The 60,948-nt window shown below is 44.2% G+C and overlaps 2 protein-coding genes across 2 annotated transcripts in view; both read left to right on the top strand.

Moving 5' to 3' along the window:
- The first annotated feature begins 4,201 nt into the window (after positions 1 to 4,201).
- LOC149975489 (uncharacterized) lies at positions 4,202 to 13,238 on the top strand. The gene is made up of 3 exons (XM_090206646.1): positions 4,202 to 4,233; positions 11,811 to 12,122; positions 12,792 to 13,238. Exons 1-3 carry the CDS (start codon positions 4,202 to 4,204, stop codon positions 12,802 to 12,804), a joined length of 357 nt encoding a protein of 118 aa, XP_090062772.1. The 3' UTR covers positions 12,805 to 13,238.
- Positions 13,239 to 55,499: 42,261 nt separating this feature from the next.
- Positions 55,500 to 60,948, top strand: part of LOC110495961 (neuropilin-2) — a 64,457-nt gene continuing 59,008 nt past the window's right edge. Inside the window, 1 exon segment of the mRNA XM_036952470.2 lies at positions 55,500 to 56,308. Within this exon segment, the coding sequence (XP_036808365.2) occupies positions 56,236 to 56,308 (73 nt within the window). The 5' untranslated portion in view covers positions 55,500 to 56,235.

The raw sequence follows: 60,948 nt of genomic DNA, 5'->3' as shown, positions 1-60,948 counted from the left end.
ACTACCTCATCCCCATATTGTTATTTATCTTCTTGCTCTTTTGAACCCCAGTATCTCTGCTTGCACATCGTCATCTGCACATCTCTCACTCCAGTGTTAATGCTAAATTGTAATTATTTCACCATCATCTTCTACATTTGCACACACTGTACATAGATTTTTCTATTGTGTTATTGACTGTACATTTGTTTGTTTAACTCTGTTGTTTTTGTCACACTGCTTTGCTTTATCTTGGCCAGGTCACAGTTGTAAATGAGAACTTGTTCTCAACTGGCCTACCTGGTTAAATAAAGGTGAAATTAAAATATAACCATAAGAGGGTATAATGACAAATTGACCTTAGATCAGCATCTAGAGACTAGAGTCATCTTCAACCCTCAATGTGTCATCAGCTTCTTTATTCTGTTTTGTTTCTAAGTTTCGTTGGTGGCTTAGCTAGCTTACCTCCCCGTTGTCTTTGGAATGGCTTTTGATATTGCCTTTTCTCCTGTCCGCTCTGTTTCTTTGATGAATGTGTTTGCAAACACCTTACATGTAATGTGCAATACACACACACATTTTTAAGGTGTCGCATCAGTTCTCTCCAGAGTTTTCCTCCACGCTTTTCAAAGTCATAATGAGTCATTCCGAACACGGAACCCCTCTCCTCTCCGTCCTCGTTCCCCCGCGCCGCCTCCTCATCCCCTGACCCCTCACCCCTGACACAAAGCGCTTCACTTCTTCTCTTTGTTTTATGTCAGTTCATTGTGAAATCCGTGAGCACAGTCCAGACTAGGTTATCTCTCCGACGAAGGCTACCGGGACTGATTTGGGCCCCTTTATCACCGAGGCTCGAAAGCTTGTCTTTGACCAACAGGAGAGTGTGTGTGATCTGTTTGCAGTTTAAACTGCAATCGAACACAATCCCGATTCCCCACACTCTCGCCTTCGCTGTGTGTGTGTGTGTGTTGAGGTCATAATTTCCCATCTTTGATGTTGGCAGGCTCCCTGGGTGTGCATGCTGCCATGACTTGACAGAATACTGTAATGCTCATAGTCTAGACACACAGAGTGCTTCCAGTACTATGTGGGACATTTTCCTCTCACAAACACACGCGCTGTGAGCAAAACGCACCGTAACATTTTAAATAGATGGGAGATCCGATACTGCAGCTCACCTGGAGCCAGGCAGGGGGAAATACCCCAATTCCTCATCACCTCCACCAAAATCATTGGCCAGACCGTTTGTGGATTTTCCTCACACCCCTACCAACTCAGTTGTAACCCTGAGCATGTGGAGAACACCACTCAAACCCACAGTTGTGCCAATACTTCCTCCTGGAGATCTCCCTCCTGCAGGCTTTTGCTCCAACCCTAATCTAGCACACCTGATTCTCCTAATCAGTTGTTCACCGGGACCTTGATGACTGGTATCCAAACCAGTGTGATACAACAGGATTGAACTAAAACCATGCACCTACATAGCTCTCCAGGGGGGAGGGCTTCTTTGGCCAACCGTGTCGTTGAAAAGTTACAAGTCAATCAGAGGCCAATTGGACAGCGCACACCCCAAGGGCTACAAATATGTTTATATGTAAATGCCTGAACCTCACCCTACCCCTTTACCCACCATCCCACCCCAATTTCCCAAAACAAGTTAATACAAAACAGGCAGATTGTACCATGTACTTGCACTGATCAAGCTAGCTCTCCACTCCACTCGGTTTGGAAGTAACCTTACATGGCTGTAAGGGGAGGCATGACTAGGCCCCAAATGAGCCAGTCTTACCATCTGCTGCTAACGAGCTCTGGGAGTGTTTAGGGGACATTGGGGGGGGGGGGGGGGGGGGCACAGGGCTGCATGACTGTAGCAGTGAAGCGTCAAACAGACCAATACCACACGTAATGTAGGGCCAGACATAAGGGAGAGATCCGCAGAGTGAGATTTAGAGACTGACTGAGTACAGTTTGTTTGTTTTACGAAACACCAAGAGCACCATGAGCACAGTTTGAGTTAGTAGCGAGACACAGTGTGAGTTTTGTGAGACACAGTTTGAACAAAGTAACACAGTTTGAGACTTCAGTCCCCCTGAAAGCCCCCACCCTCCTGCCACGGCTAAAACTGTTCCCTCAGTGCCAGTTTGTTTCCCGAGCGGAAATCAATGGAATCTCATTACGGAAAATTACGAGGAAGTGCAGATATTGGATGGATCTCGCCCGCCACTGCATCATGCCAGCCGACTGCAGGCGGACACGTCCGCTGCCAGGGGGGGGGGGGGGGAGTGCCAGGCTGCGATTCCTCACTGAGAGATGCGGCTAATTAGCATCAGAGATGGATGGATGGCAGAGAGAACACAAGCAATTACTCTGTTCAAAAAGAGGGGCTCAGAATATTATTATTTTTTCCTCTCGTACCTCCGTTTTACCATGAAAGCATTCCTCGTATTTTATGTCAAGACATTCAGGCCCTCGCTTGAGGCTTATTGTACACACGTGACTGTAAATTGCTTAGGGGAGTGAAGTGCTCCAGGAAACTCATTTCCTGTATATGCACAGTATTTTTGATGAATGCGACAGCTGGCTTTAACTACTTGATTGGTGTGTTTTTGCGGCACACTTAGTGGCACTCCAGACGCTTAGTTTTCTGGGGAAAACGAGCGAGAGAGGGTGATATTCGAGCTTGAAAATCAACTCGTCCTTTACTCAAAAGCCCGTGTTCTTACTGTGTGGTTCTCCATTTGGCTGTGACGTTTGTCTTTTACTGTGAGGGAAAGTAGTCCGGCAGTCTGTAGTTTTCATTTCATACGACGTAAGGGTCGTCCATGGTGGGAAGAGTGGGTTGCCACATGGCGCACTTAACTTTCTCAGTGCAGGAGGGAAACCCCAACCTCTCACAATGCCCCATGGGCTGCATGTGGCCTGGCCTCAGCTGCTTAGTGTGTCCAGAGAAAGGCTGGTCCTCTGTAAGCTACCCTGCCTGTAGAACACATTAACACTGCCTCTGCGATCCACAGCAACACACACACACAGACACACACACACATACACTTACACGACATCACCAGGCTCATAACCAAAATGTGCGTGAGTTTAATAGGAAACAGAATTTAATATGATCTTCTCTGTTTTGTGTCCAAAAGATGTATACTCTACCCCGTTGCCATGGTAAGAAGTTATGCTTGGGATGGAGGTTGAGGGGTCAGACTCCAGGAAGTGTTAACCACCACCACCCTAGAGGAGTGGAGGCCTTTCGGCAGACACTCTTTTCTGGTCACTATTCATAGACTGACAGTAACCTGCTCGATAGCTACAACATGAACAAAATGATAAAGTACATCATTTTATATTCTTGTTTGATAGTCCACTAGTAGTCCACTGGCCGATGATCAAATTCACCCATCCAACTCCAAATGTTTGGAGTGAATTTTGGCTCTCTATGCTGACATTCTCTCGTTGTCTTTCTTTCTCTCCGTCTTTCCTTCTCTCTGTCTGTCGCTCTCTTTGTCTCCCTGTCTCTCCCTCCCCTTTCTCTCCCTCCCCTGTCTCTCCCTCTTTCCTCCTCTCTGTCTCTCCCTCCCCTGTCTCTCCCTCCCCTGTCTCTCCCTCTTTCCTTCTCTCTGTCTGTCGCTCTCTTTGTCTCCCTGTCTCTCCCCCGCTTTCTCTCCCCCACTTTCTCTCCCACTCTTTTGCTCTTCTCTTTATTTGCTTCTCTCTCCCCTCCTATCCCCCCTTTCACTCTCTCTCTCTTCCTCTCATCCTTTCTCTCCCTCTCTCTTCCATCTCTCCCTCTTCCCCAGAGACACATATGACCAAACTTAACATGCAACCGAGCGGCTCTAACCTGAACCCTGACCCCCGGCTTCCCGCTCTCCCTGGCTTCGTCCCAAATAGCACCTTATTCCCTATAGTGCATTACTTTTGACCTGGGCCCATAGTACCAGCTCGTAGGGCACTGTTCAAAAGTAGTGCACTATGTAAGGAATAAGGTGCCATTTGGAACATGGCCGACGAGACAAATGGCACACAGCGACGACAGCCATTACCCCGCACCTCTTTGCATAATGCCTTTAACCTTCACACAAAGATTGAGCGGCTCAATACTCAATACCCAAATGGCCTACCCCTCGGCATAATGTGGTTTATGCTCATGGTTTCTGTCTAGCTCGAGTCATGGAGGGTTGGCGGGTAGCCTAGTGGTTAGAGCGTTGGGCCAGTAACCGGAATGTTGCTGGATGGGATCCCCGAGCTGACGAGGTAAAAATCTGTCGTTCTGCCCCTGAACAAGGCAGTTAACCCTCTGTTACCGCCACCTCTCTGATTCAGAGGGGTTGGGTTAAATGTGGAAGACACATTTCAGTTGAATGCATTCAGTTGTACAACTGACCAGGCATCCCCATTTCCTTTTCTACATTCATTTTCAGATGAGAGTTATGGGTATGGTGGTATGGTTAGGAAAGCCTTGTCGTAGCTAGTTACAGTTGCAGCCAAATACAGTATATTGGCACCCTTGCACTTTTGTTAAATAATTCCCCATTTATTCTAAAATAAGTTGAAAAAAGGTTTGGTCTCCACACCTTATTGGATTTTCAACATTGCAGAACCAGTTACATTTTTGTTTACGATTTGAATTACAATTATTGGCACCCCAGAGCTACCAACAACCAAAAAAGCATTCAAAGAAAAGAACACTCTCCCGACAATCAAACATTAGAGGTTCAATAATGTTGTGGAGTTGCATGACTGCCTCTGGTCCTGGAAGCCTTCAACGTGTGCAAGGCATCAGGGAATCAGCCAGTTATCAAGGTGTTTTGGAGTGCAATGTTCAACCCACTGTCCAAAAACTGTGTGTGTGTGTGTGTGTGTGTGTGTGTGTGTGTGTGTTATATATGAATACTTATAGTGTCACAAAACTAGGATCACAATGGAAAATATTTGACATTTTCTAACAAAAAAATTCCTGGTCGCACAGCAAAATATTTAGGCGCATATACGAGTAAAATGGTCGCACTGTAAAGCCCTTCCCTACCACTAAGCCATTCTGAGACGGTGGGGGTAGACGGGCATGTATTTATAATAACATTATTTGTCCTCTCTCACGTGACTGTAGGCTACAGCTACGTCTAACCATTATTAACCCTTACCCTTATAGCTAACGCTAACCCTAATATGAACCTTAACATTAAGCCGGCTTAGCTAGTGATGGTGGGGGGTGGAGAGAGAGAGACAGACAGACAGGCAGACAGATGTGTAGTAATGATATTAACCATTACCTGATACCCGCCCGGGACCCTGCTATGAGGACGAGGAGCGACAGTACGCAGCCCACTCCAGGTAGGTTCATTTCAGGAAGTACATTTGAATTACAATTCAATAATCGTAAAGAAGGCATTTGTTATTTTCAGTGACTTCTCAATAAATTGCTGTTTATTTGAAACGTTTTTTACATTTCTGAATTTGTATTTCAAATCACTTCCTGAATTGACTGCCTTCAATTTGAATTGAGCCCAACCTTGGCGTGTGTGTGCATGCACGTCTGTCTGTGTGTCTGTCTGTCTTCTTATCTGTTTTAGGCCACCATCAATACAATACACACACACACACACACACACACGACAGCAGAGAGAGTAATCCTCTTTAGAGCTTATAATTAAATCTGGAGTGTTTGCCTTGGGAAAGCCTCCTCATCCCGGGAGTAGCCCTGATCAGCTCCTGGGAGACGAAGAATAGACGGGGGATGGATCCTTTCTCTGCGCCACAAAGGTCCACCTAGATTATGCATGAGCATGATGCGGTTCTGTGCAGCTCTGTTAGCGGAGCACGGCCCAATGCCAAAGTCGCAGGTTCGATTCCGACTGGGACCACCCATACGGAAATGTATGCATGCTCTACTGTCAGTCGCTTTGAATCAAGGGTCTGCTAAATGACATACATTATATTATATAACACTTACTACGTTTCTCTCTCCATCTGACTCAACATCCTCATGTCAGATGGCACTTACACACGTGCACACATGTAGACTTAGTACCTGCCGTACACATACTCACTCACACACTCCCCCCCCCCCCACACACACACACACACTCTGCTGTGTTAAAGTCCCCCAGCGCTAACCAGGAGTGTGGTGGGCCTGGGAGACAACCAGAGCACACAGTGGAGTGGTGCGGAGAGAGCTATCATTTCACGGGTTATTGCTCCGGCTGACATGAGGGGCACCAAGGAGAAGGGAGTGGAGCCACGCTGACTGAGATGTACTAAAACTGAACAGAGCATCCACTGAAAGGAGCAGTGTTCCTGACTAGGTCTGGACTGTAAGCTAAAGCCTAAGGCTTTCTGCATGTAGGCCCTTCCTGAGCTAATGCTAAGCTTATGCTAACACATGTCTCAGACGAGGTAACTTATGGTTACTCACACTCGACCGGGGTCGGATCGCAGGCGGTTAAATGAACTGTCGCGAGAAATGTCCGAGCTGTCGCTTAGCCCTCTCTTCGGATTTTAGTTAGAGGTGTCAACCCCACAAGCCTTTGTTCAAGTCTCTGTGTGAGACGACGGTACACAGAGTGACAGAGCATTCAACCGCTGGTGGGGAGCAGCACGTCTTCAGCACCAGAACAAAGAGGGAGGAAAGTGCCGCGCGCTGCCTCCGAATGAGTCATTCCAAATCTTATATGTTTGCTCTCTTGTTTTAGATGTTCACTCGAGGATGAAACGAGCCCTGTACCCCAGAAACACTACATCTCCCCGAAGCGTCAATACCAAGACGGGGGACCTAAATTTATTCCAGGAATTTGACAAAACAAAGAGCGAGAGATTGGGAGGGGGGGGGGGTATAATTTCTGGGTTTTGGAGGGGAAATAATACAGAAGGAGGGAGAGCGATATGGAGAGAGGAATCGAGAGGGAAGTGAAATAAATGTGTTTTTCAAACCAAGCTGAACTTTGTGCGAGATCCCCCCCCCCCCCGGGCCCAGCTCATTGAGAGTCATTTCCTCACAAATGAGTGTGTCTCTGCTGTGCGGCTGTGTTCCATTAGCATACATTTGGCCTGTCTTTTGTGAGGAAGGAGCCTGCACTTGCTGGGGATGCGGCTGGGGCTGCACGTCTGGAAAGTCCAGTGCCTTAGGGGGGAATGGTGGTACCCCTCTATTCTCCCCATCCCAACCCCGGCTCCTGTGGTGGGGATCAGCTTTTCCCTAGACTGGGGTGTTAGTGCTCGGGGGGAGGCAGAGGAAGGGAGGGAGGGGTAAAACACACACTCATTCTACCCCATATGGAGCACATTAAGGTCATTACTGTTCTGAAGCACTGGGTCATGGGCTCCACGGCTCAGCCCCAGGTTATCCAGTCTGAACGGCCCATGACCCCATAGGTGATTGGATTAGGCCGCTAAGCCGAGGTTGTGTGCGTGAACAGTGGTCGCTGGGCTGATAATTGCGTGATTAATGTGCAGCCGGTGGCCAGTGCTTCAGATGGAGGACTGATATTACCCTCATCAATTGGGTTCTGCAGAAGTGTGTGCGTGTGTGTGTGTGGGGTCTGAATGGCACATTTAACTCCAGAGCTACTGTTGTAATGTAAATGTCTTGACAAAGTGCAAGGCTACGCTACTCTTGAAGACATGAGGACCAGTCTGACTACACATACACTCTGTTTAACCTTCCCTGGTCTCAGCTCAGTAGTTATGTTCCACTGCACCTATCTCCGACACGCTGATCTGTGGTCTCTTCTCTCCTCCTAATGATCCGTGATTGGAGCTGTGTGTGTTGGTGTGCGTTTTCTCCCTTGTGAGCATGGCTTCGCTCTACGACAGATGGCCACGTCAGCACTGTATGTTGCTTAAACAGGTGCATGCTGGGTAAATGTTTGATCAGCGTTGGTCTCTCACTAATCTCATCCCTTACTTTTCGTTTCAATTCAGATCATTTCAATTCATTGACCTTTTTATTGGTATGCTAAGTCCTTTTAGGTTTCTCAGACCCAAACGCAGACTTTCCGTACCGGCTTCCTCATTCACGACGCTCCTTGCTGTATGTGTCAAGCGTCTCAGAGTAGGAGTGCCTTATGATCACAATGGAAGAAATGACATGGGTGAACTGATTCTAGATCAGCACTCCTACTGTCTCCCTCTTTCGGTCTCTCCCTCTCCGACAGACACCGAGGCAGGCACAAGCATTTATGGAAAATTAAATCATGGATTTATAAATAAAACAAAGGATAAAAACACACTTTGAGAGAGACTGAGTGAGTGAGGTCTTTGACCGCTGACCAGTGAAGTCACAAAACAGACGGAAAGATCTATTCAAGGCTGACACTGTATTTTAGATCTGAACCAGTTGAAGTACCAGTAGTTACATCTGGAATGTTTATTTTGACTTTACAGATGGCCACTTAGTAATTCGCCACCAGGATATCTGATAGAATTGTTGGTCTCATTTTAGTGCGTGTTACTCCTGTGTAAAGGTCTCAGTGGGATACAGTGCTGCAAAGTGTAATTCATACTGTACTCACTATAGAGTAGACAGAGTGAGGGAGAACACAGAGACATTTTGTGTGTGGGTGTGTGCATGCATGACTGTGTGAAAGCCCTCTCCCCAATGTTTATTTAGGTTGGTTTCATTAACACAAATAACCTCTCTCCATTGTAACCTAATGGTTTTCCTTTAAAGGGATACTTTGGGATTTTGACAATGACTACTTCTCCAGAGTCAGATGAACTCGTGGATACCATTTGTATGTCTCTGCGCCCAGTATGAATGAAGTCAGAGGTAGTTTTGCGACTAGCGCAATGAATGAAAATCTATGGGTGTCTAGTTCTGGGGAAGTAGATTAAAGACTGCATTGCTAAAATCCTGAAAGTATCCCTTTAATGTGAAATCAGCCTGGTCTGGCCTGTTTTTAGCACTGTGTGTGTGTGTGTGTGTGTGTGTGTGTGTGTCCCTCTGTCTGTCCGTTGTTTTGGACAGTCCATAGCACAAACTGAAAACTCGCACGTATACACACACACGTATGCAGATTGTCAGTAAGTGCTATGGACCCTCCAGAGAATGGGTTAGATTCCCTCCAAGCAACCCCTCGTTGGCCTCCATGGCTGCTATCTACCAGCTGTGTTCCCTCACACCAATGGAGTTTATTGAGGGTCAGGTAAGAACCACAGAGCCTAATGTTCCTTCCGTTTCCTTGGGCAGGTGCAAATAGTCCCCCCTCACTCACCAGGGCCAAATTAAACCTTGTCGTAAGGTGGAAACTATGCCCAAATGTCATTGCGCACACACAAACGCACAGCGCATAGACGCATACACATAACACACACACAACACGCCACAGACCACATAAACACACACCACATGCACCATCTCCCCGTTTTCAGGCCACATCTCAAGGGCTCTTTGCATGGTGTAGCTTGTCCCAAAATGTAAGTAGCACCCTATACCCTACATGGTGCACTACTTTTGACCAGAGCCTTATGGTCCCTGATCAAAAGTAGTGCGCAATATAGCGAATAGGGTGCTATCTGGGATGCAGCCATAGTGTTGACAGTTGAGAGGTGTGAGTCTGATTTATTACATGACATGTTATTAGTAGCGTTCACTTGGCCAATGTGGATAGGATCACACTTCCCTCTGTCAGGTTGTATTACATGACCAAAAGTATGTGGACACCTGCTCATCGAACGTCTCATTCCAAAATCAGAATTTGTCCGCCCTTTGCTGCTATAATAGCCTCCACTCTTCTGGGAAGGCTTTCCACTAGATGTTGGAACATTGCTGCTTCCTTTCAGCCACAAGAGCATGATGTTGGGCGATTAGGCCTGGCTCCCAGTCGGCGTTCCTATTCATTCCAAAGGTCTTTGACGGGGTTGAGGTCAGTGCTCTGTGCAGGCCAGTCAAGTTCTTCCACACTGATCTCGACAAACCATTTTTGTATGGACCTTGCTTTGTGCACTGTTGCCACAAAGCACAGAATCGTCTAGAATGTCATTGTATGCTGTAGCGTTAAGATCTCCCTTCACTGGAACTAAGGGGCCTAGACCGAACCATGGAAAAACAGCCTCAGACCATTATTCCTCCTCCACCAAACTTTACAGTTGCATTCAGGCAGGTAGTGTTCTCCTGGCATCGGACTGCCAGATGGTGAAGCATGATTCATCTCCAGAGAATGCGTTTCTACTGCTCCAGAGTCAAATGGCAGTGAGCTTTACACCACTCCAGCCGACGCTTGGCGTTGCGCATGGTGATCTTAGGCTTGTGTGTGGCTGCTCGGTCATGGAAACCATGAGCTCTTCAGTAAGGCCATTCTATTGTCAGTGTTTGTCTATGGAGATTGCATGGCTGTGTGCTGAATTGTATACACCTGTCAGCAACAGGTGTGGCTGAAATAGCTGAATTCACTCATTTGAAGTGGTGTCCACATACTTTTGTGTATATAGTGTGTATTACACCCCTTACACATACTCGCATACACTCACAAACATGCACACACACACGTACATATACATACACACACACATCCATTATACTGACATGCATTTAGATACACCCATAATCACCTATACACTCACATGTATGCATGGAGTTTGAAAGCCCTCTTTGCGCCCTTCTCTCTGTCTCTATCTCGCCTAGAGTTAGTGAGAGTAGAGCTCTCACTGTCCACTCACAGGCGTGCTCAGTGTGACAGCTCTGCACCTGTTGACTGTGCGCCATAACATGTTGTGTATGTGCTTCCCTTGGGAGATCTCTGTGGTGTGTGGGGCAGTGGGCTAGGCATGCCAGATATCAACAGCATGTGGTTTATGTAGACTTGACCACCCAAACACGGACAGGTGGTCCCTTATCATTCAGCACCGGGGGCCCTATGATCTCACTAAGGGCCCAGAGAAGGGATAAGCAGGGAGAGAAAGGGAGCGAGAGATGGAGAGTGAGAAAGAAGTGGAGAGAGAAATGAAAGCCAGATGTTTCATCACTAGTGATTAGCAGCTGGCCAGCGGGGGTTTTGAGGGAGGGGAGAGCACCTGAGCCTTCACCCCAGCTCAAGGCCTCCAAACAGGCTTTCACCTCCACATCCTTCTCCATTTTCCCACTAGCCTAAACATCTTTCCACCAGCTTACACAGGCCAAATATGCCCCCGAAATGACCCTTTCACAACATCACATCTATTAATCTATCCCTTTATCCGTCTCTCCATCCAGAGATTGAGGGATGGCTGGATTGATGAATAGATCGACATTTATTGTCCTCAGAGGATGTAGAGCTGGCGGGTGGGATGTGGTCATGTGTGTAATGCTTATTTGTGTGTGTGTGTGTGTGTGTGTGTGTGTGTGTGTGTGTGTGTAAAGCAAAGCAAAGCAAAGCATGTTGGTATCACAAACACATGTATGAAAATGTGCAGGGAATTTACCAGTGCAGTTTCCCCTCTATCACCTCTATCTGACCTGGGAGAAGGCCTAGTTTTGGGATTTGGTTCTGGTTGTTGGCTGTGTGTGTAACTTAGCCCAGGCAGGGCAGAGCGTGAGCAGGGAAAAATGTGGATGTGGCTGTGAAAGGTGATCCATCCTGCCTCTGTGAGTCGCCCTGCGTGTCTCCTTACCCCAGGAGCTTAGTCCCCTAATCACCCCACAGTCACTGGGAGGGAATCAGAGACACCCAGCTGCCTACAGCCTCCTTACTGCGCTACCCCCCCCCGGGTCACACACACTCACACACTCAATCAGATATGTGCATTTACACACAAGCTTATGCACACACACAAGTTGACTGGGGGGGAATGGAAAATAAATGTCTACACTCTCTAATATGATTCTGTCCTCTGTGTGTGTGTGTGCGTGTGTGTCGCAGGAGAGTGGATCCGAATGACTACCCCACCCAGTCTAGGACAGCACCTGGTTACCCCGGCCGAGGCAACTACTACCCCCCTAAAGAGGCCCAGCCCCGCTCCTCCAGCCAGGTGGACCCCAGGTACTACCCATCCTCGCCCCACCGGGCTGACCAGCACCAGGATGTGCCCCCCTCACCAGGCACCCGTGCCCCCCACTACGAGACAGTGGGCAGGGACAGTTACCATGACGCCAGCCCTGAGCGCTACGGCGGCGGCTACAGGGACGGCAGGCAGCCAGACCCAGGCCAGAAGAACAGCATGATTGGAGCGGTGTAGGTGCCATAGCTAGATGGACTCAGACTGGGATTGCAGAATTCTGGTAACATTCCCCAGATTTTCCGGGAAAATCCCAGTTGGAAGATTCCCGAGTTTCTACCATATTTCTTCTTGATTCCTGAAATCTTCCAACCAGGATTTTTGGAAAACCTTGGAATTTGGAAAGATTACTGATTACTCCAACCCTAAATCAGACCCACTCATTGCTTCTCTACAGCCCCCATGTCTGAAAACATCCTCGCCCCCCTACCTCATTTGGTGTCTGCAAATCTGAAGGAATCAGATTGGTGTAAATAATACGGCTCCAACTAGACGTCCAATGGGCGTGAGCCATACTGCTTACACCTATCCAGGTCTTTGAGATCTACAAACATCAAAGCAGTAGGGGAAGGGTTGCGTCCCAAATGGCACTTTATTCCCTTTCTAGTGCACTTCTTTTGACCAGGTCAAAAGTAGTGCACTATGTAGGGAATAGGCTGCCATTTGGAAGGGGTGGTTTATGGACCAGGCCATCATCAGAACACTCCTCTCAGCTGCTGACATGTTTTAGAAGCAGTAAAGGTCTATATGTGTAATGTATGTACAGTATGTATAGAGACATGTTTAGAAATGTGTGTTTCTTCATGCATGTGTGGGGATGTAAATTATGTATTTTTGATTCACAGGCGTCCAGAATGACTGGCGGTAGACATAATGTACAGATTGGAAAGAGACTTTTAATTGAATACCAGCCAAACTCTTGCAGGGTTAAAACCAGGCCCCTCCCTTTCTGGAACAACAGTGAGAGGCCAGGGATGGTGAAGTTAGGGTTTCGACTCAAAAGGCACCCTATTCCCGAGATAACGGAAGACAACGGGACAAGAAGTTGACACTGGACAGGAAGTTGATCCTAAGAAACAAGGTCAGAGGAACAGGAAGTAGGGAACAGGAAATGAAGTCCACATCAAAGCATTTTTGCCCGCCTGCCGTGTCCCTTCCATCCGCCTTTTTAGATGTGGACTTTCTGCTGCCCATAATGTTGCTTTTTTAAGTAAAGTATAATGTGTGTTGTGTTTATGATTTAAACGGCTGTGTCAAATTTAAGTTATGTTATCATAAAGACACTGTTGAACAAATTAAAATGTATGCTCTGTGTTGACTAACTATATTTATTCATCACATGGGTTGTGTCCCGAATGGCACCCTATTCCCTATATACCGCACTTTTGAGCAGGACCCTAATGGGCTGTGTCCATAGCCTTATGAACCCTGGTCAGAAGTAGTGCACCACATAGGGAACACGGTGCCATTTGGGGCACAGCCACAGTCTCCCAGTGATGAAGGCCTAAGAGAGACACTTAAACATGTTACTCATATGCACCGGGATTATTATCCTTTCTCGCCATTGATCTCATTTCAAGGCGGTTAACCCACTGTTCCTAGGCCGTCATTGAAAATAAGAATTTGTTCTTAACTGACTTGCCTAGTAAAATAAAGGTAAAATAAATTAAAGAAATTTTCTCTTGTGTGATGGTAAAAAATCACAACGCTGACCATATCATGTCATATTGTACGTTGATGACGATACATTTTAACCTTTGTTTGTAAATGCATGTTTTTATATTATGCCGTGCATGAAATAGACATTGTAAATGATCATATACAATGTGCCAAGATGAATTAATTTATTGTTCACCAATTTAGCTGTCTCATTTTACAGGATGATGAAATTGCAAAGTTATGCAAATTGTCCTGATTATGAGTCACCAACATGATGACTCATCTCGCCCAAATGATTCATTAAGATTTTCAACCCAGTTTAGCTTTCCCATTTGAGATAAATTAGCCCTCTACGATAACAGAGAGGCCCAGGCTGCTTCCCAAATGGCACCCTATTCCCTACATTGTGCCATAATTTTGACCAGGGCCCATTGGACCAGCTCATAGGGCTCTAGTCAAAGTATTGCACTATTTAGGGAATAGGGTGCAATTTGGGACGTAGACCCAGTCTTACTGCTGATAAAGACTGAATCACCCTCAACAATTAAGACTGAGGAGATCTCTGTGCTGAAGTGATTACCTCCCAATTTGCTCCCACGGAAAAGGAAGATCTGGCTGATTGGTGGAATTAGAGGTTGAAATTAGGATAATTAGAATCTGTTGAGAGCTCATTTTATCAGTTAGTGTTTAATTACCGCCGAGGCCAGTCAGTGTGTTTCAGATTTCATCCCAAATGGCACCCTATTTTCTACATGGTGCATTGCTTTTGACCAGGGCCAGTAGGGCATATTGGGGCCGATTCTAACCCGAGTTTAAGCGTGCGTAAATGGAACGTAATTCCCTTTAATGCACTTCTCTATGCGCATTCTGACCTTGAACTTAAGCATGAGAATAGCATGCTGTTCACACGCTATTCATTTTGGGTGGAGATCTAAGAAATAAAGGTGTGTTTGAGGTGCGTCTACAGATGTATTCTGCCTTGACGCACGAGGAGAACATGAATAACATATGTATTGTGGCCCATTTTCCTCAGTGAAGTAGGCTATAAATAGCTATGCAGTTATTCAAAAATTGTATTGTGTGCCCTCATAATGCACAGTATGCAATTTGGATTACCAAACTATAGGTTTATGTAGGGCTGAATCTGCCGAGTTGATGTATGCGCTTTAAAATGTTTTAATTATATAATATATATAATTATATAATGTTAAATATTAACCACTATCAGGAGCCACCGTCAGTAATACCCACAGACATTTATACACTGAATAAAAATATAAACGCAACATGTAAAGTGTTGGTCCAATGTTTTATGAGCTGAAATAAAAGATCCCAGAAATATTCCATTCTCACAAAAAGCCAGATAATTTAATGTTTATTTCTCTACCATAAGCCGCCTCCAACGTCATTTTAGAGAATTTGGAAGTGCGTCCAACCGGCCTCACAACTGCAGAACACATGTATAGCCTTGTGTGGGCAAGTGGTTTGCTGATGTCAATGTTGTGAACAGAGTGCCCCATGGTGGAGGTGGGGTTATGGTATATTGCATTTTATCGATGACAATTTGAATGCACAGAGATACCGTGACGAGATCCTGAGGCCCATTGTCGTACCATTTATCCGCTTCCATCACCTCATGTTTCAGCATGCACGGCCCCATGTCGCAAGGATCTGTACACAATTCCTGGAAGCTGAAAATGTCCCAGTTCTTCCATGGCCTACTCACCAGACATGTCAACTATTGAGAATGTTTGGGATACTGTGCATCAACGTGTACGACAGTGTGTTCCAGTTCCCACTAATATCCAGCAACTTACCACAGCCATTGAAGAGGAGTGGGACAACATTCCATAGGCCACAACAGCCTGATCAACTCTATGCGAAGACCATGTGTCACGCTGCATGAGGCAAATGGTGGTCACACCAGATACTGACTGGTTTTCAGATTTTTTTTTGTTGTTGAAGGTATCTGTGACCAACAGATGCATATCTGTATTCCCAGTCATGTGAAATCCATAGATTAGGGCCTACTGAATGTATTTATTTATTTCCTTTAATGAACTGTAACTCAGTAAAATCTTTATTTTTGTTCAGTGTAACTGTTACTTTAGTGTTAGTTTTCTTAGATTTGTAGCTTGCATTTTGCATCATTCCATTCCGTTTACCTTTCCTCTGTCATGTCTGTGTAGTTGTTCCTGAGGGTCGCTATCATTAGTCGGTCTTATTAGGCTAACGTTGTGCAATAATTTGGGACATGTATCCTATTTGATTCATTATGGAACTCAGACCACACGTAGCAGGTTGAACCTGGAGCCTGGCACACAGTTCACTGGACCGTTTTCATACATTTCCATGATTAGGGTAGATTTATAGGACTATTGTTCAACCCTTATTGTACACTGTTTTTCCACCTTCCTATAACTCATGGATTGAACTTGAATCTATAACTCAATGAATCAAAGCACTGTATTTTTTATTCATCAATATATTTTGTGCGTAAAGGCTCTCCAAACCTTATGATTCATTCATACCTAACCTAAAATGTGCATAAATAAGGGAACCATGCCAGCAAAGGTCGTTACGCACCTGCTTAAGGTAAGTCTAAATACCAACTACTGAGAAGTGTGTAGGAAAGGAATACATTTCTTAAGTCGGAATCGGGCGCATAGGGAATAGGGTGTCATTTGGGATGCATCCTTAAACTTCCACAGATCACTGTGTACCCAGACTTTGGTGAAACACCTTGACACCCTTCACACCACCTGGGTCTTGTTCATTAGTGCACGCCGTATCAAAACGATTTTCAACAGAAAAATAAATGTGCATTTAGTCCAGGTAGTCCCTTCCTGTTTCAATCTAATTTATTCTGTTTGATGCCTAATAAATACAACCCAGACTGGGTTGAAACACCCTAACCCCTTTACCTTACCTGGGTTGTGTTCATTAGTGTTGTGTTCAAAATGTTCTGCAAAGGAAAACGATAATCAGCTTTTCCTATTGGATAAGTCCAGTTAGTCCATTCCTGTTTCAGGCCATTTTTCTGCATTTGGTGCCTAAATGAACTTTATTCTGACAAAAAATAGATTATCCCTACAAGTGACATATCTGTGTAATACATGTTAAATAATGCATGTCTTTGTCTTTAATCTTTAAGATATACCATATAGGATACAGAGAACCTCAAAGATTAATGTGATAAGCATCAATTTAAGGGGAACTCCAAATGAACTTAAATATGGCTGCCAGGCCTCACACTATGCAATACTTTAAATGTGAGCGTCTGTCCCATTGTACTCATTCTACTTCTGAGAGCCAGGACTGTCAGTCCGTGCGAGTGCGTTGTCTGTGTAGTCTTTGTCTGTCTGTAAGAGTGTGTGTCTGTCTCTCTCCCACTCAGGCACGGTCACGGACGGACACAACAAATCCTCTATCACGCCGCATGACAAATCCACTGTCACACCCCATTATAAGGAGTCGGCCATGTTCACAGGGTCACAATCCCTCATTTGGGGCCTCAGCCATCTTATCATGCTTTATGTTGGGTTTGTTTTTAATCTTCATGTCAAGGTCTTATCATTTCCCCACTTTGAGACAGAAGTTGTCTCACTCAAATAAAAGGCCCATCACAGGATGCCGTATCTGCCGAGTCCCATTTTGACTCTGTTTTCTACTCCCTCTGTCAGTTCGGAATACTGTATTTTTGATATCCTAGAAATTCAGCTAATTTCTTTCTGTTTTTCCCACTTGTACTTTCTATCTGTCAGTTCTGAATGTCTGGTCTTTCTTCTCCTCAATTCTACAAATGTATTACCTTTTAATATATGTTTTTCCTTTTTCGGGGCTAGCTCGAAGGGGTGATGTTAATTCATTTGAAACCTCCTAATTTCACATTCTGTGAATCCCCAAAAAACACGGAATCCTAAAAAAAACTAGGCTCCGGGGTGCTCTCGTCGTTTCTCAAAAACAGAAAATAGTCAGACGTGGTATTCCCTCACTAACTTTTACAGGTCAATGCGAGGGCGTACGGGGCGGCAGGGTAGCCTAGTGGTTAGAGCGTTGGACAAGTAACCGGAAGGTTGCGAGTTCAAACCCCTGAGCTGTCGTTCTGCCCCTGAACAGGCAGTTAACCCACTGTTCCTAGGTCGTCATTGAAAATAAGAATTTGTTCTTAACTGACTTGCCTAGTTAAATAAAGGTTAAAAAAAATTAAAAAGTGCACAATTGAGAGCATCGGGCTGTATCACCGCCTGGTACGGCAACTGCACCTCCCACAACCGCAGGGCTCTCCAGAGGGTGGTGCGGTCTGCACAATGCATCACAAGGGGGTAAACTACCACCCGATGTCACAGTATGTTAAAAAAGATAATCAAGGACCACAACCACCCGAGCCACTGCCTGTTCACCCCGCTATCATCCAGAAGGTGAGGTCAGTACAGGTGCATCAACGCTGGAACAGAGAGAGAGAAGCTGTTTCCAATCTCAAGGCCATCAGATTGTTAAACAGCCACCACTAGCACAGAGAGGTGGCTGCCTACCTTCAAACTGATATCATTGGCTACTTTAATAAATAGATCACTCGTCACTTTAAGAATGTTTACATATCTTGCATTACTCATCTCATATGTATATACTGTATCCTTTACTATCTTAGCCACTGTCACTGCTCATCCATATATTTTATACTTACATATTCTCATCCCATTCCTTTACTAGGTTGTGGGTATTAGGTTTTGTTGTGGAATTGTTATATTTTATCTGTTAGACACTGCTGCGCTGTCAGATCTAGAAGCATAAGCATTTCGCTACACTCGCAATAACATCCGCTAACCATGTGTATGTGACCAATAAGATTTGATTTGAGCTTCCCTGTTCCACCAGCGCCTCCTAGCACACCTTAGCTTGTTAACAAGTGTCAATCAAAGCCCTACTCTGGAGAGGGTGAAGCGGGAAACAGATCTCACTCCCATGCAGCCCCTAAAAAAAATTAGCTGAGCGTTCAGGAGCATGTAGGAGTCCCGTACGCCCTCGCATTGACCGAAACCGCAACACAGACCAGTTCTCGATGTCTTCATGACCTCACCCTCTTTATAAAACCACATTCCGATGCATTAAGCCCTATTCCATCGTCCATCACCGCAGTCCCGCATTCATTTCAACCCCTCCTTATCATGACATCATGAGCTCCGTATCAGAGCTAATCAGACTTCACTGTGTAGCCTGAGTGGATTTCCTCATTTCATTATATACTCCATTATAAAGCCAGAGACTCATGGGCTGGGTCCTAAATGTCACCCTCCTACCTATATGGTGCACCAATTTTGACCAGAGCAAAAAAGTAGTGCTCTATGTAGGGAATAGGGTGCCATTTGGGATGCACTACAGTCTTGGGGTTATACGGGCCATGGGAATAGGAAAGTGGGCGGGTAACGTAGAGTTAAAATGGGGATGTTTAAGTGGGTGCTTCAATGGAGATGGGAATGACGGGCTGATGAGTTAGTCATTGACTGGACCTTCACCTGTCCTTATACCCATTGGACTAACACAGCCGGCTGCAGAAAGCGCTGTGGCTTTCAGCTGGCTCCGGGGTGAAATTTTCCCTAGGTACAGATCTAGGATCAGCTTCCCCTCCCCTAATCTAAACCTTAAAACAAAACGTAACTCAAGAACCAACTTCTATTGTTGAAAACAGCATATGTGACATCGATAGTAGTCAGAAACATTTATTAATGCCATAATTGACAAAGTGCAAGTAGGTTAATTTTGGTCGCAAAGTCCATATCGTCCAAACCTGAGTTTTGTGAGAGTTGTGTACAAGAGTCCATCATTACTTTCTTGAGGGTTGGTTTTTGATTTCAACAATGTCCACTACCACGGGATAAACAGCTGCGGTGATTGCAGTCTATCCAATCGTACGGCAGAACACACCTGCACAGCGGATCGAGCTTGCATTTTTTTACTTAAGAAATACTGCACCAAACACCTTCGCTAGATATAAAATTGTGCCCCTGAAATCTCAGCAAAAATTTATATTTATTAGAGATATCTTGAGTTATCATATATTCATTCTATTTTGGGGAAGTGATACTGGATTTGATCCTATGGTGTCTCATGGGGGACAAACATTAGTAACTGCCACATCGAACCACTCCCCCAAAACTGAAATCTTGTTTTTCTTAATGAGCAATAGAAATAGTTCAGTCGCTCTTTAACCATTAGTGGGGAAAAGCAAAACTGACCCAAGATCAGCGTCTAGGGCAGGGTTGTTCTAATTCATTTTTTTTGTTTCTAACTGGTTGGTTGGTCCTTGATCAGAAGGAGAGGATGAAAATGAGTGTTTTGCCTGGTCTATGGGTAACTTCACCCAACTTCATACTTATTTTATTTATTCAGCTGACCTATTTGTGAGATTTCTCCTTTGAATCAGACTTTAAATAAATAAAGTAACCTGGTGTAAATGTGTGCCACATTTTACCCTAAAAGCACTGGCTGCTTCCCCTACCTTCAGTCAGTCACACACGAGAACCATCCACCATCTTTTTCAACTGACCGTCGTCATAGCAACGCCGTGGCTCCTGGCACAGCATCCCTCACTGTGGGGGCAGGGGGCTAATGGCATTGCCGTGGCAACACCGAGATGGGTTCCACACGCCATGTTTAGCAAATGAACATGCTAGTCTGTTTGTCATTCAATACCTCAGAGCAGAGTTGTGAGCTCAGGTGTTAGCATGTGGCTAACATAACCTATACAAGTTTGCACTGCGACTCAGTGATATGACGTTGCATCAAACTAATCAAATAGCGTTTGCAGTTTCTGTCTGGTTTGTGGTATTTTACACCGAGTGTTACGACAGATTCACTACATCACATTCAGGACTTTCTTCTTAACAGAGTTAAGAAACAGAGTTATCTGGAGGGAAAATGCTCCATTTAAATTCATGGGAACTAAACCATGGACTGTATCCCAAATGGCACCCTATTCCTTAATTAGTGCACTACTTTTGACCAGGGCCCAAACACATGAGCAATGGTGATGTGGCTATGGTGTGTTGAAACTCAACAACTGGAATCCATGGCTTGGGAGCCCATCCATCTGCCATTCAACACCAGGCAGGCTCCAGGGGACACGTTTCCTTTACGTACAGATCTAGGATCAGCTACCCCTGCCTTAATCCTAACATTAACTATTAGTGGGGAAAATGCTAAATTGGAAACTTCAAAACTAAACTTAAACTGCCAGACCCCTGCTCTGAAGGAATGTAAGCATAAAGGAGATGCTTGATTAGTGCCTGACCCAATCTCATACATTAGCATTCACACACCCACATGCATGCACATACACTCAGTCTGCATATACACACACACACACACTGACAAATATCCTACACACGTACACTGCACTGAGTTCCATGTGAGTGACCGAGACTTCGCTGACAGCTTGGCACAAGGTGTGATATTGGCTCCCTTTCCAGAGAAATGCCAGATGTTTTTGTTGGCAGTCACAGGGGTGCCAGGGTCAGAAGTACTAGGTTGCCCTGTGATGGCATGTCAAGTGTTCCTGTTAGCTTAACACTCAGATTGATGTGCCTGAGGTTGGTCGAGCAGTTAAGGCTTCTGCCCTTGGCACATGAGGCAGGAGGATAGCCTGGAGGTTAGAGCTAGTAACTGAAAGGTTACTGGTTCCTATCCCGAAGTTGACAAGGTGAAAAAATATGTCGCTGTGCTCTTGAGCAAGGAAGTTAATCCTCCAAGGGCACTGGAAAATGGTGACCCTGGTTGTGACCCCACTCTCTGTGGGTGTCTCAGGGGGAGTTGGGATATGCAAGATACACATTTCAGTTGGCCTTGATGTCCTTATGTTAAAAAAAATATATATATATATTTTTGCATTGTTTGCTGTTTTCTTCTGTCTTTTCCTTTCTTCTCTTTAGTTCATTATCTTGGTTGTTGGTGCATTGGGGGGTTCTTGGGGGTGGGGAATGGAATTAATTTTATTTTTTCTGGGGGGGGGGGGGGGGGGACTGTGGGAGGGATCTCGAATGGTTGAGGGACAGCTATTGCGGATCTTGGAGGGTTCGGGTTTCACAAGATTGTGATCATGAAAAAGGAAACTATGACATATATTTTATATCACTATCATTCACACGCACCCTGACACATAAGGACGGCTCTGTTGCGGAAAGACTGATACATGTTTGATAGTGTCTTGATGCTGTATTGTTTGTCCTTCATGTTCTAATACTTTAATGTTTCCCCTTGTGTTTTTTGTACAAGTGTGTAACAGGACAAATATAAGCACCCACCAATTTATTATGATAGGTAGACCTCTGCCTGCTTGGGATCAAATCCTGGTCCCACCGCACTTCTACACAGTATGTTCTCTATCGCTCTCTACCCCTTCATTTAATCTCCCTGTCAATAAAACCCCATCGCTTTGTTACTGAAAAGTTTTGTAGTGATTCCTATGTTGATGTAAAGAATATTTGTTGGTCCATGGTGTGTAATTAGGCGCAAACAGATGTTGCACTTGACACATTTATGAAATTGCTTATCCCAGTTACTATAAAGCATGCGCCCATTAAGAAAATGAAGATTCAACTTTATTGTCATTGAACAAGTACAGTACAACGAAATGCAGTTAGCATCTGATCAGAAGTGCAAATAAGAGTGCAAAAAATGTACAAGTAAAACAATTAAGTACAATGTATGATATTAAGTGGGATGTATAAATGTGCAATGAAGGCAAATGGCAAGTCTAAATGTGCAATGAAGGCAAATGGCAAGTCTAAATGTGCAATAAAGGCAAATGGCAAGTTTAAATGTGCAATGAAGGCAAATGGGAAGTCTAAATGTGCAATGAAGGCAAATGGGAAGTCTAAATGTGCAATGAAGGCAAATGGCCAGTCTAAATGTGCAATGAAGGCAAATGGCAAGTCTAAATGTGCAATGAAGGCAAATGGCAAGTCTAAATGTGCAACGAAGGCAAATGGCCAGTCTAAATGTGCAAGGAAGGCAAATGGCAAGTCTAAATGTGCAATGAAGGCAAATGGCAAGTCTAAATGTGCAATGAAGGCAAATGGCCAGTCTAAATGTGCAATGAAGGCAAATGGCCAGTCTAAATGTGCAATGAAAGTAAATTGAAAGTGCAAGGAGGCATGCAACTGAAATGCAGGGATAGCAGCAAAGAGGTTACCAAGGTAGACATGTACAACTGAATAATGTCCTTAATCAGACTTTGCAAAGCAATATCAGAGTCCAGAGTATTGTGAAGAGTGCAAAGAGAGTAATGCAACAAGGTCCCTGAGAGGCAGTACTCAGCTGTGGGCGGGTGGATATGGCTAGTGCCGAGTCACAGAGTTCAGCAGGGTTACAATAGCTGGAAATAAACTGTTCTTGAGCCTGCTAGTGCGGGAACGTGGAGACCTGTACCGCCGGCCTGATGGTAGGAGGGCAAACAGTTTGTGACATGGATGTGAAGGGTCCATGATGATGCCACGAGCCCTACGCAGACTGGAGGTCTACAATGGCAGGGAGCTGAGCACCAGTGATCATCCGCAAAACCACACTGTGGCGCAGTTGGTCAGAATGCTCTCGACCGTGCAGCGGTAAAAGTTCACCAGGATCCTGGGAGAGAGGCGGGCCTTCTTCAACCTCTTCAGAAAGTACAGGCGCTGCTGCACCTTTTTCACTAGGGTTGAGATGTTGAGGGTCCAGGAGATGTCATCGGAGATGTAGACACCCAGGAATTTGAAGCTGGGCACACGCTCCACATCAGTGTCATCAATGAGAACTGGGGCGTGGCTGCAGCTTTTAGACTTCCTGTAATCGACAATGAGCTCCTTGGTTTTCTTTGCATTGAGGGCTAGGTTGTTGTCAGCGCCCCATGCAGTCAGGTGCTTGACCTCCTCCCTGTAGGCTGACTCGTCATTGTCACTGATCAGGCCTACCACCGTGGTGTTGTCTGCAAACTTGACAATGGTGTTGGAACTGTGTACAGGAACGCAGTCATAGGTGAAGAGGGAGTACAGGAGGGGGCTCAGCACGCAGCCCTGTGGCACACTGGTGTTCAGGTTGAGGAGGTGAAGTTGTCTAACCTGACAGACTGGGGTCTGTTGGTTAGGAAGTCCAAAGTCCAGTTAGAGAGAGGCGCTGATCCCTAAGTCATGGAGTTTGGTGACCAGCCTAGAGGGAATGATCGTATTGAATAATTAGCTAAAGTCTATGAACATCATTCTCACATAGGTGTTGGTTTTGTCCAGGTGGGTCCGGGCAGAGTGTAAAGCTTTGGAGATGGCGTCCTCTGTAGATCTGTTCGGTCGGTAGGCAAACTGGTGAGGATCCAGTGTTGGAGAGAGGCAGTGCTTAAGGTTGGCCAAAACCAGTCTTTCAAAGCACTTCATGATCTTGGGGGTGAGTGCAACAGGTCTGGAGTCATTCAGACTTGATGTGGTTGACTGCTTCGGCACTGGCACAATGGTTGCGGTCTTGAAGAACATGGGGACAACCGCCTGGGACAGTGACAGGTTGAAAGTGTCAGTGAATACCTCGTTCAGCTGCCCAGGACATGCTCGAAGCCCACGACCGGGGACGCAATCAGGACTAGCAGCCTTGCGTGCATTCACCCTGCTCAGTGCAGACAACACATCTGCGATGGATCGTCTGAGGGGGAGGTTGTCTGGGGGAGTTCCGCTTTGATGGCTGGATCTTTTTTGTCCTTCTCTCTCTGCTCTGATGGACATGAGCTTGCAACTCTCTCTCCATCTTTCCAGCGTTGCACTTCATCATTTATTTCAAATGATTTAATATACCCATCAGTTGTTTTTTCCTTATAGAATTTGACTGTAATGTGTCAGCATATTAATTATTTAAATATGTGAAGTTCCCTATTTAGGGGACCTGCGTGGTTCTGGTACCGATTCCAACCATAATTTCAACAAAAGCAAACAAGAAAATGCTCATCCAGAAGCGGCACTCCTAGTGGCCGGGGACTTTAATGCAGGCAAACTTAAATCCGTTTTACCTCGTTTCTACCAGCATGTCACATGTGCAACCAGAGGGAAAAAAACTCAAGACCAGCTTTATTCCTCACACAGAGATGCATATAAAGCTCTCCCCCGCCCTCCATTTGGCAAATCATCCCATAATTCTATCCTCCTGATTCCTGCTTACAAGCCAAACTAGAGCAGGAAGTACCAGTGACTCGCTCAATACGGAAGTGGTCAAATGACATGGATGCTATGCTACAGGACTGTTTTGCTAGCACAGACTGGAATATGTTCCGGGATTCATCCAATGGCATTGAGGAGTACACCACCTCAGTCATCGGCTTCATCAATTAGTGCACTGACGACATCGTCCCCACAGTGACTGCTTGTCGGATGTGGCAGGGCTTGAAAACTATTACGGACTACAAAGGAAAAACCCAGCCATGAGCTGCCCAGTAATGCGAGCCTACCAAATGAGCTAAATGCCTTTTATGCTCACTTCGAGGCGAGCGACACTGAAGTATGCATGAGAGCACGGACGGCTGTTCTGGACGACTATGTAATAACACTCTCGGTAGCCGATGTGAGTAAGACCTTTAAACAGGTCAACATTCACAAAGCCCTGTGGCCAGATGGATTACCAGAACATGTATTCAAAGCATGCGCAGACCAACTGGCAAGTGTCTTCACTGACATTTTTAACCTCTCCTATACCGGGTCTGTAATACCTACGTGTTTCAAGCAGACTATCATAGGCGATGTGCCTAAGGAAGCGAAGGTAACCTACCTAAATGATTACCGCCCGTAACTCTCACGTTGGTAGCCAGGAAACTGGCTGGTCATGGCTCACATCACCAGCATTATCCCGGATACCCTAGACCCACTCCAATTCGCATACCGCACCAACAGATACACAGATGACGCAATCTCAATCACACTCCACACTGCCCTTTCCCACCTGGACAAAAGGAACACTTATGTGAGAATGCTATTCATTGACTACAGCTCAGCGTTCAACACCATTGTGCCCTCAAAGCTCATCACTAAGCTAAGGACCCTAGGACTAAACACCTCTCTCTGCAACTGGATCCTGGACTTCCTGATGGGCTGCCCCCAGGTGGTAAGGGTAGGCACCAACACGTCTGCCAGGCTGATACTCAACTCTGGGGCCCCTCAGGTGTGCGTGCTTAGTCCGCTCGTGTACAGATTACAGCCTATACAGATTACAGCCTGATTACAGCCTATAGGGAGGAGGTGTGGTGCCAGGACAACAACCTCTCCCTCAATGTGAGCAAGACAAAGGACCTGATCGTGGACTACAGGAAAAGGTGGGCCGGACAGGCCCCCATTAACATTGACAGTGCTGTAGTGGAGTGGGTCAAGAGTTTCAAGTTCCTTGGTGTCTGCATCACCAACGAACTACAGTGGTTGCTCAACTAAAAGTTTTGCGGTTGTACTGCAGGAATTTATGGTTTAGTACGGTACCCTGTGTTGCTACTTTATTGCTCCAGACCAGCGCAAGGGGGAGGTAGAGCACTGATTATGCTTTTGGGTCCCAAGGCGTTACTGTGTCTCTAAAAATACACTTATTTTTTTGTTACTACTCGTCAGTATTACTTACTAAAACTGTTGTAACACTAATGTTTTTATTCTAGGAGAAACTTAGACTACAATTAGGGTGTGGAAATGTTAGGATTATTTTGCTTTTACTGTAGTACTGTAGCCTACTCCCGACCGGTCACGTTATGCAGCGCCCGAGTGGCGCAGCGTCCTAAGACACTGCATAGCAATGCGAACTGTGTTGCTACAGATGCTGGTTCAATACCTGTTCCGGCTGTGACCGGAAGACCCACGAGGTGATGGTAGGCTAAAGGCATCAGTCAAAAGCTGTACTTAAATCCGAACTGAATTTAACGAAAAATGACATGAAGAGCGAACATATTTGTATATCCCAAACTCTAAAAGTAATTGGAAAGGTAGATACAAATGTTGTGGTTGCAATAAAGACCGTAAACAATATGCTGTGTTTTTATTTACAGTAGTGATGGACAGCTGGAGGCATTTTGAAAACAGGATTTCTAACACTTGTTTTTCACAAGTGTACTGTGGTACTGTCCATGACTGATGCAACCCGTAAAAGCATTAAAGACAGAGTACTTGAGGTCACCGAGAAAGTCTGGACATGGCCTGCTCTCCCTTATGTAAGGAATTAAGCACTTTACCATGTTTACTACAATATGTACTGTAGGCTAAGTTACTTGTCAGACTGCACAGTAACCAAATAAACAAACGCAGGTGCCTTCTATCTTCAAAATGCTTTATTATCCAAATGTTTAAAGTGCGTATGGGCCACCTCATCAAAATGTTGGATAAAGCATATATTGTACAGTACTGTATTTCTTAATCAGCACTTTATGCTTTTGCTAATAAAATAATTATAAAAATGCTCTTTCAAAATGCATATGTTTATTTACTTATGGATCCATAACTAATTACTATGGGAATAAATATCACTGAATGACAGAAATATTAGAATAAAGTAGGCTAATGAAGGTAAACGAATAGTTTCTTACTGGAAAATACTCTTTTAAACACACATGGTCACGTTGCACAGCGCCATTATGGCTATTTGCAGGGCTATTAGCAGGACAAGGAGGGTAGTGGGAGAATTCTATCATCAAATGTATTTCTTAGTTAGGTTGCAATTTCAGTTTAATCCACCAGAAAAGACAGAACAAACAACACAACAAATAATGTGGTTGAACTCAAATTATCAATTGGAACCTTTAACATGTGGAAGCAGGGAAAAAGCAGATTGTGAATTCTGCAAGCAATGTTTCTTGGATGGGCTAGTAGCAGGGCAATATAGCAGGGTCATATTGGTCATGGATCCCGAGTGGCACAGGGGTCTAAGGCACTGCATCTCAGTGCAAGAAGCATCACTACAGGCCTGGTTAAAATCCCGGCGGGATCACATCTGGCTGTGATTTGGAGTCCCATAGGGTGACAAACAATTGGCCCAGCGTCATCCAGGTTAGGGGAGGGTTTGGCTGGCTGGGATGTCCTTGGTTTCTCTTCCTCTAAAAATATATTTTTGGGCCTTTTATAAATATTTTTGGGGCCTTTATTCAGATTACAATTGCTCACTTTCATTTTTTTGGCAAACAAAATAATCTCCAAAATGGCATTATATATAACCTACCTGCTGTGGTCAACTATTTCAGCTCCGTTTTGTGCTGCTCTGAGACAAGCATGGAGAAACAAAAATGTTCAATTATATTCCACGATATTCTTAATTAAGATATATGTGTTGACTGAATATAAGCAAGTGATGTCTGCTAAATAATGAAGTTGATGGCACAGTCATATAGCCTCGGCACCTACATAAAGCTGAGTGACTCACTCATTCATGGCTTTGGATAAAAATAAGTACCAACATTCTTTCTGATGGTCTTTAATAAAGAAATGTTTTGGTTATCCTGACCTGGACACCATGTACAGTACTATAATAGCCCATTATGGGGCCTCCCGAGTGGCACAGAGGTCTAAGACACTGCATCGCAGTGCTACAGATGCTGGTTCAATACCCATGAGGTGGCTTTTGGTTTCTCTCCCTCTAAAAACAGAAATAAATCATTCTAAATGGCAAACTGGCTTTATTTACCAATTAGTGAGAATGTCTCACCCCATGTTCAAGAATGTCCTTTTTCTCACTCACTCTAGGTTAAATGAAACTAAATCGTCTCCAAAATATAATAATTTTTTTAACAAAGCTATAATTATTATTATTATTATTAATAATAATACATTTGGAATGATATTAAGTTCTCTAGTAATGCCTAGATTGAAGACTCAAATGCTTCTCAAATATACCCTTTGGTGGTCAAACTAACACTAACTAGCATTAATGGAAAAATGGCTGACGTGCCATAGAATTCTGCAGCAGCCCGCAATGTGTGCTGCAGTATGAAGCAACTTTTAAAGGAGAAACCACTGTATCATGGTCCAAACACACCAAGATAGTCGTGAAGAGGGCACGACAACACCTTGTCCCCCTCAGGAGACTGAAAATATTTTACATGGGTCCCCAGATCCTCAAAAGTTTCTACAGCTGCACCATCGAGAGCATCCTGAACCATTGCATCACCGCCTGGTATTGTCAGACTCTTTGCTACCACACGACAAGCAGTACTGGAGAGCCAAGTCTAGGACAAAAACACTTCTACCCCCAAGCCACAAGACAGCTGAACAATTAACCAAATGGCCACCCGGACTATTTACATTGACCCCCCCCCCATTTGTTTTTACACTGCTGTGACTTGCTGTTTGTTATCTGTGTATAGTCACTTTACCCCTACCTACATGTACAAATTACCTCAACAAACCTGTACCCCCGCACAATGACTCTGTACTGGTATGTAGCCTCATTATTTTATTGTTACTTTTTATGATTTTCTACTTTAGTTTATTTGGTAAATACTTTTCTTAACCATCAACACAGTTCAAGAAAGAGTTAAGGGCTTGTAAGTAAGCATTTCCCGGTAAGGTCGTGTTGTGTTCGGCACATGTGACAAAAAAGTTTGATTTGATTTACATCAGCAGATGTCACTAAGTGCTTATACAGAAACCCAGACTAAAACCACAAACAGCAAGCAATGCAGATGTAGAAGCACAGTGGCTAGGAAAACGACCTAGAAAGGCAGGAACCGAGGAAGAAACCTAGAGAGGAACCAGGCTCTGAGGGGTGGCCAGTCCTCTTCTGGCTGTGCCGGTTGGAGATTATAAAAGTACATGGCCATTAAGGCCAGATCGTTCTTCAAGATGTTTAAACGTTCATAGACAACCAGCAGGGTCAAATAATAATCACAGTGGTTGCAGAGGGTGCAACCGGTCAGCACCTCAGAAGTAAATGTCAGTTGGCTTTTCATAGCCAATCATTCAGAGAGACAGCAGGTGAGAGAGAGAGAGGGAGAGAGAGAGAGAGAGGGAGAGAGAGAGAGAGATGTAAACAGTAGGTCCGGAACAAGGTAGCATGTCAGGTGAGAAGTAGAGGGCGCATACTGTGGCCCTTTTCAACGATACCTCCGGACAGGACCAACAGGGCAAAATTGGGCGTGCAAAATTATTCAGCCCCCTTAAGTTAATACTTTGTAGCGCCACCTTTTACTGCGTTTTGCACATCGAGAGACTGAAATTTTTTCACATTCCTCTTTGCAAAACAGCTCGAGCTCAGTGAGGTTGGATGGAGAGCATTTGTGAACAGCAGTTTTCAGTTCTTTCCACAGATTCTCGATTGGATTCAGGTCTGGACTTTGACTTGGCCATTCTAACACCTGGATATGTTTATTTTTGAACCATTCCATTGTAGATTTTGCTTTATGTTTTGGATCATTGTCTTGTTGGAAGACAAATCTCCGTCCCAGTCTCAGGTCTTTTGCAGACTCCATCAGGTTTTCTTCCAGAATGGTCCTGTATTTGGCTCCGTCCATCTTCCCATCAATTTTAACCATCTTCCCTGTCCCTGCTGAAGAAAAGCAAGCCCAAACCATGATGCTGCCACCACCATGTTTGACAGTGGGGATGGTGTGTTCAGCTGTGTTGCTTTTACGCCAAACATAACGTTTTGCATTGTTGCCAAAAAGTTCAATTTTGGTTTCATCTGACCAGAGCACCTTCTTCCACATGTTTGGTGTGTCTCCCAGGTGGCTTGTGGCAAACTATAAACAACACTTTTTATGGATATCTTTAAGAAATGGCTTTCTTCTTGCCACTCTTCCATAAAGGCCAGATTTGTGCAATATACGACTGATTGTTGTCCTATGGACAGAGTCTCCCACCTCAGCTGTAGATCTCTGCAGTTCATCCAGAGTGATCATGGGCCTCTTGGCTGCATCTCTGATCAGTCTTCTCCTTGTATGAGCTGAAATTTTTGGAGGGACGGCCAGGTCTTGGTAGATTTGCAGTGGTCTGATACTCCTTCCATTTCAATATTATCGCTTGCAAAGTGCTCCTTGGGATGTTTAAAGCTTGGGAAATCTTTTTGTATCCAAATCCGGCTTTAAACTTCTTCACAACAGTATCTCGGACCTGCCTGGTGTGTTCCTTGTTCTTCATGATGCTCTCTGCGCTTTTAACGGACCTCTGAGACTATCACAGTGCTGGTGCATTTATACGGAGACTTGATTACACACAGGTGGATTGTATTTATCATCATTAGTCATTTAGGTCAACATTGGATCATTCAGAGATCCTCACTGAACTTCTGGAGAGAGTTTGCTGCACTGAAAGTAAAGGGGCTGAATAATTTTGCACGCCCAATTTTTCAGTTTTTGATTTGTTAAAAAAGTTTGAAATATCCAATAAATGTTGTTCCACTTCATGATTGTGTCCCACTTGTTGTTGATTCTTCACAAAAAAATACAGTTTTATATCTTTATGTTTGAAGCCTGAAATGTGGCAAAAGGTCGCAAAGTTCAAGGGGGGCGAATACTTTCGCAAGGCACTGTATCAACAGACCACCACATTACTACCCTGAGTGAAGTCCGAGTATAGCCCACATAGATCTTCTCCACAGCACTAGCCGGAGGGGGCGCAAGACCGGACAGGAAGATCAGGTCAGTGACTCAACCAGCTCAAGTGGAGTGTAGCAGAAAAAGCCTTGCACCACGTGACACACCCCTACTAGGGACGGCATGGAAGAGCTCTAGTAAGCCAGGGACTTAATAGGGTCAAAGGCAGAGGATCCCAGTGGCGAGAGGGGAGCCGGCCAGGCAGAGACAGCAAGGGCGGTTAGTCACACCAGTGCCTTGCCATTCACCTTCCCACCTCTGGGCCAGACTACACTCAATCATAGGACCTACTGAAGTAAACACTTAAAGGTTGAGAATGAGTCAACGTCACTCACATGGATAGGCAAACCATTCCATAAAAATGGAGCTCTATAGGAGAAAGCCCAGCCTCCCGCTGTTTGCCTTGAAATCAGCCCTAGCCTTTATGGGAAGCCAGTGTAGAGAGGCTAGCACTGGAGTAATATGATAGAATGTTTTGGTTCTAGTCAAGATTCTATCAGCTGTATTTAGCACAAACTGAAGTTATAGGGATTTATCCGTGTAGCCGGAGAGTAGAGCATTGCAGTAGTTTAATCTAGAAGTGACAAAAGCATGGATTAGAGACCTTTAGAAAGTATGTATAGAATCTCCAATATGTTTTTTACAGTTGTACAAAAAATAACTTTAAATCCTTATTCATACCGTTTTGTTGAATAGGAAATACATCACAAACGTGTTCATATTTTAATCGTATTTGTACTATGTACATGAGCTTGTGTCCTCAAAAGTGACTACACCTCAGCAATGTATAACGTTTTATACCAGAAAGGTGAGATTTGTAACTCTGTTGACCGCCTACACAATCAATGAACCATCAGCATTGCATAGGCCTCTCCCATCCTCATTGATTGAAAGTTTGGAACGTAGCCTATTCTAACCAGTCCGTACAGTATGCATACAGTCCACAATCAAAGACGATTAGTTTGATTAATTTAGCTGTAGACCAATACCAAATTTCTGCCATCCGTAGGATATGCGCTAGGCCCAAGTATTGTATAACAGCACAATCATGTTTTATCATTCGAGCTTGGGCTCATAAAATATATTTTTTTAAATAGGGCTCCGGCAGGGTTTGGCTTGAATTTTCGTATGGGTGATCTGTAATCTATGAAATGCTTTGAAATAATGAGCACCTTAGAGAGTGCTGTCCATTCCAGTACACCTACCATAGATAGTCACCTACCATAGACTACCTGTTTGATTTGTCCGCTGTGCATTGTGTTTGTTACTTTTTTCCCTCATGCATTCCTCGCCACCACACTGCCCTGTCCCATCTGGACAAGAGGCATACCTATGTTAGAATGCTGTTCATTGACTAGCTCAGCATTCAACACCAGAGTACCCTCCAAGCTCATCATCAAGCTCGAGGACCTGGGTTTGAACCCCACCCTGTGCAACTGGGTCCTGGACTTCCTGATGGTTCGCCCCCAGGTGGTGAAGGTAGGAAACAACATCACTTCTTCGCTGATCCTCAACACTGGGGCCCCACAAGGGTGCATGCTGAGCCCCCTCCTGTACTCCCTGTTCACCTGTGACTGCGTGGCTAAGCGCGCCTCCAACTCAATCATCAAGTTTGCAGGTGACACAACAGTAGTAGGCTTGATTACCAACAACGATGAGACAGCCTACAGGGAGGAGGTGAGGGCTCTGGGAGTGTGGTGCCAGGAAAATAACCTCTCACTCAACGTCAATAAAACTAAGAAGATGATCGTGGACTTCAGGAAACAGCAGAGGGAGCGCACCCCCAATCCACATCGACGGGAGAGCAGTTGAGAAGGTGGAATGTTTTAAGTTCCTCAGTGTACACATCACTGACAAACTAAAAAGGCGCAATAGCGCCTCTTCAACCTCAGGAGGCTAAAGAAATTTGGCTTAACACCTAAAACCCTCACAAACTTAGAAATTGATCACTAGCCACTTTAATAATGTTCCGTATCTAGCGTTACTCATCTCATATGTATAAACTGCACTCCACACTATTCTACGGTATCTTAGTCACTTTTAAATTGTGTTTACATATTGCATCACCCATTTCATATGTAGATACTTTATTGTATTCTATATTCTATTCTATACTACACCACTGACTGTTAAACAGCCATCTCCAGCACATCAGAGGCTGCTGCCTATAGCCACTTTAAGGAAATGAAACACTAGCCACTTTAATAATGTCGCCGTATCTTGCATTACTCATCTCATATGTATAAACTGTACTCTATACTGTTCTACAGTATCTGAGTCACTTGAATTGTTTATACATATGAGATGTGTGATGCAATATTTACATACTGTACTCTATACTATGCCACTATATCTTAGTCCAATGCCGCGCCGGGATATATGTATATATATTCTTTATCAATTCCTTACTTAGATTTACGTGTATTTTGGGTATATGTTGTGAAACTGTTAGATATTACTTGTTAGATATTACTGCACTGTCGGAGCTAGAAGCACAAGCATTTCGCTACACCTGCAATGATATCTGCAAAACACGTGTATGTGACCAATAAATTGGTATTTTATTTGGTATGCTGCTCATTTAAGGCAAAACAATTAGTGGCTAATTGAGTGAAAACAAACTTAGATGGTTACTCTGACTCTCCAGCTTTGTGCTCCATGTGTCGAAATCTTGACCAATTTACAGAATTGAATCTCATATTCAGGTTGTTTTTGGGGGTTATTTGGCACAGTATAGCTCTTGGGAATCGGAGAGGAATATATTTGAGAGGTTTCAGTTTGTTTGGTCTAGGTGTTTTTACTACAACGATTTTGACAGCGGTTAAACATGGACCTAATTCAGATATTTTTCCACTAAATGGTATTTTGACAAAGCACATCAGATCTTTCCACATCAGATCTTTTTCAGATCTGATGAGTCAGAAGACCAATCAGTAAAAAATATATCAGAAATGGGCTGCCTGTGTCAACCCAGCCTTTGAGACACAAGAAACTGAAAATGTATCTTTGCGGACGTGTTGAAATATCGGATCTCTATCAGATTTCTTTAGATGGTGAAATTATGCAATTTGTAGAGTAAACATACAAGTGTTTAGTTAAGGGTATCCATTCATACACACACAGACACAAACACACACACACACACACACACACACACACACACACACACACAGATGTGAGTGTCTCATTAGTCAAGTTCCTATGTCTACATTGTATTCTTCTATAAATTCCCTAGAGCTCCCAGACATACCAGTCCACTAACTTCCCTGACCCATCTATCAATGCGCGTGCACACACACACACCTCCTCTCACTACGGCACCCTGTCGTAACCAACTGCTGCTTCTCACTCATCTCCTCCACACAAGTTTCAATACCTCCATCTCACATCCCCTTCCTCCTCCTTCCCTCACTACCTTCTCCAGTTACCTACAGCCGTAGACAACAAGCAAGATTCCCAGAGCTAGCCATGCACACAGAGTTGATTGCACACATACAGTACACCAATGTTGGGCACAAAATTAGGAGAGAGAGGGCTTACTCTGTCGCATGTCTCACACACACCGCAGAGACGCACACACTCTCCCTCACACTCACTCACAGGTTTGACACACAGTTGATAGCACATGTACACAACATTATTAATATCACACGCACACAAATATACTAATCTCCTCACACATGGCACACACATACACAAAGGTTTGAACCAATGAACTGAGAATACACAGACAGTTGATAGCACACGTACACAAATATTATTGCAAATATTATTGATGGCACACATACACAAATATACTTACCGCCTCACACTTAACACACACACCCACATGCGCACACACACACACCTGTCTGTGTATTCCACCCTGTTCTTTGTGTGGTTTGGATGCCGGGAGTCCAGAGCAGTGATTTATTTGTGTTGCTCCTCTGATTGTCTGAGCCGTGGTGGTTCACTGCCATGGGAGTGCCCTTTGACCTCTATCCCACATCAGTGCATTCTCACCAGTTGGAGGCACTTGATGAGGTGAGTCCATCCTTGTTTGGTGCTAATGAGTTCTGTTGAGTCAGAGGCCTCATTATCTGGAAGCAGTAGGAAACTTGGCAAACAATGGTTGTGCTTCTGGTTACAGTGAGGCATATGACCTATTGTGACCTAGAATAGTCAGTTCTTAGTGTTGGCTCTCTGAGACACACACACACATAAACACATTAAGACACTCACACTTTGGTTTGAGAGATTTATACATTTTCCACCAAACAATCCTTGCTCTCTGAGCCCAGTTTTTATTTATTTTTAATCTGGATAACAATTATCCTGTAGTCCCCTTTTTTCAATCCAGGATCAGATTTATCTGATCCGATTTTGAGGCAGTTTTTCAGAAAGGATCGAATAGGATCATTCTGATCCAGATGCCTCAATATCAAGATTGCAGAATTGAATAGGGCCTACACCTTGCCATCTACTGGACAGGTTTTGTTACTACTTCTACACTGTCATAGGGAAACAGAGATGAGTAAACTACAGTGCCTTGCGAAAGTATTCGGCCCCCTTGAACTTTGCGACCTTTTGCCACATTTCAGGCTTCAAACATAAAGATATAAAACTGTATTTTTTTTGTGAAGAATCAACAACAAGTGGGACACAATCATGAAGTGGAACGACATTTATTGGATATTTCAAACTTTTTTAACAAATCAAAAACTGAAAAATTGGGCGTGCAAAATTATTCAGCCCCCTTAAGTTAATACTTTGTAGCGCCAGCTTTTGCTGCGATTACAGCTGTAAGTCGCTTGGGGTATGTCTCTATCAGTTTTGCACATCGAGAGACTGACATTTTTTCCCATTCCTCCTTGCAAAACCATCTTCCCTGTCCCTGCTGAAGAAAAGCAGGCCCAAACCATGATGCTGCCACCACCATGTTTGACAGTGGGGATGGTGTGTTCAGCTGTGTTGCTTTTACGCCAAACATAACGTTTTGCATTGTTGCCAAAAAGTTACATTTTGGTTTCATCTGACCAGAGCACCTTCTTCCACATGTTTGGTGTGTCTCCCAGGTGGCTTGTGGCAAACTTTAAACAACACTTTTTATGGATATCTTTAAGAAATGGCTTTCTTGCCACTCTTCCATAAAGGCCAGATTTGTGCAATATACGACTGATTGTTGTCCTATGGACAGAGTCTCCCACCTCAGCTGTAGATCTCTGCAGTTCATCCAGAGTGATCATGGGCCTCTTGGCTGCATCTCTGATCAGTCTTCTCCTTGTATGAGCTGAAAGTTTAGAGGGACGGCCAGGTCTTGGTAGATTTGCAGTGGTCTGATACTCCTTCCATTTCAATATTATCGCTTGCACAGTGCTCCTTGGGATGTTTAAAGCTTGGGAAATCTTTTTGTATCCAAATCCGGCTTTAAACTTCTTCACAACAGTATCTCGGACCTGCCTGGTGTGTTCCTTGTTCTTCATGATGCTCTCTGCGCTTTTAACGGACCTCTGAGACTATCACAGTGCAGGTGCATTTATACGGAGACTTGATTACACACAGGTGGATTGTATTTATCATCATTAGTCATTTAGGTCAACATTGGATCATTCAGAGATCCTCACTGAACTTCTGGAGAGAGTTTGCTGCACTGAAAGTAAAGGGGCTGAATAATTTTGCACGCCCAATTTTTCAGTTTTGAATTGTTAAAAAAGTTTGAAATATACAATAAATGTCATTCCACTTCATGATTGTGTCCCACTTGTTGTTGATTCTTCACAAAAAAATACAGTTTTATATCTTTATGTTTGAAGCCTGAAATGTGGCAAAAGGTCGCAAAGTTCAAGGGGGCCGAATACTTTCGCAAGGCACTGTACATGAATGAAGGGAACTATAAATAAGAAATAGAGACTGCGTTTCACTTATAAGTAAGTACATGCATTTAAATGACACTCAATATAACGACTGACCACACACCTATACAGCAGTCAATTTAACATGATGAAGCTTTGTTTTTTTAAACAACCTCTCCTTACTCTGAAGGAGTTACTTTGAAATATCTTGCTTGTCGTGTTTTTCACCTTTCTGAATCCACCTTTCCAGTGTGTTCAAGATTATCTATCTATTAAACTATCCTAATCCCTACCATTGAGTTTAGAAAAACGCAAAATCAACATTTAATCCTGATTACAGGTCAAGATTGGATCATCAAATCCATATCCGGAGGATCAGAATCTAATTTTTCAGTCTTCAAATACACAATTTATAGTTCCCTTCAGAAATGGTTTGAGAAACTGGGCCCAGATGACTCTCCAGCCTAAGTTTAGAAAATAAACCCACTCACACCCTCCAATACACACATTCTATAAACGCTTTGGATAACTGACCTGGCCCCTCTGACCACCCTGTGAGTGTGAGTCATTATAGCAAGCCTTATCTCAAACCACACACACACACACACACCCGTGGGAAGGGGATTGCCCTTCTGCTTTGGTTGAGGCCCAGTCCCAGCACACACAAGGCCTCTTGGAGAGACAGACAGTGCGAGAATAATGTTGCCATTGTAGCCCCCAGTGCGTGTAGCCACCCAGGCCCCATCCTGCGCTGAGACTACAGCCACACGAAAGCCAGGGGCAGAGACGCTGGCCTGATAAATGACTCACAAAAGATTCCTTCTAGACACACACACACACATTGGAGCCCCCAGCAAGCACACACACACACACACACACACACACACACACACACACACACACACACACACACACACACACACACACACAGGGCGTCCATGAGGGCTAAGGGATCTCTTCTTGTCCTCTCTCCGAACCCTTTCTATGTCCAGTCAGGAGGCAGGGTGCGAGGCTCCACTCATGGCTATTGAGGATGAGTGAGTCATTACAGGGGAATTTGATAGTACTGTGTTACTGTACACAGTGATCGCTGCTCCTCTTTTCCAAGAATACGGGAAACATGGTACCACACAGCACCTTTCTTGTAAGAAAGTAGTCACCCCTGCCATGTTTTTGGTAAACAGCTGAGCGATGGCGCTGGAGAAATATAACCACTCAACTGTATAGACAGAGCTATGGATGCAAGGACTGATCATCCATGAGATGAAAATGATGGGTCCATACTTGCGAACATTAGAAAAAGTTTAAGTTTAAGCCTTTTCTCAGTCTCAAAATGTGCATCAGCCAATTAAAATAGTTGATGTAGTTGCATGTGATACAATGATGTACATCTTAGCTGTTCCCATTAGATAACCTGACACATTTAGCCCTTATGCTAACCTGTAACAAATGCTGCATCAGCCTATCAAAGATCTTAGACTTTATATCCACCGACTAATGGCATTTCTTAAAATAGGTCAACTTGGGCACCAGAGGGATATTTTAAACATCCAAAGTGGCATTTTTGTTTTACGCAATAAAAAGAAGACAAAATTGATGATGTTTGAGGGCAGGGTTTTGTTCTTTCTGGATTCCAACTCTTACAACTCCGTCTATTGATTCCTGCAAGATACTGTTATTAATGATGCTACCTTTTACACGGAGAAAAACAAGTGTATATTTTGGATTGTGATGGAGTAAGACAGTTGCACTAAGTTCTTCAAGAATCAATGGCTATTTAGAACTTATTTTAGAAGTCCACAAATGGATGTACCAATCCGAGAGAGCCTCTTTAAAGTGAGCTTCATATTTGCTTCCCTTTGTTGTGTTGAGTCCTATTTTCAATCTAACACTGTGAGAGAGAGGGATTGGCCCGTTCACATGTCAAATCATTACTTCCATCATGTGTTTGTGTGCCGGCCAACATGGATCAATTGTCTGCTGCCCTGTGTGTGTGTGTGCGCGAGCGAGATGTGAGCGAGATCGTGTGTGTGCGCCTGTGCTTATGCATGAGCGAAATAACCTTATAAGCATCTGTACACAAGTGAGAGAGTGTAGAAGCCGGATCCCAATCTGATCTAGATAATTAGACACCCTTAAATATATAATGCTCCTATGGTACAGTCCAATCCCTTCAATCACTGGGGATAACATATGGAGAAACGCCTACTGGAGTTAGACAGCTGGACAACAGCCAAAGACTGCAACAGTTTAAAATATCATACCTATAGGATGACTATGGAAACGTTGAGCACAGTAACTGAACCTTGAATGTGGTCATCAGAGTGGTGTAGGATTGACACAATTAGCAGTCTTATTCTGGGATCTGTGAGGACTTGGGGGGGCACAAAGGATATTGAGAGGAGAGAGACTTGTCTACATTGATATCATCATTGCATTCAGTCATTGAACTAGGTCAATCAAATGTATTTATCAACCGATGTCACAAAGTGCTGTACAGAAACTTGGCCTAAAACTCCAAACAGCAAGCAACGCAGGTGTAAAAGCACGGTGGATATGAAAAAATAACAATAATCACAGTGGTTGTAGAGGGTGCAACAGGTCAGCACCTCAGCAGTAAATGTCAGTTTGCAGTAGAGAGGTGCGGTAGAGAGAGAGGTGCGGTAGAGAGTCGAAAACAGCACGTCCGGGACAAAGTAGCACGTCCGGTGAACAGGTCAGGGTTCCATAGCTGCAGGCAGAACATTTGAAACTGGAGCAGCAGCACGACCAGGTGGACTAGGGACAGCAAGGAGTCATCAGGCCAGGTAGTCCTGAGGCATGGTCCTAGGAGACAGAGAGGGAGTTAGAGGGAGCATACTTAAATTCACACAGGACACTGGATAAGACAGGAGAAATACTCCAGATATAACAGACTGACCCTAGCCCTCCGACACACAAACTATTGCAGCATAAATACTGGAGGCTGAGACAGGAGGGGGCGGGAGACACTATGGCCCCGTCCAACGATACCCCCGGAGAGGGCCAACCAGGCAGGATATAACCTCACTTCACTTTTCCAAAGCACAGCCCCCACACCACTAGAGGGATACCTTCAAACCACCAACTTACTACCCTGAGACAAGGCCAATGAGAAATGAATAGCTAGGGCATTAGGGTACAGCTTGTCAATCATTGGTTCTGGATGTGAGCTGAACAGGTGAGCTCGCCCCTGACTGACAGAGTCTAATGAGTCAATTAGAGAGCAGCATGTTAGAATGTCACGCCGTCGTGGACTCTAAAACCTGGGCTTAGTGTCCAAACAGCATCACTGGGCACTGGAGAAATCCACCAGAGTGCCTCATCTCCAGAGGGTAGGAGTGTGTGCAACGTGCATACGCGCACACACACATGCACACAATCACTCACACACCACACTCTCTCTCTCTCTTTCAGAATGATGAAGTGGCTCCATTTGCTATTCTGGGTGCTTCTCTTTGTATTTGTTTATTCCAAGGAGGCTGTATAGCGCTGTACTTAGTTACAGCTGGGAATGGCAGGATAATGAGCTAGGCTCCTAAATAATGAGAGAAAGGATGCTGTGCATCAATTAAGAGCCATTTACTGCATCTAGAATTTGTGTGTGTGTGTGTGGGGGGGGGGGGGGGGGGCTGCATGCTAGAGCGTGTGTGCTAAATACCTTAGATTAATCAATATGGAAGACAACTCATGCTTGTTTGATAATGAAATGAGCTGTCCTCGACCACGTTAAATTCATTGTCAGCCTAATTGCTCATTGATGTCCAGCCTCTCTCACCACACACAAACATTGAATTGCTTCCAAATGTTAATGTTTACGTGCAACAAATGTCATTAGATGTCAACAGTGAACCGATAAGTGGAAGAACATCACTGTGCTAACAATTATGACTCTGAGGCTATCCTAATATGGACGCCGTAATTCCAACTGTTCTATATCCAGAGGTGTGCTGGTAGATCAGGGGCCATTTTTGTAGGAGTGAAGTAGTAAGGAAATGGACAACATGGTTTTTTCCCCCTCTACCTTGCTATGTGACGGAGACTACGATCATTTATTGTGACTAGTGGTATTAATGACTATGGCATAATGGTGCTGTTGGTTTAACCTTTTAGCATTGGCAACAAATGGCTAGCTGACCTCAGAGCGGCCATTAAGAAATAACCTATCACATGAACCGGCTGACCCCAGAACAGTGTTTTGAAAAAATAATGAGCAACGAAACACTCATTTACGTGCGTGAGCGAGTGTGCATGTCTGGGCATGTATTGGATCAACAAAGTCGTCGTGCCGCAATTTTGTGTCATTTTGCTGGGGTGGGTGGCAGCTCATGGAGAGAAGATTGCATTTGCATAGAACTGAATGTGGGTTTGATGGCTTGTGTTCAGTCCGGAGATTAAGATATTATTTCAAGCACCTCCAGTTGTCACACCACCGCGGCGTCGCCAGTTCTTTGTTGTCACCCCATAGCATTTGATCATTCGCATGCATAAAAAATAAGAAAACTGTACCCTGCTAAGTTTTTATTGACAACATTGCTAATACCCAAATATGAAAGATTCATAAAAAAAAAACATAAACACAACACCCCCCTACACACACACACACTTATTGCCATCGCCATGGCAACTCCAATCAGGGAAGCACCCCTTCCCTATCACCACTGTGCCATGACAGCTTCCATTGAGTCCCCCGCTCCCTCCCTCCCCTCACTGGTGTACTCATCTGAATAATTGTTCAGAAGGCCATTCAAAGCGGTTTAGTCTCACCCAAGCCAACATCAAAGGGCTCTCACCTAGTTAATGTTGGTGTATGTGTGAGATTGAGAGTGAAAGAGAGAATGTTGTCCAATATTTTTTTTTACCAATTGTCCTTTAGCGTTGACAACGATGTTAACATTGTTCATGACAATCATTCCATTTCCAATGTACGCTTTGGCAATATGCACATTATGTCATGCCAATAAAGCCATTTTAAAATAGAAAATTTTCAAATGTAATGACAGAGAGAGTGAGTAGAGAGAGAGAGAGGGAGAGTAAACGAGATCAGCTTGCCTGTACACACTGCTTTTGTGGCGTTCCTGTAATCAATGTGTTCGTGAGGTGATTGACCAACTATTTTTTTTAAATGGTATATCCCTCTTTCTGTATCTCTGTGTTTACAAACCAACTTCATCACCCAATCTGTTTTACTTGGTCGAGCCCGGGTTCACATGTAGCAGGGGGGTGACTGCTATCTATTTGTTATCTCTCTCTCTTTACTCTCTCTGTTATCTTGGTCACTAGCCACCTCAGGGGGTGATAGCACATACCACCATTAACTTGTTCCCTCTGTTCCCTCCAGTGTGTGTGTGTGTGTGTGTGTGTGTGTGTGTGTATGTGTGTGTGTGTGTGTGTGTGTGTGTGTGTGTGTGTGTGTGTGCGTGTGTGTGTGTGTGTGTGTGTGTGTGTGTGTGTGTTTGTGTCTGTGTGCGCGTGTGTCTATATGATGTGGGGGTTAGGCCTACGAAAGCTGTGGTACTCGTTCCTCAATGAACTTGTTTGTTTTGTTTTACAAGCCAACGTAAATCCCCCAATCTGTTTTACTTGGTCAAGCTCGGGTTCACAAGTAGCAGGGGGTGACTGCTATCTCATTACTATCTGTGTTATCTTGGTCACTAGCCACCTCGGGGAGTGATGGCACATACCACTGTCAACTCGTTCCCTCCAATTTACACATTTCCTGAAACTGGAGACATAGGAACCGTCCAAAATTGCGCCCTTTTCCCCATGTAGTGCACTACTTTTGACCAGGGCCCATTGAGCTCTGGTCAAAAGTAGTGCACTACTGTAAATTGGGAATAGGGTGCCATTTGTGAAATAGACATTGAGCTTTGATAAACACTGTCAGTTGAGCTGAAATATATTTATGACTGACGGTTATTGGACTGGCAATGCTTATTTGTTTTTGCACCGAGTGCAATTGATTGGCTATAGGGGAAACCAGGAAGGTCTTATTGAATCACCACTCAGATAGATTGAGTGGTGGTCTGATAGGAGCATATCTCTGTTGTCTCTCGTCTCGCCCTTAATAATAGAATAATGATAGGAGTCTTGTATCCTATTGTTGATATTCTACATCCTCAACTAATAATGATTTATCCCTGCCTTGTCAATTTAACCTGCTCTCTCCCTCTCCCTCTCTCTCTCTCTCTCTCCCTCTCCCTCTCCCTCTCCCTCTCTCTCTCTCTCTCTCTCTCTCTCTCTCTCTCTCTCTCTCTCTCTCTCTCTCTTTAATCTCTCTTTTGGCACATTTCCATACATGATTTACCCCATTGTTTTACCAAAACCGCTTAGACTTCCCACTGGACACAGACCCAATTCAGCATCTACTCCACGTTGGTTCAACTACATTTCATTGAAATGGCGTGTAAACGACGTTGATTCAACCAGTGTGTGCCCAGTGGGTTTTCTGTTTTGATCTGCGCGGGCCGGAAACTGTGTCTCACTGGGCCATGGCTCCAGCGGACCTGCTATCGCCTGGGGCCAAAGCCGGGCCACTGGCACTTTTCAGCTGGCATTTACATAACAATCTCCAACTGTGAACTTCAGCATCTTCTCACAAAGTAACCGTCTTGATGACGCAGAGGTTGTTGATTCTGTTCCCCCGAAGTTCTTAGTGTCACACTCCTGATGGAAATACAATTGCACTAGAGCCAACATTAACATAAAACTCTGGTGATGCACTGGTATGGGGGTAAGTCTCTATTGAAATAAGGCATTTGATCTCTCTTTCTCTCCCTCCCTCTCACTCACTCTCTCCCTCTTTCTCTCTGGCTCTCGGTGTAGATGTGATGTGACTGGTGGTGACAGACAGATTGAGACACCACATTGGTTGTCAGAAGTGGGGTTCAGTTTTTGCCTCCCAACAGACAGTCTGTATGTATTGACGTATGGGTTATGAACTCATTTATTTGACACACACAATGCACAACAATTGAAATCTCAAACAATACTGTGGTTTAACAGTGCTGGATTTAGGTAGATACAGTGGGGCAAAAAAGTATTTAGTCAGCCACCAATTGTGCAAGTTCTCCCACTTAAAAAGATGAGAGAGGCCTGTAATTTTCATCATAGGTACACTTCAACTATGACAGACAAAATGAGAAAAACAAAATCCAGAAAATCACATTGTAGGATTTTTAATGAATTTATTTGCAAATTATGGTGGAAAATAAGTATTCGGTCACCTACAAACAAGCAAGATTTCTGGCTGTCACAGACCTGTAACTTCTTCTTTAAGAGGCTCCTCTGTCCTCCACTCGTTACCTGTATTAATGGCACCTGTTTGAACTTGTTATCAGTATAAAAGACACCTGTCCACAACCTCAAACAGTCACACTCCAAACTCCACTATGGCCAAGACCAAAGAGCTGTCAAAGGACACCAGAAACAAAATTGTAGACCTGCACCAGGCTGGGAAGACTGAATTTGCAATAGGTAAGCAGCTTGGTTTGAAGAAATCAACTGTGGGAGCAATTATTAGGAAATGGAAGACATACAAGACCACTGATAATCTCCCTCGATCTGGGGCTCCACGCAAGATCTCACCCCGTGGGGTCAAAATGATCACAAGAACGGTGAGCAAAAATCCCAGAACCACACGGGGGGACCTAGTGAATGACCTGCAGAGAGCTGGGACCAAAGTAACAAAGCCTACCATCAGTAACACACTACGCCGCCAGGGACTCAAATCCTGCAGTGCCAGACATGTCCCCCTGCTTAAGCCAGTACATGTCCAGGCCCATCTGAAGTTTGCTAGAGAGCATTTGGATGAGCCAAAAGAAGATTGGGAGAATGTCATATGGTCAGATGAAACCAAAATAGAACTTTTTGGTAAAAACTCAACTCGTCGTGTTTGGAGGACAAAGGATACTGAGTTGCATCCAAAGAACACCATACCTACTGTGAAGCATGGGGGTGGAAACATCATGCTTTGGGGCTGTTTTTCTGCATAGGGACCAGGACAACTGATCCGTGTAAAGGAAAGAATGAATGGGGCCATGTATCGTGAGATTTTGAGTGAAAACCTCCTTCCATCGGCAAGGGCATTGAAGATGAAATGTGGCTGGGTCTTTCAGCATGACAATGATCCCAAACACACCGCCCGGGCAACGAAGGAGTGGCTTCGTAAGAAGCATTTCAAGGTCCTGGAGTGGCCTAGCCAGTCTCCAGATCTCAACCCAATAGAAAATCTTTCGAGGGAATTGAAATTCCGTGTTGCCCAGCAACAGCCCCAAAACATCACTGCTCTAGAGGAGATCTGCATGGAGGAATGGGCCAAAATACCAGCAACAGGGTGTGAAAACCTTGTGAAGACCTCGTTTGACCTCTGTCATTGCCAACAAAGGGTATATAACAAAGTATTGAGATAAACTTTTGTAATTGACCAAATACTTATTTTCCACCATACTTTGCAAATAAATTCATTAAAAATCCTACTGTGATTTTCTGGATTTTTTTTTCTCATCTTGTCTGTCATAGTTGAAGTGTACCTATGATGAAAATTACAGGCCTCTCTCATCTTTTTAAGTGGGAGAACTTGCACAATTGGTGGCTGACTAAATACTTTTTTGCCCCACTGTAGCTCCTTTAAACCTGTGTGTGTGTGTGTGTGTGTGTGTGTGTGTGTGTGTGTGTGTGTGTGTGTGTGTGTGTGTGTGTGTGTGTGTGTGTGTGTGTGTGTGTGTGTGTGTGTGTGTGCGCCTGTCTGTACCTGTGTGTGTGTGTGTGTGATTGGAAAGGGGGTACATGCGTGACACACGTTACCTTGATGCTCAGACAGAGGCTCTAAGTCTATTAGGTTTGTCTGCATGGGGACGGGCAGATAGCAGTCTCCACACCATGCCATTAACACTAAATCAAATCTAAAATGCCCTCTCTTCATTTCCCATAGCCATCTCCTGTTTCCTTGTTGGCCTCGGCACACACACTCACATAAACACACACACACACACACGCATACACACCATGGCCTCGTAGCACCATAGACACATTATTTCCGTTTTCACGAGATTGCTATGATAATGTGGATGTTAATGGACTGGTTAAGCCAGTCCTGTTAGAAACAGAAAGCTATTGATATTACCCCACAGCCCTCAAACTCAACTCTGGACCTTGAATCCAGTTCCACTCTTTTTTTCCCCATTCTTCCCCTCTAATCAGGGACTGATTTAGAATCGGGACACCAGGTGGGTGCAATTCATTATCAGGTAGAACAGAAAAGCAGCAGACTCCGTAACTGGTAGGGTCAGAGTTGAACACCCCTGCCCACAGGATCCTCAACTGACAATGCCAGAGGAATATATGTCAAAGCCTCCAGTCTCACATGGCAGGTGGGTGAGAGAGGCAAGTGTAGAGATCGCCTGACAGGAGTTTATCACAGACATACAACATACTCATAAATACTATGGCGATCCCATAGCCTCCATTAAACTAAACTGTAAACGCAGTGGAATTCCACAATAAGTCACAATAAATCACCTTTAACAGAGGAAGAAGCAAGACGGAGGATCCTTTACTCCCTTCCTGTCTAAACAGAACACTTCACTGACTTCTCGCTCTCTCTCGCTTTCTCTCTCTGTGTGTGCGTGTGCGTGTCTTCCTTGACCTTACGATCTCCCTATCCTTTCTCTCTTACACACACACACACACACACAGGATGTGGTGGGGCAATTCCAGCCTCCTCACAATGAAACAATAGGACTTGGTGATTCACCCACTTGAATGGGCTGGGGATCATTAACATCCATTTGTAGCCTCCACTGTTATCTTCTCCCAGTTTGTCGAGGGCTGCTCCCGTGATCTAATCCTCACAGAGCAAACAAGGTGTGGGAGTGTCTGGAGAGACTAACTGGAAGCTGCAGACTGGCTTCCTAGATGTAGAGCTAATTTAACCTCCATTCTAAGGTGATTGTGGAGTAAGGTGGTATAAAACCAATGTAACACACAAACACACCTGAAAACATATGACAACTCCCACAAACGAACATATGAACACACATAGGCATAAGACAAAAAGAGCTTGAAAAAGTCAATGGTCTCTCCTTCCCTATTTTTCTCTCTTTCACTCAGTCTTGCTATCTATAGCCGATTTAATTAAGGCCTCCAAATTTGATGATCAACTTCTAAATGTTGAAAATTATAAAACAATTCTGAATGCTGATTGGTTAAAAGCGCATTCCAGCCAGTGTCCCCAAGTTACCACCTGCTAAATCTATGATGTTAAAATGTCTATTTACTCTGTTCCATCTGACTGCGCAATCCACTGTCTCATCAGCCCAGCCAGGCACTTTATAAACTTGATCTCCACTATAAAAAGCATCTAGACATTAACTCACATTTCTTTTAGACTAACATTTAGTTTTCAACAGCAGGGATTTGCATAAACCTTGCTCTCTGTCTCCACGACATTTGCAACATTGTTTCAATATTCAAGTTCGATCTCCAGCTGTCCCATAGTAATGAACGTGTCGGGAGTCGGGACGAGACAGACAGACAGACAGCGTTTCTCAGCCAGTCGAAATCATAAATCAGCTGGCATTATCTTTATGAATATGTTCAAAGAAACGTCAATTGAACAAAGTTTAAACGAAACCAAGTGCACCTAGTTTGTTGTTTCCCAGCTTCAGTTTGAAGTGATTGTGTTAGCTGGGTTGTTGGCTAGCTCCTCTGAACAACAGTGTCCTGACGAGTGAGCACATTGTCTATGCCAGGTGAAATCACACCTCATTAGCTCATTCTTATGGATGTATCCAAATAAATGGCACTAGAAAACAACTTCAACAAAAGTCTAGCTAGCAAGCAAGGGATAAGAACGTTGCCAGCCAGTATGGCAATGGAACATTTAGAACAAATGATACAGAACAAAAAGACCGAATGACTGGGTCGCGTCTATGGCAACCGAACCGACAGAACGAACGACCAGCCGGCTTGGGTAGCAACCCTACATTTTTGTCAGGACTAAATCTTGTGGAAGGATGAAATAGTATGAATAAATTCCTAAAAAATAATGAAAATATGTAAATCAGTATTTGAATATGTTGGTAACCCATTGTATAAAAATGATAATCCTCTCGACGTTGGTGTTTGGAGGATATATTGGCACGGTTTGCACGGCCTAACAACACCCGTGCCAATATATCCTCCAAACACCGGCTTCGAGGGCATTATCACTTAACAAATATTGATTGATTAAAACATGTCAGATACATGCACATTCCACAGAGCCTTTTTCTGGATTGGGGAATTTGTAGAGGAAAGGGTGAAGTTGCCCCTAGACGCTGATTATGAGTCAGTTTAGTATTTCCCCCACTAATGGTTAAGGTTAGGATTGTGGAAGGGGAAACTGATCCTAGATCTGTACCTAGGGGAAGCTTCACTAGAGCTTCTGAGACTACAAGATGACAGAGTAGGAAACAAGAGAAAATTGGCTCCTGTTAAACATAAATAAAGCCACATCTCTTCCTCTGCTCTTTGTGCCAGGGTATAGCATTCATTTACAGTAAATAAGACCAAGGAGCTACATATTTGAGGTGGCTATCTTGTAATTAAAGGAAATAGGCTAATAACAACAGCCACAGTGGAATTCTGACAAGGAATGCCTGTCATTGTCGAGAGAAGTCTTTACGGTCTCCTGAATTCTTAGATGGTCTAGACGTATGTAGAGGATTTTTTATCTCACTTGTTAATGTTTGGGTGCTTCTTTGAACTGTTTCTTGGAACACTCCAAAAATAGCCTGCCCCCATATGGCCCAAACATGCACTGCACCACAAATAGTCACAGCCAAGTGAGTGGATGAACTGTAACAATTTCTTTATATTTTTGTCATGTTTTGGTTCAATGGATATCTGCAAAATAACTAAGTCAACCACTGTGGGGCTGGCTGGTTGCTATTTCATCACAAAGACTTTTGGTAGGATTGCGAGGCATTGAATAATTTCTGTCTAACCTATAAACGTCACACTGGATTTCTAGCTTCAGTGAAGGAGGTATTTTCCATGCCGAGGGGAGAACACAGGGAGGAGGTATTTTCCATGCCGAGGGGAGAACACAGGGAGAAGGTATTTTCCATGCCGAGGGGAGAACACAGGGAGGAGGTATTTTCCATGCCGAGGGGAGAACACAGGGAGAAGGTATTTTCCATGCCGAGGGGAGAACACAGGGAGGAGGTATTTTCCATGCCGAGGGGAGAACACAGGGAGGAGGATAATTATTATTATTTTTGACTCCAGTCCAGATGTGCACATATCTTACAGTAGAGAGAGTCGCCAGGCAGATTAGTGGATAGTGTATGTGTATAATTATTACCCTGGGTTGGGCAGGCCTATGCAGTGGGTAGGCTGGAATTCGTTTGGTGAAGAGAAGCCGTGTTGGACAGTAAACAGGCGGGCGCTCCAGGGCGTGGTCTATTCTCCTGGTCCTTGAGAAGAGAAGGGAAGAACTTGTGCATCAGACATCAGCATGTGTTGGATTGGAAATGTCTTTGTCAAAAAAAGCGGTGCGCTGTGTGGACAAATAAAGAGGGTATTGGCGTTCCCTACGGATGCAGATAGTGTTCCCACATGTTGCTATATTTTAAGAAATATAATAATATATTTCTGTTACGATTTTAAAAAAGAACTCAATAAAGAAACATTCTAAATCAAGTATTTTACACCGGTGAGTCTGTGCAATGGAATGTGTGGTCTGTGAGTATGGAGAGCAGGTTCAGATAGTAAACCACTGCATGTGGTGTGATTGATTTACAATGAATAACAAAACCTCCCTCTGTTTTGCTCACACTGCCTAACCTTGCCTAACACAGGACTTTGGGTCAAATTAAGTCCAGCCCGGGCCTTATCTTCTGCTCTGAGGAAGGTTAGAAGGCATCTGTTGTTCTTTCGGAGGAGAGAGATAGCTGATAACAATGCTCACTCAACCTCCATTGACCAAACTCTTTCAAAGGGTGTTTGATAAGTTGACTGATGAGTCCCTAACGTGAGAGAGAGAGGCGCTTCCCTTGTTTTGGGGGTGAAGGACTGGTCGAGGACAGAGTAGTGGGTGAATGAGTGGAGAGGTGTGGAGGTGGGGTGACAGTCAGGACGTCACATAGGTCAGGTGAGGCTGGTCACCTCCAGGCTGTGAGCGGAGCAGGTAGTGACCTCGCCTAGGCTGAGGGTCCTGGTGGACTGTTCGCTCTCCCTCTTTCTCTCGTCCTCTCTCTCTCTCTCTCTCTCTCTCAGGGCAGGGGGCTGTTGAGTGAGGAAGGACTGATGCCTCGGCAGCACAGACGCTTTCTGTTTCATGGAGACATGGGGCGCCTACACACACATATGCACGCACACACACACACACACACACACACACACACATAACTGGACACAAAAACAACACAAATGCACATGCGCTAGTTGTAGTGTACATATACGCTCTAGGTATTTTACATTTTTTTTAGATATATATTTTTAGGGTGTAAGTAATTGTTAACACACACACACTCAAAACCACATGTGGTATATACAGTGTAAACATGTGGGCGAACATGCTCACACACACACACTGAATGCATCATCCGTAGGGGGCCATAAAACATACAGACACTGACAAATAACTGCAGGATTCTGCGACGTCGGCCAAAGGGGCTGGCAGCCTGTGTGTGGCGACGTCCAAGATCTGATATTAGCCAATCACAAGTGACAAGGAACCTCTGAGGCTATAGGTAGAGTCCCGATTGATTGACAGGGTGTTAGAAATCTGTGAAATGACTGGGTGCTTGGGGGCCAACTTAGATTGACAGCAGACGGAGGCTACAGACATGCCATGACACACACACGTCACATGACCTGCACCAAGGGCATTGTGGTCAAACATTCAACCAATGTTTAACTAATGTCCCACATGACTTCTACACTGCACTTCCATTGAGTCTTAATGGACTCGCTAACTGATAACCCCCTTGAGTCGATTGACGCACCGATGCGTACATAACAAGAAAATACCTATCAAAATCTGTCAGTTTAAAAAATCTATCCACCTCATCCGCCAGTGTCGCACTTCCGCGTCAGTGTTGAAAGGTGGCAGAGCTAGAGCAGTGTTTGTCAGACCACAAGACATCCCGAAAATTGGTCTTCTCACAAACAACGTCTGTAGCTTCCGAACGGTTTGACTCTCACAAACAGGATGGTGTCGCGGGACTTGTCTGAAGGTAAATGGTACTGGTTTTAAAAATCAAATGGAAGTATGAAGATAGTTTTGCGACAACCCAAAAAAAGGGGTTAAATATATGTTTTAAAAAATTATATATATTAAAAAAAATGTTTTAAATGTCCCTCGTCGAAGCACAATATCCCACAAATGTATAAAAATCGAGAATATGACATTTACATTTTAGAATAAGGCTGTAATGTAACAAGATGTGTAAAAGGTCATGGGGTCTGAATACTTTCTGAATGCACTGTGTACAGTGCATACAGTACTAGTCAAAAGTTTGGACACACCTACTCATTCCAAGGTTTTTCTTTATTTTTACTATTTTCTACATTGTAGAACAATAGTGACGATATCAAAACTATAAAATAACACATATGGAATCATGAAAGTAACCTTAAAAGTGTTAAACAAATCAAAATATATTTTATGTTTGAGACTTTTCAAAGTAGCCACATTTTGCCTTGATGACAGCTTTGCACATTCTTGGAATTCTCTCAACCAGCGTCATGAGATAGTCACCTGGACTGCATTTCAATTAACATTTGTGCCTTGTTAAAAGTTTGTAAAAAATAGTTTGAAAAACAACAAACTTTAATGAGTAGGTGTGTCCAAACTTTGGACAGGTAGTGTATACAGTTGAAGTCGGAAGTTTATATACACTTAGGTTGGAGTCATTAAAACTTGTTTTTCAAGCACTCCACAAATGTATTTTTAACAAACTATAGTTTTGGCAAGTTGTTTATGACATCTGCTTTGTGCATGGCGCAAGTAATTTTTCCAAAAATTGTTTACAGACAGATTATTTAACTTATAATTCACTATATCTCAATTCCAGTGGGTCAGAAGTTAACATACACTAAGTTGACTGTGCCTTTAAACAGCTTGGAAAATTCCAGAAAATTATGTCATGGCTTTAGAAGCTTCTGATAGGCTAATTGACATCATTTGAGTCAATTGGAGGTGTACCTGTGGATGTATTTCAAGGCCTCAGTGCCTCTTTGCTTGACATCATGTGAAAATAAAAAGAAATTGGCCAAGACCTCAGAAAAAAAAAAATATGTAGACCTCCACAAGTCTGGTTCATCCTTGGGATCAATTTCCAAACGCCTGAAGGTACCACGTTCATCTGTAAAAACAATAGTACGCAAGTATAAACACCATGGGACCATGCAGCCGCCATACAGCTCAGGAAGGAGACGTGTTCTGTCTCCTTGAGATTAACGTACTTTGGTGCAAAAAGTGCAAATCAATCCCAGAACAACAGCAAATTACCTTGTGAAGATGCTGGAGGAAACAGGTACAAAAGTATCTATATCCACACTAAAATTAGTCCTATATCGACATAAGCAACATCTCAAGACATCAGTCAGGAAGTTAAAGCTTGGTCGCAAATGGGTCTTCCAAATGGACAACGACCCCAAGCATACTTCCAAAGTTGTGGCAAAATGGCCTGAGGACAACAACGTCAAGGTATTGAAGTGGCCATCACAAAGCCCCATCACAAAGCATGTGTGAGCAAGGAGGCCTACAAACCTGACTCAGTTACACCAGCTCTGTCAGGAGGGACTGGCCAGTATTCACCCAACTTATTGTGGGAAGCTTGTGGAAGGCTACCCAAAACGTTTGACCCAGGTTAAACAATTTAAAGGTAATGCTACCAAATACTAATTGAGTGTATGTCAACTTCTGACCCACTGGGAATGTGATGACAGAAATAAAAGCTGAAATAAATCACTCTACTATTATTCTGACATTTCACATTCTTAAAATAAAGTTGTGATCCTAACTGACATAAGACGGGGGATTTTTACTAGGATTAAATGTCAGGAATTGTGAAAGACTTTAAGTTGAAGTGTATTTGGCTAAGGTCTATGTAGACTTCCGACTTCAACTGTATATATTTTTATAATTCCTGAGTCTTTTTATATCTCCTAGATTTAGGACACTTCAAAACCTTGTTTCTGATTATTTATTTTTTGAGTGTCCCTTTTGCCATTCATTAATGTGTTGTTCAATACATCTCTGGCTTCAGAGTAAAGGCAAAAATCAATATTTTATTTTAAAAAAATGGTATATCTATATATATATATAGTTCAAATCAAATATCTAAATAATCCATAGTATGACCATCTTAAAACAATTCCAAATGTCAGTTTAGCACTCCCTCCCCCAACATCTTCTAAAGAAAAGCGTCATCAAAGACAAACTGTATTCTCTCATGTAATATAGCTAATATTAGCCTGGTAACAGATCTGGTCGTTGGTCAAGACAGCACAGACCGGCCTGGGACCAGGCTAATGTACATCCCTTTTCAATTAGCTCTGGTTCAGGGAGTTAGTGCAGCTTGCTAATGTTAAGCCTTCCTGTCCCTTGCCTGGACCATAGCAACCCTCTTGTGTTCTGTAAGCAGTGGGGATCTGCCTTGCCTGGACCATAGCAACCCTCTTGCGTTCTGTAAGCAGTGGGGATCTGCCTTGCCTGGACCATAGCAACCCTCTTGCATTCTGTAAGCAGTGGGGATCTGCCTTGCCTGGACCATAGCAACCCTCTTGTGTTCTGTAAGCAGTGGGGATCTGCCTTGCCTGGACCATAGCAACCCTCTTGTGTTCTGTAAGCAGTGGGGATCTGCCTTGCCTGGACCATAGCAACCCTCTTGTGTTCTGTAAGCAGTGGGGATCTGCCTTGCCTGGACCATAGCAACCCTCTTGTGTTCTGTAAGCAGTGGGGATCTGCCTTGCCTGGACCATAGCAACCCTCTTGTGTTCTGTAAGCAGTGGGGATCTGCCTGGGCTGGACCATAGCAACCCTCTTGCGTTCTGTAAGCAGTGGGGATCTGCCTTGCCTGGACCATAGCAACCCTCTTGTGTTCTGTAAGCAGTGGGGATCTGCCTGGGCTGGACCATAGCAACCCTCTTGCGTTCTGTAAGCAGTGGGGATCTGCCTGGGCTGGACCATAGAGGCATTTCTCATGCAGCAGATTATTTTGGGCCAGGCAGTGTGTTATTATGTAAAGCTAGCGTGGCTGTATTTAGGCAGGCTGATTGTAGAGCTGTTTTGTGCCGGTCTTGGTGGGTTCCCTCCACGAGGCAGCAGGAACATACGACTTTGATTGTGTCCCAAATGGCACCATATTCCCAATGTAGTGCACTACTTTTGACCAGAGACCTATTACATAGGGAATAGGGTGACATTTGCCATGCAGCTTTAAGCCTCGAACCACTGTTTGATATGTGCTGTGGTAATGGGGTGAGAGAGTCGCTGTAAAGAGGGGCACACACACACGCGTAAAGCACACAAACACTCACTCACACTCATTCACATACACAGACGCACACACTGTATGCCACTGTATGATTTATTGTTGACTATATGCTGCTGCCTTCTTTTTTTTTATTTATTAAGTGCCTAACAAATTCTTATTTACAACGACAGCCTACCCTGGCCAAACCCGGATGGCGCTGGGCCAATTGTGCGCCGCCCTATATGGGACTCCCAATCACAGCCGGATGTAATACAGCCTGGATTCGAACCAGGGACTGTAGTGACGCCTCTTGCACTGAGATGCAGTGCCCCGCCAAGCCATAAGACTGCTGAACAATTAATCAAATGGCCACCGGACTATTTACATTGGCATTTGTTTTGTACACTGCTGCTACTTGCTGTTTATTATCAATGCATAGTCACTTCCCCCCTACCTACATGTACAAATGACCTCTAACCTGTACCCCTGCACACTGATTCGGTACAGGTTCCCCCTGTATATAGCCTCGGTATTGTTATGTTATTGTGTCACTTTTTATTATTTTTTACTTTGGTTTATTTGGTAAATATTTTATTAACTCTTCTTGAACTGCACTGTTGGTCAAGGGCTTGTAAGTAAGCATTTCACGGTAAGGTCTACACTTGTATTCAAGGCATGTGACATAAAGTTTGATTTGATTTGATCGCTGCACCACTCGGGAGCCCTAATGCATGTTCTACTCCCCTTCCTCCATCCCCCTTCACTTTTCCCCCTTTTTTTTATTTTGGTTTCTTTGGTTCTTCTCTCTTGAAAATAGCCTGTGGAAATACTCCCGAGCCTGAGATTATAGGGTGTGCGTTATCTGTTGAACCCTTATCTATTGGCGTCACGTGAAATGTGTACGTGTGTGTGTGCCCGCGCGCTTGTGTGTTTTACGAGTGTGCGCGCACCTCTCCATGATCAACAACCAACCGGAGGCGGAGCCGAGGCGCTGACTGTAATGCGATAGCTGCTCTGTTCAAAAGTGCTATAACACACACTCTCACTCACTCACATACACACGCCGCTGGAGCGCATAGAGACACTCCGCTACAGACAAAAATACTAGAGGAGTGGTGCCAGAGATGGAATGAGTTCTCCTTCGGAACATATTATATTCATGTTCGTCACACTTCTCATGATTTGCGCTCCATTCTTGTCCTAAATACGGAGACTTTTTGTCGGCTTATAGTTCAGTCAACTGTGTCTCATCGGTCGTAAATGCCGGAGTCCAGGAATCCCTGCGAGCACAGGAGAGAGAAGGGGGGGGGGGAAGGCAAGCGCTTCAGTCGTATTTGGAGGTAGACTAAGAGCCGCTTATCAGACCCTGTAGGAAATACCCCAGGAGGTTTCAAATCAGTGGACAAGCTCTGTATGGAACCGGGGAATTAAGAGGAGTTTATTTCATCCACGAGGCTAGATAACCCAGTCAGGACGACAATATTAAAGTTATAAGGTGGCATCCCAGTGTGTCGTTCAAGTAGCCTGTATGCCTGCTTCGGAGGGAAAGCTGTTCACCGCTGTCTTTAGCCTATTCTTATTCAATTAAGTACACTTGGAACAAACATTATTCGTTGATTGTTTTAGTAAAATAGGCTACGTGGAGTAATAACATTTGTTCCTAGATTTTCTGCAAAAAAAAGGTGTGGATTTTCTTGATGGACAACTGATTTGATCCTGGGAAGTACCATTTAAAAATAACAAGACATTGAACATTGCCAAAATGGATATGCTATCATCGCTGATTGGATTTTTACTTGCAATGTGTCTAACACTGGGAGTCCGTGGAGACAAGGGTAAGTTCTCTTCAACACATGGGCTGTCAAGAAACGTGTCCGAATGTACCCGAAACTACCCTTTTATGGGTGATTAAAAATCTGAATTTGCTTTAAACTATGATAAAAACTGAAAGCTCACATCGTTTTTTTTTATTAGACCTGCGTCTTGGAGACTGACAAGGAAAATAGCTTGCTTTTCTCAGCGTTGGAAAACTCGTTTGGTTTTAAAAAAAAAAACGAGCTCCATCTGTTTCAAATCAGGAATTTCAACACATAGGCCGTGAATGGCATCAGATAGCCTACTGGTTATCAGACCATATCTATCATGTGTAGTGTAACCGTACTGCTATTAACCACAAAATGTTCTCTCAGTCTTGAAAGATGAACGAACCCATTCTCATTCGTTATCCTAGTTAGTCCAGAACATTATTTCTATTCCACTTCTGTCGTATACCAAGAGTAATTTGACAATATTCCACCCATGAAAAATGACTGGGTGATATGTTATTTGATACTCAAAAGCTTTTCTATTATACCCCAAAATAGGTCGTTGCCATAGCATGGGGGGGTACAAGTTCCACTGCCGTTCATGTTAGGCAGGTTTTGTAATTTTATGATCACAGATTTTTTTTAAAGTAAAAACCCTACATACATTAGCATATAATAGCCCAATGACTCTGCTTTGTAGGGTGATAATTACATAATAATTATATAATTAAAAAAGGGGGGGAAACGGACCTACTTTCTTTTTGTTGTGTTTCTTGGTAGAGTTCATGAATGAGTGCTCAACTCTAAACGCGTCTGTAGACAGACAACATAATCCATTGACCAAACCAAAATAATGCGCCTCAATTGGTATTTTGCTGTTAGTGGAGAATGACAAGAATATTAGTTAGACTAACCACCACCATCATCATTAATATCAACAAGAACACCACCAACAACTCGCTCATTATCTCAAGAGTCTTGCAATCATTATGGTGACGGTTTGTGCCTCAATCGCACTTGTGCCTCTGCAGCTCGAGGCGGCGCCACACAATCAGTTCTCCACTCGCGCTGCAACGTTAAGACCAGATGGCACATTTTGACGAAAAGGCCACCGAAGCCACCTTCCATTCCATTCAGGGAATCGTCCTGATTTTACGCTAGCTGGCTTGCTTCCTAAGTCACAGTAGTTGTATCCATAATTCATGCGTAAGAGTTGTTGTTTTTTGGTTGTAGTTTTGTAATCTTGTCCAAGTCCCGACTCCCGATCTAGAGCTCTCATGAGCTTTAAAACATTGTCTGGTTTCTCACTCCCGTTCTGCTCTGTCTCTGTGGCCTACTCAGTGTCGCATCCCTGGCTGGTTTACGGGACTGCTCCTATGGTTCTTCCTTAGAATGTGCTCCAAAGTGTGCTGTGTGTGAGATTCTTGTTTGCATACATTCAAGTGTGTGTGAGAGTGGTTTTGGACCTGCCATTTAGAGAGATTCAATATGATCTGTTTGCAGTGTTGGCTGCCTATGTGCCCATTTATCAGACTCAGATGTGGGCCTTTGGCAGCTCTCCCCGTGCATTCTCAGTTACCTCAGCCTGCCAAAGCACTCACTGTTCCAGCCTTCTCCTGTCCTCCTCAAAACAGCACATCTTGTACATACACACAGCAGCACGAGAGAGAGAGAGAGAGGAAAGGGAGATGTGGGAAAGACAGGAGGTTGTGAGAGAGAGAGAGAGGAAAGGGAGATATGGGAAAGACAGGAGGTTGTGAGAGAGAGAGTGACAGAGATGTTGTGCAGAACAAGAGCATGTTTTCCCGGACAAACACCAGAGAGAGAGAGAGAGAGCACGAGAAAAACAGATAGAGATGAGAAGAAAGGGTACAGTACCAAACAGCAGGGTCACAGAGTTTTAAGAACAGAGGAACTGATGATGTTGGGCGTACGAAAATGAACACTACGCTCGGGGGTCGGAGAGCAGAAGGGAGACGTCTGTGTCTTTGTCCCAAATAGCACCCTTTTCTGTATTTAGTGCACTACTTTTGACCAGAGCCCATAGGGCTAAAGGAGGGAATAAGCTCTGGTCAGAAGTAATGCACTACAATGGGGAATAGGGTGACATTTGGGATGCACATAATGGAACCACAACAATGTGACTCATGATTGTGTTAGTATAATTAAGTCATTCGTAATAATTAACTAGTAATTAATTGAACATACAGGACCAGTGTGTGTCTTCTTTGTCTCTGTATGTTCACCTTTCTATCTGTTACAATGCAGATTAATGAAGAGCTTTATTTTCCTCCTCTCTCTCTGCTTGCTTCTTTCTCTCCCTCGTTCGCTTCTTTCTCTTGTCTCCCCCACCTCTCTCCCTCTCCATGCCCCCTCTTGGCCACCCCCCCCCCCCCCCCTCCCTCTCTCTACCCCAGAATCTTTTTTAATCTTCCCCAGACTCCTATAACACATCAGCAGCAGAGAAACAAGGTCAGGACCGTAGTTGTTAGCATTCAAGAGCTGAAAAACAAAAGAGGCTGTGGTTCAATACCTTGGCCAGGAGAAGGGCTGGGGTGCTGGGGGGAGGAGGGGGACACGCCAACCCCCTGGAACAAGGTGACAAGGGTGAAATTATAAACAAGGCCACCATAAATAATACACCTATCGGCTAGCTGGTGGCCACTCGGTCTGCTGCTTCATTTGTGTGAACGCACTCACACACACACACACACTGCACACACAGGTCATTTATCTGGACAGCGGTATTTTAGCAAAGCAAAACCCAGCGAAACGCAGCCATCTGCTTGTGGTCAATTGATCCGGTGATTAGTTGATTGCTATACCCATACCAATGCATTTAGTTGATTAGCCAAAACCACTTAGCCTATTATGAAGAGTCATGCATGGGTGCTCCAACTCAGGAGAGAGAGGAGGCTTTAGTCTAGCATGCCAATGGTGAATTAGGGTACCAAATCTGTGTGTTGTTCATATTGGAACTGAAGTCTAAATGTGTACACTTGAATGGCTACGTTATAACTACGATTTCTGCTGCACATTCATTTAGTATTGTTCCATTTGGTCTTAATCCTTAACAACATCAATGATAACATGTCATTTAGCAGATGTCTTTATCCAGAGTGACGTAGTGTGTGCATACAGTTTCTTACGGGTGGCATCAATGGAACTCAAACCCATGATACCGACGTTGTCAGTGCTGTGCTCTACCAACTGAGCCATACAGGACACTTTAATATTATCTAAAGGTAGGTAGGGCCTTATGGTAGGTGCCTAATGATTAAAGTAAAGAGCTTTGAAAGTCACAAATCTCTCCCTCCCTCCCTTCCTCCCTCCCTCTCTCTCTCTCCCTCCCTCCCTCCGTCCAGTCTTGTGTGGAGTGGTTAGATTAAAAACAGCCGTGGACACAGCCCCTGTGTAGGGATGAACGAATGGTGCCTCTCATCTCTCTGTCCCCCTGATTCCCTCTCTCGAAGCGACAGCACTTTTTTAATTAAGGTGGGAGTGAGGGAAAGAGAGAGAGAGAAAGATAGATAGAGAGAGATTATGATGGGGAGATCTATAACGGCCCTTCCACACGTTCGAAGCTGTTCACTGATAATACCGCTAATAGAAATATGTGCACACACAGAGATGTGCAGATGCTGTATATATAGACGGAGACTTGTACAGTAGATTTGAAGACGTTAAAGCACACATTTCGCTTGCGTCCAAGTTCATGCACACACTCACACGTATGCACATACACACCATTATCTGTAGACCCACACATGCCCTCACCTGTTATTGCTACTTATATGTTATATACTATATATCAACATTGTTCACATATGTTGAGGGTCGCTATGGCATGTCCGTGCAGTGTTGTGTGCGTGTGTGGAGATGGGTGGAGTCCTGAGCCAGCACAGACACAATAATTCATGAGGCTACCTCTCTAATGAACGCTCCTTCCTCATCCTCCCTCCTTATCACACAAGCACACATGCATAAGACATAGTGCTCCGAAAAACACACTGTGTATTCATAAAAACACACTGTATTCATAAAAACACAAACATTCACGTACACATTCTCCACCCTATCAGGGGACTTAAACAAAGACATACCCAGTCGATAACATACACACTGCGCACCCCCCCCCCCCCCACACACACACACACCTCTCCCCTGCATGTACTGTATATCCTACTGACAGCCCATCAGCTCCTCCAGGGTCAGTCCCCACAGGGATGGTCATATCTTAATGAGCCTCGTCAGGCTCTCTCTCTCCAGCTCCTCTACACACTCTCTTTCTTCCTCCCCCTCAATCACCTCCCTCCCTTCCTTCTCTGCCTTAATCCTTCTCCGTCTCACATCCTTTCTCTCCATTCCTTCTACCCCTCTCTCAATCCCTCTTATCTCCCAATTTTTTGTCCCTCTCCCTCCATCTCGCTCCCTCTCCTCCCTCATCATCCTCATCCCCTTCATCTATCCCTCTTTACCTGCCTTTCTCCCTGCTGGCATCCCTCTCTCCACCCCCACCCCCCACCCCCCCGTCGCCCTCCTCCTTAGCTGTACATGAATGGTCTGCTCAGTTCAGGGAGCGGAAAAGTCCTGAGGCTGCAGGATTCTCCCAAATGGCTTAATCTTCCCCTAGCGGTACTACTGACAACTCGGCACAGCTTTTGGAGAAT

This window comes from Oncorhynchus mykiss, chromosome 18, assembly GCF_057628025.1.
Source record: "Oncorhynchus mykiss isolate SJ-2025 chromosome 18, ASM5762802v1, whole genome shotgun sequence".
Classification (NCBI taxonomy): Eukaryota; Metazoa; Chordata; class Actinopteri; order Salmoniformes; family Salmonidae; genus Oncorhynchus; species Oncorhynchus mykiss.
This window is presented reverse-complemented; position numbering and strand designations above follow the sequence as displayed.

What these genes read in the sequence shown, in the direction of transcription:
- LOC149975489 (XM_090206646.1), top strand. Translation starts at nt 4,202, where the DNA reads ATGTTGCTGGATGGGATCCCCGAGCTGACGAG. An exon ending in GGGATCCCCGAGCTGACGAG is followed by an intron (nt 4,234 to 11,810) that starts GTAAAAATCTGT and finishes TGTGTGTCGCAG; the next exon opens with GAGAGTGGATCCGAATGACT.